This window comes from Engystomops pustulosus, chromosome 5 (assembly GCF_040894005.1).
Source record: "Engystomops pustulosus chromosome 5, aEngPut4.maternal, whole genome shotgun sequence".
Classification (NCBI taxonomy): Eukaryota; Metazoa; Chordata; class Amphibia; order Anura; family Leptodactylidae; genus Engystomops; species Engystomops pustulosus.
In genome coordinates, this window is record NC_092415.1 from 188,470,369 (window position 1) to 188,523,822 (window position 53,454).

Here is a 53,454-nt window from a genome sequence, read left to right on the forward strand (position 1 = left end):
GACTGGAGTGTCCCTTTAAGGTAGCACTGGAGGTATAGTTTTCCTTTCCGATCCATGAAAACTTATTGTATATTACTTATCTAGAACCCCTTTAGAATGTATGGCCAAGACTGTGTACTCCTGAAAAGGTGGCCTTCCTGACCAAAAGGTCCATCATCCTGGATTTTCCCAGGTTCGACTAACCATCAAATGTTTATGGGACTCTACTCTGATGGGAGATCTTGTGGGAGATAAGGATCGCACAAGCTGATCTTTTTGCTCAATTGATGGCTGCTGATGAATAAACGCTGGGGACCTTAAAGGGTCAGGAAACCTTAAATGACAGCTGTGGATATGCAATAAATAGGCCATTTTGTAGTTCTTATATTATGGAGTGCCAGAGTATTTTATGGTGGTGTATGCCATGGGCCACCTCTATCCAACAGGTTCTACAACAAGATGTAAGTATATAATAAATACTGTAAACCCATATCACGGGTTGCAAGCTCACCCGTGTCCCTCGGGGCTCGCAGGCGCGGCACCAGCGCAGATCACCTCTCCCTGTTCCGGATGGGGGAATTTGACTGCGGGATCAGCAAAATGGGGACCAAAAGTGCCCCTTAGCTTCCCTGCTACACCAGAAGTCCTATAGAAATGAATGCAGCACAGAAAAATTTTTCGTTCCCAACTCTAAAAATTTCAGACTTCCGACACAGCTCACAGACCAAGTCGAATCCGGAAGACAACAAAATGAAGGCAGCCAATGGGGACTCGCAATAGTCTTAAATGTAATGTATGAGAAACCCCCTTTAAGACAAATGTTTATCCCCTTCTCCTTCTTATAAACACCTCCATACTCCATTGGGCATTTATATGGTTTTGTTTGGAGTAGTTTTTAGTTCTGTCCCACAGTTTTGCTAGAAGGTTTCCTTCAGATTTATTGTAATTACTTATAAACTTTAGACTTTGAGGCCGATGTATTGTCTTAAACAGCACTTTTTAATGTCGTGCCCCAGAAATTTCAACTTTTTGGACCTTTGAAAGGTGCACCATTTTTGAAAAAGGGTCTGGAACGAATCGGGTCAGGGCAGGGTCAGCAAAATTTACTATAACCTGCAAGGTAGTGGTGTTGATTACAATTGCGGCTGACGAGGGCAGAACCAGAATCACTAAGAGGTCGGAATCTTAGTGCACATATTTCATATGCGGAACCGATGGTTGTCTTTATACATGTTACTATACCGACTGATATTTATTTCTGATGGACAACCTTTATAAGTGGCTAACTATCATGACCCTACAATGTGGTGAAAGCCCCAGATTGCATTTTCCCTGGCCCACAAGGGTAAGTGATGGGGGTACTCTCCTATAACAAAGTAACCCAAGTCCATTCTACATGCACATATTAACCATACCTATAAGATTGTCATACACTATAATGTATTATTTATAGTACTGGGGTCACCTTGTATTGGGAAGAACCCTAAGGCTACTGGCCTACAACATCCTTCTACGCACACATCATTAGGAGTTGGGAGAAAATTGAGTGATTCAACCAAATTTGCCAAATTTTTCTCTGTTGCATATTTGCCTACATTTTCCACACCTTGAAAATTTTGAGGCCTACCCTTTTGAAGTCACAACCCGTATGGAACATCCCTTTTTCGGAAGATCCAGCTGAGAATGCTGCTGGGCTTATAGCTTGGTACAGATATTGAACACAATATACATGCTAGCAAACCCACATGTACTTCCCTAAAGGCTCCTCTGACCCCCAGGGGACCTTAGGAAGTTTAATAGGTTTTTTCAATAATGAAGCAATATCCTCATCTAGAAACTACAGAGAGACTACAGAGTCCTCCTTCGGAGCAGAGAGAGGACTACCCTATGTCTCGGCAGCTGAATTCATTATCTGACTCTTCCATCCTGCATTCCCTGCATGGTCTCAATATATTATCAGCAGCAACACATTTGCTTTCTATCATATCATTTGAAGTTCTCCTTAGCTATTGCCTTCAAAGGTATCCAACATGGAGGCTGCTTCCTTTGAAACCTCTGATTAGAGATCCCAGACACCGTAGGATAAGGATTTGTTGCTTCCTCAGATTCTTTTTCTGTATATGAGAACCATGGATAAGTTTTGGACCTACAGGAAATCTAAGCTCCACATTGTTTTCAATCTGTTTTGTATGGTTTTTTTTTGTTTTTTATTCTGACATTTTTTTCTGGAACAAAATAGCAGAAATGGAGAAATCACTTTTCCACCTTAAAGGCTCAATACACATTAGTTGTAAATCAATCAGCTAATTTTGCTTGGTTTGCCACACCATCTAATATTTATGGGGCCACACGATTCCAAATACAGCAAATAATGGGTGGGAGATAAAGATCGGGAATTTGCCATTTACCATTCTAATCCTTTTGTTCTTTGGAAATAATTTACCACCGAAAGTGCCTGGTCATGGATTTCTTTATGAATTTAACGTTCATGTTTAGCGAGAAGCTGTGATGGCTGAATGAATGGTCGGTTATGTTATGTGTATGGGCGGCTTTTGGTCGCTTTTACAAATTCCTATTTGTGTAAGTTACAGCAGGGCGTCAGCTGTGTGGCTTTGTCTTGGATTTTCTCTCCCTTTAAGATTTACATCTGGTTTGGCCTGGACCCAGAAACAAAACCTAAGGCCCCTTGCATGTGTGGGCCATACCTGGGTGTAAAATACAACCGGGTGCAGGAGGAAGAGGGTGAGTACTCCTCACCCCTCCCCTCTCTATAGTAGGCTAGTCGCTCTGCCACGGTACGATGGGCAATACAGCCATTCAAACGGAGGACTGTATGGCTTATTAAAGTGATTGTGGACATGTGCTGCCCATATTAATGGACATATCCTATTTTTTGCTGCATTAAGTGGCCTAAGGATGTTAATACCTTGCATTTAAAACTGCAGTCATATGTGTGTACCTTTGCATTTAGTTTTGATATGGGTTTTAGGTGCAATTTAAAAATGTATTAGGTGAAAGACATTTAAAGAGGTTTATCAGGAATTATGGAAGTGCCATACAGAATAAATAAAAGGGGATGTCCATAATTCATTTACATTTACATCCCCTTTCATTTCTTCTGTATGAGATATTAACTTGGATGTCAATGGGTTATTTTAAAGACCCTTATTCTTATATATGCGAATTATGGAAGTGACATTTTGAGGTACAAGGTGAACAGGTATTGGCTAAAGCACGTCCCGTGATCCCGCCAGCACTTCCATATGCAGCAGTACACTTCCCGCTTTCCATACTTCAGATTTTCAGTTTCTGCACCCCAAGAAAGTTTTCAAGAAATCCTGTAAAACGCCTTTAACTTCACAGACCAGACACATGTATTTGACGCGTTTCACCTACAAAAAATAAAAACTGCACCAAAAGCTGCAACAAAAGTGAAGTGCATAAAATAAATAGAAAAACATAACGGCTGATGGGTTTTTTTTCTACATTTTTTTCTTAGGTTACGTAATATAATCATTATTTGGTGCACATGTGTCACCACCCCACCAGATGCTGCTACGTGAGCGTCCACATTATAGTCATGTCTCTGGCTATTAGAGTGACAGGAGCACAAAGGTCTGTGATATGCCTTCAGGACGTAGCCGTACATTCAGGGCAGGAGGCAGACAGTCACAGAGATGTTCTGGTGCCAGACAGATGGAGATGGATGTGCTTCAGCCAGACCAGCATGTGCAATTATACTTCACTCTCTAAGGAAGGGACTGTCAATGAAGATAGGGACAGGGGGGGAGAGCATTCCAGACACAAATGTTAACTAGATACCCGATACCTCCATTACAACAAAAAGTATTTAATTTAAAAAATATTCATTATTTTTTTTTTATACATATATTTATTAAAAAATGTTTTCCAATCAAATACTTCTAATTGTACACATCCAAAATTTATATTGTTACTTTTCATTTAATTATTTTTAGACTTTTTTACACAAATACAGTTGTTTTTATGCCAACTTCTACCTACTGTTATTTATTTCTTAATCGAAATTACTATTAAATTATATACATATATACATATATATACTGCTTTTATTTATTTGTGTATAGAAATTCAGTTTCTTCAATTTCATCTGTTTACATATATTTTTGTAAAATGTCATATTTTTTTCTCTTCTTTTCTGAAATATTTCGCAAGCGGAAAAAAAAAAAGTTGAATTTCATTCAAACTCAATTGTATAAAATCACTTGCCTATCATTTATAGACATACAATAATTAAGGGATCTCATACATGCTTCTATATATATTTCTGCAAAAGTAGTTAAAGGGACAGTGACACATCCAGGGTATAATTGAAGGGATCTTTTTTAAATGTTAAACTATTTAGTGCAAAAATGTTTAGACTGTGGGTTTGCATTTACCTCGTGTCCTTTATTACAAGTTTTGTTGAAGACCTTTGTATTAAGACTAATATCCTTGTAAGGTGCAGCGAAATTTTAAATGAAATCTACAATGGAAAGCAGTTGTTTTGGGCTGTTTTTAGCTGTTTTGACTACTTTTTTGACATTACACAGCAAACTTTCCCATGTGACCCAAGGCTATGGGTGCATTCACATTAATTACCAGTTTGGAAATCCTAAAAAGACGACCAATATAAATGTATAGTGGAGAGTAAAAGAGTAAAGGTAAATTTTTAAAAAAAATATTTTGTCCGCCATCATTCTCGCCCTGGCATTTGCCAGCAGTGCCATATAGACTGCCAGGCCCTGAACATTTCCCAGCAATATCCTAGACACAGCAGCCTCTCCGTACAAATACCTGGCCCCCCACCGCTAAACAAGGTTCTAGAGTCTTTTAATAATGTTTTATTGTGCATGGCTCTGCTGGTGTCACTGGTTCCTCTGGCTGAGAGATTCCTCTGCTAAGTGACAGGAAGGGAAGTGAAGGCAAACAATCCCCAAAACTAACATTCACTAAATAAACTTGCAAACAGACTGAACACATTAGTTGTCCAAACTGAGGCCCCGCTCCCCTGCTAATGATGATCCCTTGATAGCACAAGGTTACTAATGACCCCCGAGCACCGAGCAAAGTCCTACTGATCTGCACAGTGGCACATAAATACATCCCAGAGAGGCCTCCTACAACACCTCTGGGGCTATTACTGCACATTATTTATGGAATAGTAATTACCCTTCACTTCCTACTATTTATCATTGATGTCTAATGTGCATCCCCTTAATACTGAACATCAGGTAGATGCAAAATAATGGGCGCTTACACTCACTCGTATTATGTTACTGTAGGTTAAAGCCAATTCTCAACAAATAGAAATATTCTATCAATAGTTGGATGGGGTTCCCATGATAATTTTACCATGTAGTTATCATATCCTTATACCTTTAGTACTGTAATAAATATATGTGTAATATGTCTTTTTAGTGCTGATATATTTATAATTCATTGCATGAACTCAATTTAATCCATCTTCTGTAGTTCCCGCAGGACCGCATGTGACACACAGGGGGCACTGCTTCAACAACTATTACATAGGGACAAAGGTCTTTGGTCGCTCACCTAAGGCAAAATGCATATACGTAATCCTGTTAGTAAAGTGACACTTGACAAGCAGTCATGTGCATCTCTAGTCTTTTTCATAACAGATTGGAATGGGAGAAGTCTGGGCTCCCGGGTAATTCAGAGGCTCCTTTAAATACCATCCACAGCTTTCCTACCCCCAACAGGGTCATCCCATGTGCTACCTAACGGGTAAAGTTGCAGTGACCCCATGAAGTGCAAAGACACCCTAAACGACAAGTCTCAGAGATATAATATCTCCTGACAGCACCCATTGCAATGACCCCTAACCATTGGAAACCGAAACTCCTGGACAGGTCAGCTACAAAATACCCTGATTGTGGCAGCTGCCAAACACCCAGTAGTGCCAGAGACCATAATAGTAATAATAATTATTATTATTCTTTTATTTATATAGCGCACATACGGTAGATTATACAGAGCTTTCCAAATCAGTCCCTGCCTCCATGGGACTCACAATCTAATCAAACTACCAGTATGTTTTTAGAGTGTGGGGGGCACCCGGAGGACCCAGAGAAAACCCACGCAAACACGGAGAGAACATACAAACTCTAGCAGTGCCAGACACTACACTTCTAACTATGCCAACTACTTCTTACAGTGTCAGGGAAAATACTCCTAGCTGTGCCAGCCACCATTCTCCTAGCTGTGCTAGCCCCAAAACTCTTAGACATACCAGCAACCATATTCCTCGCCTCGTTGGCTGCAATGCTCCACGCCATGGCAGCCACCATACTCCTAGATGTGCCAGTCTCCATATTCCTAGTCGAGCTGACCACCATACTTCTAGACGTGTCAGCTGCCTTACTCCTAGTCGTGCCAGCCACCATACTCCTCAATGTGCCAACCACCATACTCTTAGCTGTGCCAGCCACAATACTTCTTTCTGTGTCAGCCACCATAATCCTAGCTGTGCTAGCCCTTATACCCCTAGCCATGGCAGCCACCATACTCCTAGCTGTGCTAGCTCCAATACTCCTAGCCATGGCAGCCACCATACTCCTAGAAGTACCTGCCACCATACTCCTCAATGTGCCAACCACCATACTCTTAGCTGTGCCAGCCACAATACTTCTTTCTGTGTCAGCCACCATACTCCTAGCTGTGCTAGCCCTTATACCCCTAGCCATGGCAGCCACCATACTCCTAGCTGTGCTAGCCCTTATACCCCTAGCCATGGCAGCCACCATACTCCTAGCTGTGCTAGCTCCAATACTCCTAGCCATGGCAGCCACCGTACTCCTAGCCATGGCAGCCACCATACTCCTAGCCATGGCAGCCACCATACTCCTAGCCATGGCAGCCACCATACTCCTAGCCATGGCAGCCACCATACTCCTGTGGCAGCATGCTATACATACTGCCATGGATAGGAGTATTAGCTACCATACTCCTAGCTGCGCTGGCCTCAATGCCCTAGACATACCAGCTACCATACTTGTAGTAGTACCTGCAACTATACTCTAATCTGTGCCAGTCTCCGAACCCCTAGCTGAGTTGGCTGCCATACTTCTAGACATGCCAGCTTCCATTCTCTTAGTTGTGCCAGTCGCCATACTCCTAGCTGTGCCAGCCAACATCGAACAATATGAAACAATCTATAACGTAACTAGACAGGGGGCATAACCAAAAGAGTGCTCTAGTATTTTAGGATGGGATGAAAGCTCCTTAATCCATCAGACTCTTGGTCATGTTATCTGTAACATGGGCATGTTATGTGCATGTCTTGCACCTAATGGGAAGTAGTTTTGCTTTAAAACAGGAAATCTGATCAAAAATGTTCACATCAATCATTATGTGCAAGTGACAGGTCCCAGATACCATCTGAAGCAGAAGTTCTTTCACTTCTATCCTTGTCATGAGGTGACACTAGTATAATTGGCACATGGTCGGTGGTCACAATGTTTCTTATTTTGTGTTTAGTCCATCGAGCTCTGAGGAAAGTCTCAATATAATTCAGTTTTTCTTGATACATGTAGACGGTCTTCAGGACCAGGATAATCTCGGATACAGGGATTATGGATTGCCCAATGTTGGCTGACCAATGTATTATAAAAGTCTCGGCAAATGACTGATGATATGTAAACGTCTTATTACATTTTATTAAATGTTTCTTTTTTATATGAGAATGGCCTGGAGCTAAGTTGGTCGCCTTCCCATGTAGACTTCTGTTTGTACAGTTATTCAAAGGGAAAGGTGCCATCCCTCTGTGGTCGGGTGGCATACATGTCCCATTCATAGACTCCTCTCTGCTTTGCTTTCAGATCCTCTCTGTGATTATTGTAGGAGCAAACAATGAGCTGCGGTGAAAACAAAGGAAAAGTACAAGGTTTGTTTATTTTTGGGAGCCTTAATAGAGATCTACAGGAGCCATCAGCCACCGCCTAGGGAGTCAATTTCAATTGCAGCTCTCAGCGTTGTCTGCATTGTTTCTCTGTCAATAGAGAATGGAGAGAATTCCTAATTACTTCGCATTTCTGTCATTCTGCTGCCCAGATCAGGAATCTGATGTCTGCGGACATTGTATCAGATTGTACAATGAATTTCACTTTGACGGAATTGCAATGCTCCACTATACACTGAATTTGGAAAGTGCACTATTTTTACCAATCAATACCAAGAAGTGGAGGATAGAGTCAGCAGCCACTATGACTGTAATGGCGGTCGTCCTATTAATGATTCTTAATCTGAACATTGCACCTGAGATTTAACTGCCCCATCCTTTCATTCTATTAGGATATGCCACTGACAGAGGAGTCTTGCAGAGACCCTTTGCATTAAAGGCGTTGTCCGGAGTTTAAAAACATGGCTGCTTTCTTCCACAAACAGCTCCTTTCCTGACCATGGGTAGAGCTGGGATTGCAACTAGGCTCCATTCATCTCTATACAGATGAGATTCAATACCGACACTAATAATAGTCTGGAGTATGGTGTGATGCTGTTTTTGGAAGAAAGCAGCCATTTTTTTCAAACCCCAGGAAACCCCTTTAAATATATAAGACAGAGGCCTTCAAATATTGTATTAGATAGTAGAAAAACATAGCTGTTGGCTGAACGAAGATCGGCCAATATCTATTTCCAATGTACAGGGGCCTTACTGGGAATCTACCGTCTCCCAAAAGCAATATATAATTTGGCATCTGCATGTTGTAGAGAAATACACTGTAATTCCCAAATTCCCAACATTCCGTTATCATTTCTCTCCATTATTCCATTTCAGAGATGTTCCAATTTTCTTTCAAATGCTAATGAGGTAGTTGGTGCACCCAGACTGCGGCCTCAGCACTTGGACCACTGCTGTTCCTGCCTGGACCTTCCACTTTTATCTGTTGGGCAAAGATTTGTCTTGTGATAAAGTAATGGGTAACGTTGGAAAAAGAGGGAAGTCAGGAATATTAGTGCTGATGTCACAGCCCGAGTGCACCAACTGTCTTGTCATCAAAAAAAGGCATAATGGAGAGAAATAATAAAGATATGTTGAAAATCACCATGTGTTCCTCTACAACATGCTGCCAATATTACCTTATTGATCCCCTGAAGGGAAATAGTTTTGTACATAGTGTTTTGGCAGTTTTACACACAGAGACATACATGAAGAATTAATAATGTCACATAGAGACACTTGGGTTGCAGCATCCTATTTTTTTTCGTGCCACAGAGACTGTAACCTTTAGGTTGCGTTGTGACCCCATTAGGAGGAGTCATGACAGAAATGAAATCATTAATAAAATAATTCAAAATCAAACAATAAGAATGTAAAACCTCTGTCTGGACACGGCTTATAAAGACAAGGTTAATGTGCCTGACACCAATATTACAGATTTTAGGATTACAGCTCCATGTGCTTAAGGATCTCCATCTAAATGAACTGGAATAAAATAAGCATTTATCTGTAATCCCCCGGCATGAAACATCAGCCTTTTGTGCTTCAATTTCCTCACAAAATAGGATTTACCTCATTGTTACAAGCCTACTACTAGCAGGCTCCTGTTGTGTCGTTTTTTTTGTAGGCCGCCCTCCCCGTCCACTGATTGCAGAGGTTGGTACTTACTCTAAACCTCCGGGATCAGCCTCTAATCACCAGCTATTGAAACCAGATTTACAGACTCTTTACATGGGAGCGTTTAGCCATTTCAAAAGCAGACGTTTGGTATTTTAAGGCAAGGTCAAAACCCCTGTGGTCTCGAGTGTAAATAGTAGACGTTCAGATGGCTTCCAGGATCCTTGGTGAAAACTTACACCATGAAAGATGTTTAGTTTCTTGGGTCAGATTCAAATAAACCTTGTCAGCCATTGCCACACAATTACCTTGTTATTTACCAAAGGCAAAATCCATGCCGGGATGTTATAATGTGACCTGGGATAAACTAAGTCGTTGTATGGGAGTTCATTGCATTTTAGGAACTCTGTGATAATGGGCTAAATATTTCTCCAGAGTCTCAGTAGGAGAAGTTATCATAAGGGTCAGGGCTGTGATACCTTTAAATGCTTATAGCTACAGATCATATTACATGTGGGAACTAGAAGAAGATCACTGATCATAGAAGATTCTTACGTGTGACTGTAAAGAGACAGCCACGTAGAGTGCTTGACTGTTTCTAGATCTCCAGACAATAAATAGAGAAGAAAGGCGAGCGCTGCTTCATTTTACCTCGTCTTCATTGTTGTACGGGAGAGAGGAGATATATCAGGCTCAAGACCGACCTCTGTTCGAGTAGGATCCAGTGGGCTGGCCTCGATTGCTCAGATATTGCGTAGACCGTCCCTTTAATTGAACACTTTAGGCAAAAATGATCAGAGGCAGATTAAGGCAGATTAAGCCATGGGCCCTGGGCTATATGGATATTATAGCCCCTTCAAGTCTGGAATCACTTCCTACATATGGTGCTAGCATCAGCTTCTTCGGGAATGGAGGATGAGACCCTTCTGGCTGCTTTCAATCTGCGGGTTTCAGGACCTTTAGAGAACCTTCAAAGATCGTGAAATGTTTTCCTGTGTACATGTGTATTGAGAGCGGGTGAGTGGTTTAGGTATCAGGGCCCCTTAGAAGGCTTGGGCCATGTGCTACCACCCAAACCACCTATATTATAATCCCAAATATATATGGTATGAGTTTTGACCTCAAGTGTCCCCTGAAAGGTCCTTACTGTAAAGAGTCCTTGAATTTCTATATTTAATGCCCCCTAAGCTGTTCCTTATAATCTTGAGGGATGGATGGAAGTGCTGTCATATAAGAGCATATTGGAAAAGTTTATTAAGTTTTTAAAATGATATTGTCCCATTTCTGCAAAAATACTTGAATACAAGATCCAAGTATGCATGTTCTTGGGAAATGTGGGGGAACTTTTGGTTATACACTATCTTCTATTTAGGTTTAAAGAGATCCTTTGAAATAGATGTATAAAAAAAGAGAAAAAAACCTGATACACCGTCCAGAAGTGGTCTTACGGTCCCATTGGAACTGAAAAGGGGATTTCATGAACAGTAAGCATGTGCTAGCGGAGCCAGTCACTGGCCTCTATGATAATGGCTGAATGAATGGGATGTGACTATTGAGGCCAGTGCCTGCCTCTATAGTCATGTCTGTGATGCCCGTTCTGACGGGAGATCTGCCACTAAAACAATGTTTTTTTAAGATTTGTTTAAAAATATATATATATTTTTAAACAAAATTTGGCCACTAAGGGATTTTTTTCACATTTTGGAAACTTTTATTTTGCTCATTTTTGAGCTGCAAAATGACAAAATCTTAAATCATAACTGAAAAATTACTTTGAGTTAATGTCTGCCATAATCACAGCCATGACCTATATAAGCGCAACCATTAAGTCCAACTAGTCTTGAATGAGATGCCATGGAGTCTGCAGTATAACATGACATATGTATGGTAACGCAGGCAATTCACCCAATTAGCAATAGTAACAAATAGCCTCTAATCGGCTGAACAAGCAGACCCTCCCCCCCTGTAGCCAGGGTCTCTGTATTAAGCCAGAAGATAATGCTCTTCATTTAAAAGCATGACATTGGAGACAGGTCGTCCATGAGCCGGCAGGCCGCAGCAGCCCGGCTGCTCCCTACTCATTTGCCTACAAATAGAGGTTGTAAATAGACCACAGTGTGTTCTGGGGGGGGGGGGGGGGTCATTAGACCATTGACAATTGCCATGAAATGGATCAGGAAAGGAGAGACAACAGCAGCTTGTGTCAAGACGGTAATAAATGCTACAGGAATTGTCCCTAAAACGAGAGGTTAAATGGTTAATTTGGTTAACTATACAATAAAACATGAAGATGTCATATATCACTGCAATGTATATAGAATGTCACAACATTGCCCAATACGAGTGTCACAGAGAGATATAGCTGCCCCAGCACCACCTTGGTACATGGCGAGTCAACGCCGTATAAGGGAACCTATTCATAGTAAGAATTCTGAATAATTTACAAAAAATTATTTAAAAACAGTTTATATTTACATGATACAATTATTGGGCTATACCCTGTATAAATTCCATCTAAACCACCCACCAAATTTTATTCTCCAATGAAATCCTCATTCTGCTCTCAATACACGTGTACACAAGAGCCATTTCAGGATCTTTGAAGGTCCTCCAAAGGTCCTGAAATCACAGAGTGAAAGTAGATAAAAAGGACACATCCTGCATTTACTCAACCACGGAGGTCTAACTTAAGACAACCCAATTCTGATGCTCCAAGGGTTGGTAGGTCTACGGAACTGTAGCTTGACGCTAGGTTGATAGAGATTGATGATGGATACCATAAAGTGGCACCAGATACCCACAGGTTAAAATGTCTGGTCATGGATACGTTAGTTTATAGTTCCCTCCAGGATTGAATGGCGTATGGAATACTTTACTGCCTAGAAAGAGGCCAAAAGGAGAACCATTTGGCCTACGTCTCAAAGTTGAAGCCTATGGACATGTACACCCACATGCCTGAAAAACCCTTTGTGAAGAAGTGTGAGCATAGGTGAAATATACCCAAAGATGAGATGAGAATGGACCAATACAAGGGGCAAACCTTTTATTAGCAATTTTTAATGAGAAATTAAAATTGCAGCCCCAGATTATTTGTAAACCATTAGCGTTAATGGACCCAGCCCACTTTGCCTGTTTACTCAGCTCGCCTGAATCATCTCCTCCATGTTCACAGGATGTTTAGTGCCAGTCTGTTGCCCTGCACGCCGTCACTTCTCCGTAATTCCCCTTGTTGACAGCAGAGGTGGTGACTCATAATGTCTATTTTATAAAGCATTTCCTTATAGTTGACACAATTCTACAAATCAGCCCGAAAGCTTTTCCAAGTCGAGCTGCCACAGAGAGCCCAGATATTTATAGCTCTGTAGTTAACTAGAGATCTTAATTGAAAAAAATTAGGTTTTTTTTAATAGTATTTGTAAAGGATAAACATACTGAAAGATTACAAATACATATCAAAAACTGCAGCCTTTAGTTTCCAAATGCTCCGTATTGAAATTGTATGCCGGAAACAGTCTAGCACAGTGATGGCGAACCTTTTAGAGACCGAGTGCCCCAACTTCAACCAAAACCTACTTGTTTACCATCAAGCGCCAACTTGACAATTTAAACAGCTCTCTTTTGTTCCACAATATTCAATCGTATCAGCCCCCTGAGGACACCAATATAGTTGAAAGCAGGAAGGCAAATTCAGATATCATAGCTCCTCTCCAGAATATCTCTGTACAGAAAGAATCGTGGGCCCAGTATTAGGACCTCCAAAGATAATCCGGCACTGTTCACTCCTTCTTATTCCTCTTGCAGTTCCAATCAGTCAAAGTCACCTTAAAAGAGTGCCGAGAGCTGTTGTCTAGGTCTGCAGGAAGATTTAAGTTCTGTCTGGTGAAATTTGTCCTGGGGGGACAGCCTGGGTGCCCACAGAAAAGTCCCCGAGTGCCACCTCTGGCACCCGGCACGGGTCTAGATTCTGCTAGACCAGTGATGGTGAACCTATGGCACATAGGTTCACCATCACTGGTCTAGCAGAATCTAGGTTTTGACCATAGCCTAGAGTCAGAACATACAGATGCATTTAGGCCTTGGGAGAGGGTGGAGCTAACTCTTTCTGTTCCAATCTCGTTGCTCCTGGGCGAGCCTGTAAGAGAGACCCTCCCCCGAGGAACAAGTCATTGACTTGAGATTCAGACAACTGAATCTGACAACTGACAACTGTTATGACTTGAGATTCAGACAACTGTTATGGGGCAAAACTTAGCCCCATAACACTGGACCCATTTACACTTTTTGCTTGAGGGACCCCTCTCTTTTAAGTATTAGTTAAGGGAAAGTATCATAAAACTGTATGATAATGAGGTAAAATCTAAAATATAATTTCCAAAAGGGAACATACGGATAATAATTGCATCTTAAAGTTTGCAGGTTAGAATATTTACATATCTACAACATCAGATATGACATTGATGCTACTTGGGAAGCCTTTCTTTGATAGCATACCTTGAAACACTGATCGATGTATCAGGGGATAGGAGCACTTCTGGTATTCTTCATTGTCTTTGTAATGTGAGCTCTGGATGGTGGTTATTGGTGTAATCAATACATTTCTATTTTAATGTCCCAGTACAGCTCAATACAAGGCTGTATTAGATGCTTGGATGAAAACCTCCACTCTAATGAAAGATTTCTTTGCTTCGGAAATTACCGAAAGCAGGGGGTTACACAAGAGTTTTAATCCAAGCATCAGAAGTGGGTTAAACGGGGTTTAGAGACTAAACATATTCATAACCTATGCAATATTTGATATGTGGGGAGTCTAACACCCTGAATTCCACAGTTGATAACAGAGAATGGAACAGGAAGTAGACAATAGTGTTGACACAGACAACCATAGATCACAGAGTAGATCCTGTTTAGAAGGCCATCACATATATACATCCTCGGGCAGTGATGGCAAAACTTATAGACACTGAGTGCCCAAAGTACAACCAAAACCCATGTATTTTTCACAAAGTTCCAATGCGACAATTTAAGCAGTAACTTATTACACCCTGCTCTTTTGCAGGTTTGAATTGTATAGACACCTGAGGACACCAATACAGTAGAAAGAAGAAGAAGAAGTTTGTATTATCATTGTAGCTTCCTGGGCTGCCTGGAACTGCAAGAGGCCTTAAGTCCTGTCTGACGAACTCTACCCTGGGGTGATGGCAAGGGTGCCCATAGAGATGGCTCTGAGCGCCACCTCTGGCACCCGTGCAATAGGTTCACCACCACTGTCCTAAGGGGTTGTATCAAATTTGATTGCTAACCCCCCAATTCATAGAATAAGGGACAACAGTATGATTAGTGGAGTCTGACTGCTGGGAACCACAACGATCACAAGAGCAGGGGTTTTATCCTCAATAATTGATCGAGAGGAAAGTTGAGCATGTGTCCTGCCGCTCTATTCCATACTATGAAAAATGCCTTTATTGAGAATGCCAAGCGTAATGCTCAAAAATTTCCGATGCTCCCATAGTATTGACTTCCACCGGTCATGAGAAAGGTGGTCCGGCCACTCTAACAATAAGAAGGAGGGAAACTCTGTTCTTGGGATTGGTTGGAGTCCCGGATGTCAATACCCCCCACCAGATTGTTATCCCCTATTCTGTGGGGAAGACATAAAAATCTAACTTGCTAGAACCCTTTTAACATCCATATCTTTGACAAATGATGTCTATTATGCATTAAAAACATGTATATGGTAAAACGTACCATAGGTTTTCACTGTTTACGGCTTTTAAGATATTGGCCAAAAGCTCACATCTTGGACAATGATTTGTTGAGGGCAGGGAGCCATTTATCTTCCCTCTGAGCAAAGCATTTGGCATATTAAAATTCAGCATGTCCTATTCTTTTTGCCTCAGCCTGGAACGATCCCCGACACATAATAACCAGCCAGCCGAAATTGATGGTTGCAACAAACCCCAATCTTCTGTTTATGGTCCTCCTAATAATAAGGTAGCTTTCAGATTTCTCATTTAAAGGCGCACATCACCACACCTAGCAATTACACACCATGCTCTGATCCTTGTCCATTATGTGTTATCTCCCATCAAGGCCAAGCTCTAAATTGTGAGGGAATTCCTAAATCCTGTGCTCGTGGAGCTCCCCCACCCTTTTTTTTGGAAGTTTTAATTGAAAGAAAACCTAGGTGTGGCCATTAGCAACAGTAGCATTACAAAGACCGGCGTAGATAGGACAATGGATGATCTTGGGTGGAGGAGCGGATCATTTACACACAGCTGTACAGTAGTAACAAGCTTATTGTAAAGATCTTCTGAAGAACAACATTAGGACCGGAGCCTCTTTCTTGTTACATGGGGCTTTGTTTGAATGTAGAGCAAACATGAACCACAGACAATACCAAAAATAAAGTAGCATTACCATCCAGCGCACATGGGGCACATCAGTGGCGTTAATTCAATGGTTACCAGGGGACAGGTCGTCTGACCATTGCGCCCGGTAATTTTTTGACAAATCAGCCTCATGCAAATTCCGAATGGCAATTGAAAGATGTCCTTTAAGATGGAAAAAAAAAAAAAAATAAATAATATATATATATATATATATCTTCTACCCCCAGAATGAAAGACTGTATGCAAATGAACCTGAGGGGCTTGAGGCTCCATTAACACCTATGGAGCCTGGAACCACTCAGGCTCCAACAGGGAAATACACTAAAGGCCACTGGCAGTCTTCAAATGCCATAACACCACATACATGAAAGTCTTTGGTAAGAAAATAACTAATAGGTTATTTTTAAATCCTTAAGATTTCCGAATCCATAAAGTGGACTTGGCCAGGATCAGGTTCAGATGATCCTTGAACAAAAATTTTGTTTAGGTAACTAAACACACCGATAACATCAGTTGGTGCTGGCACAGATCATGGGCGCTAACCCTATAAAATACAGGCAACACCCACAATGAAAGCCCCGGTGGTGGGTGTGAAAAAGCTGGTTCATAGGACCGAAGTGCCTTCTGGCTTAAATTCGGGCTCAGGAACCCAAACACACAATGTCCAGCATGGACCCAAACACTTCAGTTATTACCACTAGTGAGTAGTACCCAAGTCTGCAGTGTACTGTAGTTTTATCACATTTGGAATAAGTTACCCTGCCTACAACACAGAGATGTAGGTCAATTGTTGAGCAACCAAAGACCATTTATAGTCTTAGAGCAGACCAAGACCCGTGACTGAATGACCACCATCGCAGAGAGAGTGCTGACTGGAACGTCCAGCCGAAAACACTCCGGATGTTACAGTCAGCACATGCTGCATCTCAGATGTAGAGGTTGAACGCAAACCCCCCTCCTGACCTTATGGGACAAGAAGCACAGAGACAAAATCAAACATGGCTGAAAAGCTTAAAGAACAAACAAGAACATTAAGCAGAGATCCTACAGTCTGATCTTGGAGCTTGTTTTTTTTCTTTGTGCATTGTAAAAACCTTAAATTTATGGTCTTAAAACAGAATCAAACACATCTATATATAATTTTTTTTTTTTTTTTTTTAATGAGGAGTATGGATCTAGGACTGAGCAATACTAAACTCTGTACAGGCCCAGTTTCCCCAGGGTAAGCCCTGCTCATCATTACACCACACCTTTCCCTAATATGCTAAAATGCAGGTTTCCATTAGTTCCCCTTTCTAGTCAAAAATTCTTCATGATATTTTCACACATACCCAAGTATACAATTGCAACCCCATAATATATAAACATTTTTTGCATTTTTTAGCATTACTGATACAGGAATCTATTTATTTTGTGATGTGGTCTACCATTGTAGCCTCAAGCATAGAATGATGTTCTTGGGAGCAATAGTTGCAACCCTAGATCAACAGAAGAGGTGCACGTAGCTATACATATAGATCTGTCTTTTCTTTTCATTCCCTAGTCTCAAGTTGTGGGATGCTTAGCTTTAAATAAACCCAACAACTCCAAGACACCTCTATTTATAGATTTTGCTCAACAGTTCAGCTCCAAATACCTCCATATGGGCCAGAACATTTATATTCCTATGGGTACATTCAGGCGCATGTATCCTACAGATGAGTGCAGAAGAGAGGAGCGAGCGCATCTCCCCTCTTCTCTTCATAGAAAAGAGGGGGCAATAACGCAACATGGCAAAATATTTCTCTGTGCACAGTCACAGTGCGGTGAGACAATGGTGCTTATTTACCAAGGGTCCCGCAGCCGCATATTTGACAGGTTTCCCAACTTTTCAGGAATCGTGCCAGGGATTGTGTTGCACGCGATCGTATTGTGTCGCAATTGCAGCGGCTTTCACAGGAGATAAATCGGGGGCGGGCCATCCGACGGATTTGGACTACGCACGGGATTTACGATTTAAATTTGTGTTGCATGCAATGCACTTACATGCACCAGGAAGAAGATGGCGAACTCTGGCTGACCTGAGCGGCGATGCGACACATGCAGGAAATCGGGCGCACGATCTTCATGAATTGCAGCAAAATTCATTCTCGTCGGACAGTCCGGATCAAGTAAATGTGCCCCATGTGTGCTCACTGCATCATGCCCGGGCGCCATTGGGGACTGATATTCGCCTGCAAATGGTGCGGCTGGATATCGGTCCCCATTACGCTCCTTTGAATGAGGTCTTACTGATATATACATGAAACACCAACTACAGAGACCCCACTGACCATAGAAATTAAAAATCACAACCGTATGTTTCAGACAAAATATATATATTTTAAAAAATTCTTTACATTAAACATATAGAAACGTGTACATGGCGTACAGTTTATTTCAATGACCAATATTAGCTCCCTAAATGTAAGAAAACATTGGTGACAGTGTACAACTTCTCTACGTCTCGCTTCCTGCATTAGTTTAAAGAAATAATACAAATAGTCCTCAGCTCCACCCTTGTGCAAATAAAGACGTCTTAAGGAACCTTTCACAAGTAACATCGGATGTTCAAGATTCCCGCTTGTTCCTCTTGGACGAGGATAAAAGTTTATGTCTTTGTAAAAGATAAAGTGCTTCTGTCCAGCAGAACCGAGTAAGGCCAAGTCTACTGGATCATCATCATCCTCCTCCATGTGGTCATACAAATTCCAGCTTTCCATGGCCACTATACATCCCCCAATGAACCAAAGATATAATTTTGTCATTGCTGAGGTCCGTATGCCTCATTTTGTCACAAGTCAAGCAACAGTTTTCATGGCCCGTCACCGGTACCATGCACTCCAAGTCTAGTTTGGCCACTTGGCCCTTTTTGGAATGGTGTCCGTGAAAGCTGTAGTGCAGTCTGGAGAGCATCTGTTGTCTCTGGTCCTGCAATCTTTTATTCTCACTACGGAGCATCCGGAGTGCAAGCATTATAAGAAGCACCAGTATCAGTCCACCGGCTATAGGAACAGCAATGACGGCTGCTCTGAACCACAGTTCTTTAGAGGATGTAAGCTCCTGGACCTTCGTGATGAGGTTCCTTGTGCTCTCATGTTGGTACTGGCCCCTACCACCTGGAAAGAGAAGAAATAAATCTATTTTAGGTTTGGTGAAAATACTGAGACATAATACACATCATCGAAACTCATAGTAGACAGAACTAAAACCAATCCATAAATCGAGATGAAGATCATCTTTTTTAAGTATTCTATAAATTGTTAGTTCAGCAATTGCAGTGTCTACCATGTCATATTAAACTTCTCCTGCAGTGGAGCAGAGAAAAAAAAAAAGAACTGAAGATTTCTGATATGATCCCCAAAAATCAGTTGTGATTTATGGGGGAGGTCACAACGTACAGACAACTTATCAGCCATTTTGACAACAATTCTATCAATTAAGAGAATTTATTATTATTTTAATATCTAAACGAAGAGATCCTCCCTGCTTTTCATATGCGGTCTTCTCATCTCAGACATTTGACACCTTAAATTTCCCACCGTTGAGACATGTATCTAATTAACAATTGAGTTCCCCCTGACCCACCATCAAGATACAAATATATTGGCCTCATCTCTATGGAAGTTCTGGTTACCCGTGAAAGAATTTGCATAGGAAAGACAAGCCAGAAACGGGGACCAAGACCCAAGGTCTCAGAGTTTGAACCTCCAGCAAATATTTTTTGGTGGGTTTTATGGTCTTCGATGGAAACAACCTTTTAAGAGGCTAGAACTTGAGAAGAACTAACGCAGCCGTCTACCAAACATCAGATCTATAAGAATTCTTCTCATATGCAGCCTTCTATACAGAGGTTATATAGGTTTACTATATTTCTGTTGACACTGTCCTTTGATTAGAGACATCCAGACACTGTCCTTTGACTTAAAGGAGACATCCAGGCACATAAAGCCAGAAGAATTACAACAATGTCACAAATGGAACATTCTTATAAACCCTGGAAATAAGACAGAACATGGGCACTAAAAGCCAGACAGGAGCCAAGCGCTGAGACAGACATCAAAGCTACCTCACAGAAATACATCTTTAACGCTAACCATGCTTTTCCCACCGGTATCTCTAATTACATTAACAACAAAATCAATACCAGACACACAGGGCTCTGGCAGCCATAGGCCCATACATCAAGGAACACGAGATTTACTCTTAGAAAATAGCTCTCTCTCTCTCCGTACCTGACGTTTCACTCTTGGGGTGGGAGAGGACATCGTGGAGACCTCTGTAATTGCACATGTCCTCGTGACAACACTCCAGCTTGGGCGCGGTGGTGGCGCCGGTCTTCTCGTCAGTGGTGGCTTTGCACATGTCTGTAGTTTTGGCCATAGAGTCCAGGCAGCCATGTGTGAGGGGGGAATTGGGGTTCTGTGGATCGAGGAGCCTGGAGAAGCAGGCGTTAAGTTCCGATTTACACATGTAGCCAGTTGCAACGCAGTGCGGAGCGTCACAGTAGCATCTGATTTCTCCTGCGAGAGGAATAAAAAGAGTTTTGTTATGGGATGCAGAATTCATAGAGAGGTGTCTACTTAAAGGGGTATAGAAAAATAAAACATGACTGCTTTCATGGACAGAGGTGTCTACTTAAAGGGATCGTTCAGGAATAGGGAAAAACTTGACTGCCATCGGGTCTTTCCTAAAAGGGGTACAAGAACACATAGATGCTTTCACATTAAAAGGTGTCCTCCCTTAAAGGGGTTGTCAAGGAATAGTAAAAAAACAGCCTGAAGTCCATCCATGGGTTGTGCGTCCTATTACAGTTCATTAAAAGACAAACAGATGTGCAATACCACATACAACCAATGGACAGATGTGGCGCCGTTTTGGAAAGAAAGCAGGAAAGTTTACTAAACCTTCAAAAAAAAAAAAAAAAATCTATAAATGTATCTAATAAAATATCACTACCTCAATAGATCCCCTAGGATCATGTTTTTTTTTTTTTTTACATTTTTGTTGACTGAGCCCAAAGTAAAGGTATTTGACCCTTTGTTCCATACAAAGTAAATGTGATAGTTTAAAGAATTTTGCCATTTAGGGGGTTGGTAAAGTTGGTTGAGCACCCACATTATAGCAGTTATATGATTAGGGTTAGGTGAGCATCCGTATTATAGCAGTTATATGATCACCCAGCTTTCCCGTGACCAGATATGACTTTAGCACACAGAAGAGCGCCCGCAACCAATTTATATTAGTCACTGGGGGCTTCTTAAAGCTACAACGCTCCCTATAACCAAGGGCCAAAGGATTTACAACCCGTGCGGCACCAGAGGTGTTAAAGGTGATGTGTACAAGCCGTCAAGAGGGCGAGCAGCGGAGTTTCTGACCACGTTACAAAAGCAGGAATCGTGCCGCTCACAATAAGCGCTGTGTTTGCCAAAGTCAATTCCTTTCAGCTCGGGAATGGAAAGCCATAAAAAAAACGGTCAGAACGGCAGCGCTCGGGTCTGTGGGCTCAGACTTGCACGCGATGGGTGGGGAAAACAAATACAGAATAAAAATAAATAATAAAAATCTCCACGTAATGTAATCTAGAAATACAGGACATTTAACTATGTAACACAAGATACATGACAAATCCAACTCTGCTACATTGTATATTTCTCCTCCCGCCCCCCCTCCATAGTGTTTGTTTGTCCATCCCGGATCACAGAGATATGCCCTATCACCATGATCTTAAAAAATCCCAGACTTCTACACACACACACACACACAATACCCCCTGAGCCTGAAAACGTTACAGCGCAGCCCACCTTGGGATCAGGTTTCGCCTCTGTGCGCCAGGCTCCTTTAATAGCTTAGTTAATGGAAGCCAAATGACAGGAGGGCCGGGGTAACAGGAGGCATTGCATTAGCACTGACCAGACCCCCACCCCCCCTCTCTTTAAGGCTTTCAAAGGCCAAAGTGAAACAGAGTCAACTTGTACCTACTCAAGGGGATACTCCAGAGGTAGAGTATCACAGCGCAGGCTAGAGCGTAAGCTCCTGGGCAATGCCACTTCCTGACACAAGCCAGGCGGCTGCTGACAGTGACTAATGGGGGACTTTATTTTTGCAACAAATTTAGTTTTTTTTGCCCTATATAAAAGTTTATGATTGAACAAAGACAAGTCTGTTCTGCTGCGGCCCCTCTTTATACCGAGAAGTTTTAAAAAAAATGTTTTCTCCTTTCTGGAAATCTTTTGAAGTCAAAAGTATGTGAGCCCCTAATTATATCATTATCAGGCACAGGAGTCACTCCGGCTCCTTTGAAGGGGTCAGGACTTGTCTATTTCACCTTAATCACAACCCCCATCTTCCTCATCTACACTTAAAACAGGGAACTAAAAATCATCCAGATACATAGAAGTTGAATTAAGTGGAAATAATTGTCTTCATGGATACAACAAATTCCATGATCACAATTATTTGCTGTTCTAATCAAAGTAATTTTAAGAACTAAACAAAATAATTTGGGATTCTGGAGATTTAAACTATTACACCCACAAAGGTTTTTTAGCAACAATGTGTCCGGTGCATGAATACAGTGTAATATTATATACACAACTCAGTCTCATTCATTAGAGTCAATGGGAAAAGTAATAAAATAATAAAAATTCCATAGCGGCAGAGCGACCCCTAGTGGCAAAAGTTATGGGAAATGCAGTTGCAGCAGTTGTGTTGGTATATAGGTGTAGATAGAGGTCCTATAGACTGGAGGACAGTGTGCTGAGACTTGTAGTGTGCAGCAGCCTGGCGCTGGGGCCGGACACTTACCTTTAGTGAGTAGTATGGCCATAGCACAGAGCTCCAGTTGCAGCCACAGGGAGATCAGGCTAGCCTGGCGATCCATTTACAAGCCCCGTGCTCCCCAGCTCCGCAGCGCGCGTCTTCCACAGGGAAAATTGTGCAAAGAAAGTGTCACCATACAATCCCGGTACAATCCGCTCCCCGGCGATAATAATCCAGCACGAAGGGTTAATAATCCGGCAGCGGCGGCGCCCGCACAGCACTGAGCCCCGCAGCCGCTCGCACTGAGCATAAGAGCGCGGCCCCGGGACAGAGCCCCCCGCGCGCCACTCCCACATACGCCCCCATTGGCTGCGCGGCGTCCGGGCACGCCCAGACGCGATGAGACCACTGTCTGACTGGGTTATCGGGCTGTCAATCACCGGGATTCACCTCAGGGCAAACAACAGTGTCAGGACAGCTCTGCCCCACATCACAAGACACTAGTACTATACACACTATAGTAATATCATCATAGGATATAACAGACACTACTACTACATATATTATAGTTATATCACAGGACACTAGTACTGATGATATAGTAATATCATCACAGGACACTAGTGCTATACACACTGCAGTAATATCACAGGACACTAGTAATACACACACTATAGTAATATCACAGGACACTAGAACTACATACACTATAGTAATATCACTGGACACTACTATACACTATAGTAATATCATCACAGGACACTAGTACTATACGCTTTAGTAATATCATCAGACACTACTACTACATACACTATAGCAATATCATCACATGACACTACTACTACATACACTATAGTAATATCACAGGACACTACTACTACATACACTATAGCAATATCATCACATGACACTACTACTACATACACTATAGTAATATCATCACATGACACTACTACTACATACACTATAGTAATATCATCACATGACACTACTACTACATACACTATAGTAATATCATCATAGGATATAACAGACACTACTACTACATATATTATAGTAATATCATCATAGGATATAACAGACACTACTACTACATATATTATAGTAATATCATCACAGGATAACATTTAAGTAACATAATACTGTAGTAATCCTCATCATCATAGGATAACAGACAGTTATACTACCTATAATACTACAGTAATATCATTATATAAGTAAGATCATACTAATAATATTATAGTAATACCATCATATTACAACATAATATTAGTCCTATTGCCTATATTACTATGGTAATATTATCATACAACTAACACAATACTAATAATACTAATCGACATAGAATAACATACAGTAATACTGCTCATTAAACTATAGTAATATGATCATACATGTAGCAGAATATAATAATACTATAGCAATACTCATCATTATAGGATAACAGAGAGTGTGACTGCTCATAATACTATAGTCATATCATCATAGAAGTAGCATCATTCTAATACTTCTAACGTAATACTCATTATCCTATGGAGAACAGTACACTTATCATACTACAGTATTAATTAGCATCATAGGATAACAGACTGTACTGCTGGTATTATGCTAATACTATAGTAAAACTCATCATTATAGAGAACGCATAATACTTATAAATACTAAATTAATAATATTCATCATTATAGTAATAGACAGCACCACCTCTTATAATAATACCAATAGTACTATGGTAGTAATAATCGTCATAGGGGTGACATACTACTAATAGTACTGTAGCTATGATTATTACAGTATTTACTATACCACTAATAATACCTCAGTATTAATATAATAGGGCTAACAGACAGCAGCAATACTTACATTATTACTAATTATAGTAATAAAAATCTTCATAATAGTCATGGTGACACAACTAATCATTGGAGTGGTGCAACTGATGATAGAATTGACAGCACAACAAATACCACCAAAAATACTATGCCAAAACACTACTATATACTATTATATGCTAATACTAATATCATAATATTGGAAATATTAGCAATGTAGTAGAAGAGAACTAGTAAAAGTATGTCCAATATTTGTATTGTTATTAGAAATTCTACTACTAGTTACACATAACCACTTCAAATTCTACTATAGCACCAACACCCTTGGTATTAGTACAAAGTACTGTCAATACCACTAGTTGTAGTAGCAAGTTATATTTGTGCAGTGTTGACATTGGGCTATCTGCAGTGTGATCACATGGCAGAGCATGCATGTAGCATTGTATACATTAGGCTATCTGTGGAGTGATCACAGGGCAGAGCATGCATGTAGCAGTGTATACATTTGGTTATCTGTGGAGTGATCACAGGGCAGAGCATGCATGTAGCAGTGTATACGTTAGGCTATCTGCTGAGTGATCACATGGCAGAGCATGCATGTAGCAGTGTATGCATTAGGATATCTGCAGAGTGATCACATGGCAGAGCATGCATGTAGCAGTGTATATATGAGGCTATCTGTGTAGTGATCACAGGGCAGAGCATGCATGTAGCAGTGTATACAATAGGCTATCTGTGTAGTGATCACAGGGCAGAGCATGCATGTAGCAGTGTATACATCAGGTTATCTGTGGAGTGATCACAGGGCAGAGCATGCATGTAGCAGTGTATATATGAGGCTATCTGTGGAGTGATCACAGGGCAGAGCATGCATGTAGCAGTGTATACATGAGGCTATCTGTGGAGTGATCACAGGGCAGAGCATGCATGTAGCAGTGTATACATGAGGTTATCTGTGGAGTGATCACAGGGCAGAGCATGCATGTAGCAGTGTATACATTAGGATATCTGCAGAGTGATCACATGGCAGAGCATGCATGTAGCAGTGTATACATCAGGCTATCTGTGGAGTGATCACAGGGCAGAGCATGCAGTAGGACTGGATGGGGCAGGACAGGGAGTCCCAGACAGACGGTTATAGTAAAATTAGCAATCCAAAAACTCCATGGCGCCACTGAGGCGACACAGACACAGACTGACACTCAATTATCCCCCAACAATAGCAGCATGCTGATCAATATCACAGGCAGCTGATCTCTGCTGATATGCTAATCGCTGTCTTCAAAGAAGGGGAGGGGGGGTCCAGACCTGAGTCTTTTACTTTCTACCCTGAAAGGGTTAAATGAGTTGCCAAAACAGAGAGGAAAAAACAACTATTTACTGTGTGATGGTGAATGAAGGCTCCAGGGGCTGCCTCCACCCCTGTCCTCTTCTCACCTGACCATGGAGACTCCTGTGCTCCTGCAGCCTGTCATTTACATGGAGACAGGAAGAGATCCCCTGGAAATAAGAGACAGCAAGAGACAGGCACAAGTGTCAGCTCACAGGCAGCTGCTAATGTGCCTGATCCCTGAGCTGCAGGTAACATGGAGGAAATGCTTTGTAGTCATTGCCCCATATAAAACCACCTCATCTGCTTTACAATTGAAAGATACATTTAATGTGTAATGTTATATTTGCATGTGCACAATCTATTTCACATTATACTGAGACCTCAGACCTAAATGTTTCATCTTTCAATTAGAGACGATGTAATATTTGAGCAAAATCTGAAAGTTTTCATTGTTTCTAATTCTCGGTATAAAAAAAATGTAACTGTTAGGGCGCGGTCCCACGTTGCGTTTGCAAACGCAGACGCAGACCAAACCGCGCCCACCGGGCGGTCCGCGGTCCAATCGCATCGGCGTTTCTCTATGTTTCTATTGAAAACGCCGATGCGATTGGACCGCGGACCGCCCGGTGGGCGCGGTTTGGTCTGCGTTTGCAAACGCAACGTGGGACCGCGCCCTAACTGATACAATACAATAAATCCTATCTCCATTGTGAAGGGTCATGTAGATAACTTTACAAAACCACCAGGAAAAATAATAGTAAATATTTACATTTTCCCACATTGTTTTGTTATTTTTGTCACCTAAAAACTTATGTTACCTGCACATAAATGTGCGATGTTCTGGGACCCCAAACTACAGATCTGGGGTCTGTTTTTGGTGTCCGTGTATCATCAGTGTGTGATCCATATCCGAACCGTATTTCATAAACAATCCACATGTCATCCGGGAGACTGTCAAATGTTCTGACCTCATGAGGGTCACATGATTGTGTTACCTGTGATAGGGATTTTTTTTTTTTTGCAGGGCCCCAACAGCCCTCTTGACTTTTGTAAGGTGAGTCCTAATTAACCATTTCATTATTGTCCTGGTACCAGGAACTTCAACACAAACTAAGACATGTCAATCTCTCTTAGCGTATGAAAAGATCTTCCCCCGTTTAATAATCAAAATGCATAATATATAACAGACAGAAGAGTCATCAAAGGGGTGTGAATAGTATACTCCAAAACTATTGGTCATCAGCACATTCTGGGAAAAAAGTGAATTAATTGTGCTCAGTTTTCAGAGACCTTGTACACAGATATTGTTTATACTAGTTTGCTGAGAAGAAGATGATAAGTGGCTCCAGAATCATATTATTATGCAGCATCGAGGACAGACTGGCTTCTCATTACATGTCAAAGGGTATTAGCTGACAGGCGAGCAAACAGGTTACATAAAATGAAGTTTGAATGATGATATTAACTTGACAATGGTCAGGGAACATGGCCGCTGTATCTAAGATGGCGGACAGTAGTCAAGATGGCGTCCGAAACCAGTGCGACCTCCTTAACACCTGTAAACTGTTCCACGGATATGGACACCACGCAGATGACGCCCATGTGGCATACATATTTTTCACGTTCTAATATACTTGTTTGGGAAGTCACAAGCTGCAAAGATGGGCAGGAATAGGACCTGCTCTGAGTTTTCTACAAGTTCCGGTCCAAGAACGCACTCAGTGACAGCACCCTGCGGGCACATTCACACGATGCGTTGCGTCGCGTTGTGTGTTGCATTTTTTTATGCATTCCACTGGCTTAAGCCTTGATTACATGATAAGGATACATTGCGTTTTAGCAGATGCAGTGGAAACGCAATGTAACCTTAGCATGTAATCTAGGCTGAAGCCAGTGGAATGCGTCTGACCAGTTTAGGACGCATCCGCTTAAAAAGGCAGGATGGAAAGACTCAACAAGCTACGTCTTTCCATCCTGCTCCCTCTGAGTGATGTATGTGCTCAGCGGAGGCAATAGATGGGGAGCGGATGCAGAGTATTGCTCCCTCTAGCTTCCCTGAGTGGATATGCCACTCATCCGGAGGGGATCTAAAGCTTAGTACAACAAAATAAGATGGTGAAAGGCGCCTTTGGACTTCATAAAAAATGCTGAATTTTTGTCTGTTTATTTATTTTAAAAAAAAAACCTCAGGAAAACCTGGTGTAGTGTCCGGATCGGACACGAAATGCGTTGTTCTATTGCATCCGCTGGTTTTTTTAAAAAAAATAAATACCCGAAAGTGCGGCATTTTTTGTCCATTTAATTTTTTCATTGAATTGAGAAACCAACTATTCTCTGACAACTGGATTAAGACAGGGTAGCCGGATCACGGATTTGAAGTTGTAAGCACCATACGGAGTTGTGCTGAGGCTGCGTTTACACGTAGCATTTACACTGCGCCTTGAAACACAATACAACAGATCTGCTTTATTACCTTGCTCTGAACAATTATGGTTACAAATACAATGTTAACTCGGTGTTAACATTATGTTAACATAGCATTTTGTTTTGACACTTATTTTTTTTAGCACATGCTGTGTCCATTGACTCAAATACCTATTTTATTCCTGTGGTTAAACATCTTTAAATTTCCCTTTCTACCCATTTGTGTACCTGCACACTCGACTTGGTGAGTGTGCATGTGTTTGAATGAGGAGACATGTGGTAAACCTCTGCCGATACCTTTGATGGTAAATACAAAAGGATCAGACCTGACATCATCTGTTGGAGGAGAGTCAGGACGTCTCCATCAGCCAGTCCCACCAGTTCTGGCGACTTTATAGATGTACACAGAAGTGTTATCAAACAGAAAACAACGTCTCTGCGATGGCGTCTAGTGGGTAGGTGAAAGGTTGTTTTCAACATTGTACAAGCCCAAGGTTATTTGAAGGACAAACCACAATCTGATTACGAGTAAAATCATTTTTGTTCAGTAAAAACCAAAACAAGCCAAAAAGGGTAAAATAAACTGTAAGGTCAGACATTACACGAGGGGTCACATTGGTAATGAGAGGAGTTTAGGTGTTTTATGCTGTTATTAACGGGATGAATGTTTTACCTTATATTCACAGTGTATGTATAGCACAGTATATAGTACAATAGGGAGGCAGCAGCCAAAAATCCATCACAAATAATACAAAACAAAGCAATAAAGAATAGAAGCTGTTATGTATATGTTCCCACAGGTACGACAGGTGTGTGAACATTTCCTTCACACGTTCTTCTCTTCATAGATTCATTATAAATGTAATATACTGCATCTCCCTACAAAGATACAGATTCACTGCTGCTATAAACCTCTCCCTGCGACTGCCTTCACATGTTTACCAATGCAATTCAAGCGGGACGGAGATTCTCCGGATTATAGATACGTTTAAACCTAAGGCCGCGGTCACACGTAGCGCTAGGCGTCCGTTCATAACGCGACGCTAGCGCACAGGGGGAGGTCCTCGGCCAGAACGCACATGCGTTCCAAAGAAACAGCAGGTTTTTTGCCCATAAGGCTCAGTTCACACTACCGTTCCTTACCTCCGTTAAAAAAAGGATAGAACAGAGCTTTAACGTATCAGTTCTCCCTTTGATATCAATGTAAATTTCATGTCATCCATTAGAGTTGGTGTTGGTGCTGCGCGTCCGACGTGTTGCTTCTGTTTTGTCTCTGAATCCGCAATAGAAATCTGAAGGTTTAACATTAGTTTGAAAACTCAGCCTCATCGGCGAAAAGAAAATTATCTATCGTCAGTATTTTTTTGCGCACCAATAGACATCTATTGCCTTCTGTGCTCCAGATCAGTGAAAATCAACGGACTGTTTTGAAATTTTTTGGGATTAGTGGAAAAACATAACACAATGGGGCAAATTTACTTACCCGGTCCTGTCGAAATCCCCAATCCAGACGGTCCGACGAAGATGAAGTTCGGCACGATTCACGTAGCTTGTGTACCCAATTTCCTGCATCTGTCGCTTCCCTGCTGAAGTCCGCCGGAGTTCACCTTCTTCTTCCCGGTGCTTGTACGAGCGTGTCTTGCGACACAATGCGTGTCTCATGACAGTTGATCCGATCACGTGCGCCAAAAAAACCCTGTTAAATGCGTTGCAAATCGGAAATCATCGGGAAACCCTACGAAAATGCGCTCTACGGACCCTCAGTGAATGAGCCCCAATGTCAACACACCCATTGAAAACAATGGTTTTGTGAGGCATCTGTGGAAATCACTGAACAATGGATGTGAAAAACAGCGCCAATTATATTCAGTTAGGCAGTCATCCGTTCTGCATGCGTTTTTTTAACAGAAAAAATGAAGGAGGATGCGGTACTACTTTTCCAGTTAAAGAAAAAAACACAAGCATAACGAATGTTAGAATTTTTACATTGAAGTCAATGGGAGACGGATAGAAACAGTGTCATTTTTTCTCCGTCAGTTATTACATCAGTTTTTTTTTTTTAGATTGCTATAGAGATAGATGATACATAGATAGATATGAGATAGAAAAACAAATCACTGTGGGTCAGGCTATGCTCCCATCTGTGTTTTTGCTTCCATTTTGCAGTTTCCATTTTAAAATGGACGGATAACAGATCCGTTTTCTTCCCATAGATTTCAAAGGACTTACAATGGTGTGCGTTACTATACGTTTGTTTTCCATCTTCCGGTATTTGAGCAGATAATTCAAATTAGAAAAATTTTTTAAAAAAAACGGATGCTTATAAAATAATAATAACAAAAATAACGGAAACCAAGGTTTTTACATTTTTTTAAAATGGATTCCTTTAAGGTATCTTTACTTTTAATGTGTCCATCCAGGTATCCGTGGAAATTACAATTCCGCAAAACGGAAACTGCAAAACGGAATCAAAACCACAGATGGAAACTGGATCTTCGCTGCAGTAGAATTACCAGCAGTGATTTTATTCTAGCAGCATAGACACTCGCACAGTTGCGTTTTTTATCGCATACCCAGGAATTGCGCCCACTTCCGCTCTTTCGCCACTTCCAAGCCCAGTGGATTCTCGGCACAGAGTTTAACCCTTGCAATGCAAGCAATGGACCGGGTAGAATTATTGTAACATGTAAATGGACCTTTGGCGCATTATTGCGGATTTCTTTCTTTCCTGTTGTGTCGCCATTTTACAAGATAACACAGGACTTATTTACATGTCACCAGAGCCTGCTGCCTGCAAAATTACTTTAAGTAACCGTATAATGGTGGTCTAAGACTAAATACAGGGGAGGGGGCTGCAGATTTCCATTAGAATAGACAATTACTGGGAACAATGCAGTGGCCGCTGTCTGGACGCGTCTCGCTAGCCCCCGGCTGGGGGCGGCTGCAGTTTGTAAACACACAGGGGGATAGTTTATCAGTGATATAAAACCCTACTGTGCCCTGCAGGTTGTGCCTGGTACTGCAGGATATTTAGTGTCAGAAAGGGAAACTGCAATAAAGCTGCGTTCACACTGTGCCGTAAAAATATTTTTTATGGCTACGTGAAGGTGGTTTTCATCCATGTGGCATCTGCATTTTTTTTGTGGTTGACCCAATGGGGTTCATTCATCTTTGTTTATTCTCTTTTATTCAGGTAAATTAGCAACTTTTTTGGGCGCATTGGTAGATTTGTACGTAAATTTGAGACTTTTCTACCTGTCCAGCAAAGTTTGCCACCAAGTTTTCCAGTGTTGCACCTGATTTCTCCTTGGAATCCATATGTTTACTTAAAGGAAATCTGACATCAAAATCCATCATAATAAACCAGGGACATTACTCATAGATCCAGGCACCGTGACTGTGCTAATCTTCTTATATCTGTTATCCATGGCCTCCTTTCTTCTAAAATCAACTCAAAAAATTATGCTAATGAGACTAAAGGGCTCCTGTGGTAGTTAGCAGAGCCCCTCCACCAGTGTAGCTTCACTGGCAATTACACTGTGCAGAAGCGCTTTCCCCTCCCAATGTATGCTAAAACTTCCTCTGCTGCTATGAAATTACATCAGGCAGAAGAAGGGAGAAGTGATGAGGGAGCAGGGGATGACTGTGTAACAGCCTGTGAATCTGCGGTATGGAGGGGCTCTGGTTACAACCCCCAGAGCCCTTCTCAATAATTTGCAAAAATGTTGATTTTAGAAAGAAGGAGTCCATGGATAACAAACATAAGAAGATTATCACAGTCACGGTGCCTGGACCTATGAGTAATGTCCCTGGTTTATCATGATTTTTTTTTAAAAAATTCAAGAGCTTACATACTATGAGGATGAGGAAGTGACACAAGAGCTTACAGTCTATGAGGATGAGGAAGTGACACAAGAGCTTACAGTCTATGAGGATGAGGAAGTGACACAAGAGCTTACAGTCTATGAGGATGAGGAAGTGACACAAGAGCTTACAGTCTATGAGGATGAGGGGTGACACAAGAGCTTACAGTCTATGAGGATGAGGAGGTGACACAAGAGCTTACAGTCTATGAGGATGAGGGGGTGACACATGAGCTTACAGTCTATGAGGATGAGGGGGTGACACAAGAGCTTACAGTCTATGGGATGAAGGGGTGACACAAGAGCTTACAGTCTATGAGGAGGAGGGGGTGACACAAGAGCTTACAGTCTATGAGGATGAGGGGATGACACAAGAGCTTACAGTCTATGAGGATGAGGGGGTGACACAAGAGCTTATAGTCTATGAGGATGAGGGGGTGACACTAGAGCTTACAGTCTATGAGGATGAGGGGGTGACACAAGAGCTCACAGTCTAGCAGGATGAGGTGGTGACACAAGAGCTTACAGTCTATGAGGGGGGGCACAAGAGCTTACAATCTATGAGGATGAGGGGGCGACACAAGAGCTTACAGTATATGAGGATGAGGGGATGACACAAGAGCTTACAGTCTATGAGGATGAAGGGGTGACACAAGAGCTTACAGTATATGAGGATGAGGGGGTGACACAAGAGCTTACAGTCTATGAGGATGAGGGGGTGATACAAGAGCTTACAGTCTATGATGATGAAGGGGGTGACACAAGAGTTTACAGTCTATGAGGATGAGGGGGTGACACAAGAGCTTACAGTCTATGAGGATGAGGGGGTGACACAAGAGCTTACAGTCTATGAGGATGAAGGGGGTGACACTAGAGCTTACAGTCTATGAGGATGATGGGGGTGACACAAGAGCTTACAGTCTATGAGGATGATGGGGGTGACACAAGAGCTTACAGTCTATGAGGATGATGGGGGTGACACAAGAGTTTACAGTCTGTGAGGATGAGGGAGTGACACAAGAGCTTACAGTCTATGAGGATGAGGGGGTAAAACAAGAGCTTACAGTCTATGAGGATGAGGGGGTGACACAAGAGCTTACAGTCTATGAGGATGAGAGGGTGACACAAGAGCTTACAGTCTATGAGGATGAGGGGGTGACACAAGAGCTTACAGTCTATAAGGATGAGGGGGTGACACAAGAGCTTACAGTCTATGAGGATGAGGGGATGACACAAGAGCTTACAGTCTATGAGGATGAGGGGGTGACACAAGAGCTTACAATCTATGAGGATGAGGGGATGACACAAGAGCTTACAGTCTATGAGGATGAGGGGATGACACAAGAGCTTACAGTCTATGAGGATGAGTGGTGACACAAGAGCTTACAGTCTATGAGGATGAGTGGTGACACAAGAGCTTACAGTCTATGAGGATGAGTGGTGACACAAGATCTTACAGTCTATGAGGATGAGGGGATGGCACAAGAACTTACAGTCTATGAGGATGAGGGGGTGACACAAGAGCTTACAGTCTATGAGTATGAGGAGGGGACACAAGAGCTTACAGTCTATGAGGATAAGGGGGTGACCCAAGAGCTTACAGTCTATGAGGATGAGGAGGTGACACAAGAGCATACAGTCTATGAGGATGAGGGAGTGACACAAGAGCTTACAGTCTATGAGGATGAGGGGGTGACACAAGAGCTTACAGTCTATGAGGATGACGGGGGGGACACAAGAGCTTACAGTCTATGAGGATGAGGGGGTGACACAAGAGCTTACAGTCTATGAGGATGAAGGGGGTGACACAAGATCGTACAGTCTATGAGGATGAAGGGGGTATTAACTAAAATCAGGAATCTCCTGAGTTAACTACTTCTCTCCTATCTCGCAGCTTTGATGATAGTGTGTATTCAAGTATGTCCAGAATCATCACCAAAAAGGAATAAACTCTTGGTAGACATGGAATCACTTATCTCTGGAAAAACTAATGATCAGGACATGTTGGATTCCAGTCGATCTTGAAAAAATTATATGTATATGCAACTAAAAACAACTTGAGTGACATAACATAACCATTAGGCCCCTTCCACACTTGCGTTGCAGATCACGTCAAAGTTTGCTCAGGGTGCGATCAGGGTTCGGTCAGTGAAAAACGCGCATTTTGCATTAGAGTGCAATCAGTTTTCAGTCAGAGTTTGTTCAGTGTCTCAGTTTTTCACGCGCGTTTTCAATGCAATTTCAATGCGTTTTTGGACTCAGGACTGAGCTCTATCTTTTCTATGGCAATTGATGCGTGAAAAACCCATTGCACTTGCGTGTGTCTCAGAGTGCAATGCGTTTTTGATGCATCTCCATAGACTTGTATGGTGCGTTTTTCACGCGTGTGACTTGCAAAAGTAGAGCATGTCGAGATTTAAACGCACGTTAAAAAAAACGCGCGTGTGTGCGTGCGTGAAAAAAAATGCAAGTCTGAAAAGACCCATTGATTACAATAGGTCAGAGTGCAATGCAAGTTCTGCGCGTCAAAAGCATGCGCAGAAAACGCGCGTGAAAAACGCAAGTGTGAAAGGGGCCTTAGACCTGGACAATCCTGCAAGTCTATGACAGTTCATCCCTCATACTCCGCCCCTGATCGGACAAAAGAAGTTTGTTTCACCTTTGTAGACGCTACACTGGTCAGCAGGGGTGAACCTAAACTCCCTACTGCTTGAGGCGAGCTATGGCGCCCCCTTTGTTAAATCCAGTAATAATAAATCAGGGTTTTTTTTTAGAAAGTGGGTTCTCCGTGCAGGGTCTCACGCCCAGCCGACATCAGACAGCTACAAGTAGATTTTAAAAGTAGATTTTAGCAGGAAGGAGGCCATGGATATCACATATAAGAAGATACCACAGTCACGGTGCCCGGATCTATGAGTAATGTCCCTGGTTTATCATGATGGATCCTGATGGTAAATTTCCTTTAAAGCCCTTTCACATGTCCTGATCTTCTTATCTGTTGCTACACAAACACTGGGTAGGGGCGCTGACCTACAGGGCTTCACTCCCTATCTCATTTTTAGAAACTCAAGGACATTTATCCATTTGTGTCTAGTATAGCTGACTCCCAAGTCTTTACTTCTTTGGCTTTTAAGCAAATTTATAAGGTTTCATTCATGAAATAATGTATTTCTATTATAGCGATGTTCTCTGTGGTGGTTGGCTAATTTTTGCTAATGCTCTTTAAGGAACTCATTGACCTGTTCCAAAATTTGCTGACACATTGGGGTGATATTAAAGGAAATCTACCTTCAAAATCTATCATGATAAACCAAAGACTTTTACTCATAGATCCAAGCACTGTGACTCCAAAATTAACTTTTAAAATGATGAAAACAAGCCTGAAGGGCTCTGGATTACTAGAGCCCCTCCATGCTCAGGCTTCACAGACTGTTACACTGTGTAGGAGTACTTCCTCCTTCCCACTGTGTGAGATTATGGCAGGCTGGGAGACAAGCTCCTGCACAGAGTAACAGCCAATGCAAGTGAGCCTGAAGTGCTCTGGGGGTTGTTAACTGAGCCCATCCGTGCTAAGGCTTCACAGATTGTTACACTGTGCAGGAGCATTTCCTCCTTCCCACTGTGTGAGATTACAGCAGGGGTGGAGACAGGCTCCTGCACAGTGTAGCAGCCTGTAAAACTGCAGCATGGAAAGGCTCTAATAACGCCTCCCTAGAGCCCTTCTGGCTCTTTAGCATAATTATAAAAGTTTATTTTAGAAGGAAGGAGGCAATGGATAACAAAATAAGAAGATTCCGGCAGTCATGGTGCCTGGATCTATGAGTAACTGGTTAATCCATGCTTCATTTTTATGGTAGACTTCCTTTAAAGGTTAAATATAAGATTTCAGCAAAAGAAACCGTTATCTCTTGTATCTGAATGAATGACTGTCATATCCCAACATTTTCAGCACTTAGAGAGTGAGTGGTTGATTGATAAAACTGATAGAGCTAATGTGATAGAGACTTTCCTAGAGTTAGATAGGATAATGCTGATGAAGCTAATATTGGCCATATAATCCAAGTGACTGAGCAGTACAGACATGTTCCTTCACCCCAGACCCTGGAATAAAATCTATCTGCATCCTCCAGACACACACACACACACACTAGAATGCAATGATGAAGCAGGGAGCTGTCAGCTCCCTAAAACACCATCTGCTGTGTGTGGTATAGGTGGGCAGGAGTCATGTGACATTTATGTGGCAGTCAGTAATATACTTTGTGGGGGAGGATAGGTGGGTAGGAGTCATGTGACATTTTGGGGCGGCCAGTAATATACTTTGTGGGCACACTACGTGGGGGGGGGGGGGGGAATAGGTGGGTAGGAGTAATGTGATATATTGTGGCGGTCAGTAATATACTTTGTGGGCACACTAGGGGGAGAGGATAGGTGGTTCAGGGGCAGGGCTCGTGTGCTGAACATTTTCCACATCTTGTGTCCCTCTTTCGGAATTATAAAAGTTGGGAGATGCGTTGATGGTTTGTAAATAAAGTTCTACATTGTCCATCGGTATACGAGTCCTGCCATACCCGAGTTATGAAACCACTTCAACACCACATCCCACTATTCTATGCCACGAGGTGGTGTCAGGAACTCGGGGGCACCATGAGGGGCTCTTCTTAGTCTTAGCATTGGGGTTTTCGTCTCTGTGCACACTAACCTTAGCGATTCATATAATACACAGCTCATAACCCAGTCCGATGGTGAGGTCATATCTATGTATCTTCATGTACATGCAATCCTTCTTCTATTGTTCTCCTCTGAGGTTGTCATGCAGGATCAGGGCTCCTGGGATTTGGTTTGACATGTTATTTTGACAAATCCTCACCTTCTCCTTCCTGTTCTCTCACATTTCTCCTCTTGTTTCTCACTTGTTGTACAGTCACTGGGACTTGGGTTCCTGCGGTTTCTTTTGTATCGTGTACAGAATATATTGTAGCCTGACACTTTTTATAGAGTAACACTACTACCACATTCACTCTACACCGGGACCTTCTCTCTCCTGAGCTTCTCATTACCCACTGCCGAGTAACTTAATAGGAACAGTGAACTAAACAGGTATTGCTGTCACCTAGGAAAACCTTCCAATAGGCCCGTGATAGCGTTCTGAAGCATCGAAACAACCGTTCTTAAAGGGAAAGTGTAGCCAATATTTGTTATGACTCATTAAAACATGAAAGCTAATCTAATCTGTTTGGATTTTCTGATTGTAGATCTTCTATTTTCGGTAGATGGTTACAGCATTCTCAATGGCCTTGAGTGAACATATTGGAGAGTTTTCTAGGCACGTGCAAGGCAGGGAGGGGGAGGAGATAAGCTGTGACTTCATCTATTGTCAGCAGTGATGTAATGATGGGTCAGTGATATCTATATAGAGGTCATTGTACAGGGAGGAGGAGGAGATAAGCTGTGACATCATCTATTGTCAGTAGTGATGTAATGATGGGTCAGTGTTATCTATATAGAGATCATTGTACAGGGAGAGGGAGGAGATAAGCTGTGACTTCATCTATTGTCAGTAGTGATGTAATGATGGGTCAGTGTTATCTATATAGAGTTCATTGTACAGGGAGGAGGAGGAGATAAGCTGTGACATCATCTATTGTCAGTAGTGATAATGGGTCAGTGTTATCTATATAGAGATCATTGTACAGGGAGGGGGAGGAGATAAGCTGTGACATCATCTATTGTCAGTAGTGATGTAATGATGGGTCAGTGTTATCTATATAGAGATCATTGTACAGGGAGGGGGAGGAGATAAGCTGTGACATCATCTATTGTCAGTAGTGATGTAATGATGGGTCAGTGTTATCTATATAGAGGTCATTGTACAAGGAGGGGGAGGAGATAAGCTGTGACATCATCTATTGTCAGTAGTGATGTAATGATGGGTCAGTGTTATCTATATAGAGGTCATTGTACAGGGAGGGGGAGGAGGAGATAAGCTGTGACATCATCTGTTGTCAGTAGTGATGTAATGATGGGTCAGTGTTATCTATATAGAGGTAATTGTACAGGGAGGGGGAGGAGGAGATAAGCTGTGACATCATCTATTGTCAGTAGTGATGTAATGATGGGTCAGTGTTATCTATATAGAGGTCATGGTACAGGGAGGAGGAGATAAGCTGTGACATCATCTATTGTCAGCAGTGATGTAATGATGGGTCAGTGTTATCTATATAGAGATTATTGTACAGGGAGGGGGAGGAGATAAGCTGTGATATCATCTATTGTCAGTAGTGATGTAATGAGGGGGCAGTGTTATCTATATAGAGGTCATTGTACAGGGAGGGGGAGGAGATAAGCTGTGACATCATTATTGTCAGTAGTGATGTAATGATGGGTCAGTGTTATCTATATAGAGGTTATTGTACAGGGAGGGGGAGGGGATAAGCTGTGACATCATTATTGTCAGTAGTGATGTAATGATGGCTCAGTGTTATCTATATAGAAGTCATTGAACAGGGAGGGGGAGGAGATAAGCTGTGACATCATCTATTGTCAGTAGTGATGTAATGATTGTCTTTTTGAATTATTTGTCTATAATCCTATGATGTAAAATTTTGCTAAATTTTTAATAACATATATAATTAATGTCGGAAGGTCTGAACTGATGTTGCTTCAATTGTCCTATAAATTGGTACATGACCCCCCCCCCCCCTTCCCTTGTCCTCTGAAAAAAGTAATTTTTTTAATAGAAAGCTCCTACCTTGTTCTGTAATTTTGGAATTTACAGTTTTCACTAAAACAATGTTAACAGACAATCACAGAAAAAAAAAAGTCATTAAAAGTCCATTGAAATCAATAGAGATTTCCATTTGATTCTATGCCTGAAAATCTTCAGATTCATAATCGACCAAATTCTCCAATCTGTTTTCAGTCTATTATTTTTAAAAAATTGCAGGATACAATACTTTTTTTTTTAATTACGGTAAATATAGAATTAAAAAAAAGATCATAAATATGTTTCATATAAAAACTTGGTTACAAATAGGTCATTTTCTGGAGGAACCTTCCCTTTGAATGTATAATGACTTGTGGGTCACTGTCAGAAGGATATTTTCCATAATTTTCGGATCAAAGGCCAATGTCTGAGTCAGAGATGCATGTTTTAGTTTTGCAGCTATTTGTGGAGCGGGATGAAACATGTCATTAGAACCGCTCTGATCTAGGTGGCGTCCGAATAGTTAATGACACTTGTTACTGAGACAAGCATGGAGAAGTAGGGAACGTGCGCGGGACATTTCCTGGATCCCTGTATAATGTCATGCGGACATGCCCAGAGGTCCCCCAGCATGTTGTCTTAATAAAGTCTTAGATTGTTTCTTTCATTTTCTCAATTCGGTTCTGATGTAAATTGTTATTTTTAAATTATGATAACCAAATCCTGCTGCTCCATAACAGCACAAGCTCCGCTAATTAAAGTGCACCAGCAAAGCCTAGAGGGATCCCAACAAAGAGAAATGTTATTACTGGTTATCTACAAACAAGCTCCAACTTATAATTAGGTCAAAATGCCTTTGAAAGTACAGAGGGATTTGTCCAAATGAAGACCTCGTTAAACTGCGGCTACAAGAAAAACAAAACTATAGGTGCAATTAAAAAATGTACACACATATACACATAAAAACCCATATACACACATATACACATAAAAACCCATATATACACATAAAAACCCATATACACATATATATACACATAAAAACCCATATACACATATATATACACATAAAAACCCATATACACACACCATGTTGTATACTAGACAATACAGGCCATGTTCTGTCCCATGTATGATGAACAAGATAGTGTGGGTCTGGAGGTCTACCAAATACAATCATTTCGGGGACCCAGCCTTTATAAAATAGACTTTAGTAGCCTCAAAGTTGGGTTGTCTTCTACTTGACCTGTGACGCTCATTCATGAGATGAAATTTGATAAAATAAAGTCTGGGCCCACTGGGGGATCCTCTGATTCCCTGGTGGGACAGGCAGATACAGGTGCTAAGTATTGGTTGCACATTAATCTTAATAGTGATCAGTTTCAAAATATAGAAGCACAAGTAATAGATGAAACCCGTAACCAAGGCAAGGGGACCTGTAAGTGCAGTGAGACTATGGAACATGTGGCCACAAGTCTTTAATGGCTTTTCATAAAGCATAAATATCTTTGATTGCATTCTGATTCAGAGATGACCTCTATATAGATAACACTGACCCATCATTACATCACTACTGACAATAGATGATGTCACAGCTTATCTCCTCCCCCTCCCTGTACAATGACCTCTATATAGATAACACTGACCCATCATTACATCACTACTGACAATAGATGATGTCACAGCTTATCTCCTCCCCTCCCTGTACAATGACCACTATATAGATAACACTGACCCATCATTACATCACTACTGACAATAGATGATGTCACAGCTTATCTCCTCCCCCTCCCTGTACAATGACCTCTATATAGATAACACTGACCCATCATTACATCACTACTGACAATAGATGATGTCACAGCTTATCTCCTCCTCCTCCCTGTACAATGACCTCTATATAGATAACACTGACCCATCATTGCATCACTACTGACAATAGATGATGTCACAGCTTATCTCCTCCCCCTCCCTGTACAATGACCTCTATATAGATAACACTGACCCATCATTACATCACTACTGACAATAGATGATGTCACAGCTTATCTCCTCCTCCCTGTACAATGACCTCTATATAGATAACACTGACTCATCATTACATCACGACTGACAATAGATGATGTCACAGCTTATCTCCTCCTCCTCCCTGTACAATGACCTCTATATAGATAACACTGACCCATCATTACATCACTACTGGCAATAGATGATGTCACAGCTTATCTCCTCCCCCTCCCTGTACAATGACCTCTATATAGATAGCACTGACCCAACATTACATCACTACTGACAATAGATGATGTCACAGCATATCTCCTCCCCCTGTACAATGACCTCTATATAGATAACACTGACCCATCATTACATCACTACTGACAATAGATGATGTCACAGCTTATCTCCTCCTCCTCCCTGTACAATGACCTCTATATAGATAACGCTGACCCATCATTACATCACTGCTGACAATAGATGATGTCACAGCTTATCTCCTCTCCCTCCCTGTACAATGACCTCTATATAGATAACACTGACCCATCATTACATCACTACTGACAATAGATGATGTCACAGCTTATCTCCTCACCCCTCCCTGTACAATGACCTCTATATAGATAACACTGACCCATCATTACATCACTACTGACAATAGATGATGTCACAGCTTATCTCCTCCTCCCTGTACAATGACTTCTATATAGATAACACTGGCCCATCATTACATCACTAATGACAATAGATGATGTCACTGCGTATCGCCTCCCCCTCCCTGTACAATGACCTCTATATAGATAACACTGACCCATCATTACATCACTACTGACAATAGATGATGTCACAGCTTATCTCCTCCTCCTCCCTGTACAATGACCTCTATATAGATAACACTGACCCATCATTGCATCACTACTGACAATAGATGATGTCACAGCTTATCTCCTCCCCCTCCCTGTACAATGACCTCTATATAGATAACACTGACCCATCATTACATCACTACTGACAATAGATGATGTCACAGCTTATCTCCTCCTCCCTGTACAATGACCTCTATATAGATAACACTGACTCATCATTACATCACGACTGACAATAGATGATGTCACAGCTTATCTCCTCCTCCTCCCTGTACAATGACCTCTATATAGATAACACTGACCCATCATTACATCACTACTGGCAATAGATGATGTCACAGCTTATCTCCTCCCCCTCCCTGTACAATGACCTCTATATAGATAGCACTGACCCAACATTACATCACTACTGACAATAGATGATGTCACAGCATATCTCCTCCCCCTGTACAATGACCTCTATATAGATAACACTGACCCATCATTACATCACTACTGACAATAGATGATGTCACAGCTTATCTCCTCCTCCTCCCTGTACAATGACCTCTATATAGATAACGCTGACCCATCATTACATCACTGCTGACAATAGATGATGTCACAGCTTATCTCCTCTCCCTCCCTGTACAATGACCTCTATATAGATAACACTGACCCATCATTACATCACTACTGACAATAGATGATGTCACAGCTTATCTCCTCACCCCTCCCTGTACAATGACCTCTATATAGATAACACTGACCCATCATTACATCACTACTGACAATAGATGATGTCACAGCTTATCTCCTCCTCCCTGTACAATGACTTCTATATAGATAACACTGGCCCATCATTACATCACTAATGACAATAGATGATGTCACTGCGTATCGCCTCCCCCTCCCTGTACAATGACCTCTATATAGATAACACTGACCCATCATTACATCACTACTGACAATAGATGATGTCACAGCTTATCTCCTCCTCCCTGTACAATGACCTCTATATAGATAACACTGACCCATCATTGCATCACTACTGACAATAGATGATGTCAGATCTTATCTCCTCCCCCTCCCTGTACAATGATCTCTATATAGATAACACTGACCCATCATTACATCACTACTGACAATAGATGATGTCACAGCTTATCTCCTCCCCCTCCCTGTACAATGACCTCTATATAGATAGCACTGACCCAACATTACATCACTACTGACAATAGATGATGTCACAGCATATCTCCTCCCCCTGTACAATGACCTCTATATAGATAACACTGACCCATCATTACATCACTACTGACAATAGATGATGTCACAGCTTATCTCCTCCTCCTCCCTGTACAATGACCTCTATATAGATAACGCTGACCCATCATTACATCACTACTGACAATAGATGATGTCACAGCTTATCTCCTCCTCCTCCCTGTACAATGACCTCTATATAGATAACACTGACCCATCATTACATCACTAGTGACAATAGATGATGTCACAGCTTATCTCCTCCCCTCCCTATACAATGACCTCTATATAGATAACACTGACCCATCATTACATCACTACTGACATTAGATGATATCACAGCTTATCTCCTCCCCTCCCTGTACAATGACCTCTATATAGATAACACTGACCCATCATTACATCACTACTGACAATAGATGATGTCACAGCTTATCTCCTCCTCCTCCTCCCTGTACAATGACCTCTATATAGATAACACTGACCCATCATTACATCAGTGCTGACAATAGATGATGTCGCAGCTTATCTCCTCCCCCTCCCTGTACAATGACCTCTATATAGATGACACTGACCCATCATTACATCACTACTGACAATAGATGATATCACAGCTTATCTCCTCCCCCTCCTGTACAATGACGTCTATATAGATAACACTCACCCATCATTACATCACTACTGACAATAGATGATGTCACAGCTTATCTCCTCCTCCTCCTCCCTGTACAATGACCTCTATATAGATAACACTGACCCATCATTACATCACTACTGACAATAGATGATGTCACAGCTTATCTCCTCCCCCTCCCTGTATAATGACCTCTATATAGATAACACTGACCCATCATTACATCACTACTGACAATAGATTTTGTCACAGCTTATCTCCTCCCCCTCCCTGTACAATGACCTGTATATAGATAACACTGACCCATCATGACATCACTATTGACAATAGATGATGTCACAGCTTATCTCCTCCTCCTCCTCCCTGTACAATGACCTCTATATAGATAACACTGACCCATCATTACATAACTACTGACAATAGATTATGTCACAGCTTATCTCCTTCCCCTCCCTGTACAATGATGACCTGTATATAGATAACACTGACCCATCATTACATCACTATTGACAATAGATGATGTCACGGCTTATCTCCTCCCCCTCCCTGTACAATGACCTCTATATAGTTAACACTGACCCATCATTACATCACTACTGACAATAGATGATGTCACAGCTTATCTCCTCCCCCTCCCTGTACAATGACCTCTATATAGATAACACTGACCCATCATTACATCACTACTGACACTAGATGATGTCACAGCTTATCTCCTCCCCCTCCCTGTACAATGACCTCTATATAGATAACACTGACCCATCATTACATCACTGCTGACAATAGATGATGTCACAGCTTATCCCCTCCCCCTCTCTGTACAATGACCTTTTTATAGATGACATTGACCCATCATTACATCACTATTGACAATAGATGATGTCACAGCTTATCTCCTCCCCTCCCTGTACAATGACCTCTATATAGATGACATTGACCCATCATTACATCACTACTGACAATTATTAAGCTCTCTATGGTCAGATGGGTTGTCCTGACATCCGCTTGTGAGTAGTGATGAGTGGACCCATCAGTTTTTCAGATTTTTGGTCCGGCGGGTAGAAGGACCCGAATCCAAATACCTGTGATAAGTATTAACCCTTTAAATGGGTCTTGATATCATGGGAAGCAACGATCCTTGGTAAAATAGTTGCGCGCATGCAACCCTGGCAATTGCTTGGCGCAGGTATTATCGGTGGGGGAGTGAACCAATTGAGGTCCAGGTTCTTGTTCTGTGTACCTGAATGGGTATGAACTCGAACAGTATGGTTCAGGTCCGTTCATGACTATATGTAAGGTCTTTTCATGGAAACATCGAGGGCAAGATGGAAAATTTAAACTCTATCAAAATCAATGGATCTGCACCTATTAAAGAGTGGATGAGTGATGGATGTAGTAAAAGATCCTCTATGGAGGCATAGGATGGCTGTCTTTCAGAGTAACAAGCATTAGAAAGGTAACATTTATTCTACAAATTTATTCTACGTATTTGCCTTGTCTTTTCTGCGTAACTAAAATAATCATGTCAACGTGACAACACATACATGTGTATAGGAGGATTGGAAGAGAATGGTCAAATAAGTGCTCTGCCTATAGCTATCTTATGTGTCCAACCAGATCTGTCATATGGAATACCAATACATTATTGGCTGAACACAAATGGGGGATTTGTCATATATTTATGATAAAGGCCATGCCCCTTCCCCTGTCCCCATGTCTGGCCTGGCAATATTACGCCAGGTCGGACTTGGTGTAGATTTGTGCCAAAACCTTTTCATGCCCCTTACACACCCACATGGTGTACAGGTGGCCTAAACACATAGGGCCTCATTTACTAAGGGTCGCACTGCTCACTTTTGTCTGTTTGCCATTTTCAGGGATTACACGGCTTGCACAGCTATTTAACAAGTGTCTGTGCTGGGATTTTGGAGCACGCAATCCGTTTTTGGCGCAGCTGCACTGGCTTTCATGCGGCACAAATTGGGGGCACGCTGTCAGATGGTCCGACTGATTTGGACTGAGCGCGGGATTTAACTTTCAAATTGTGTCGCAAGACAATGCACTTACATGCACCAGGAAGAAGAAGGTGAACTCTGTCGGACCTGACACATACCGGATATCGGGCGCACGGTCTTAGAGAATCGCGGCACAGTGCATTATCGTCGGACAATCGGGGAAGTCTGGGGAAAGGGTAAGTAAATTTACCCCATAATTTCACTGCGATTATTTCAGTTCTTCGAGGCCAGAAAACTATCGGTACCAGGCACATCCTGGTGCTGTTCTGGAAAAAGAACAAACATGTAGTTTTTTTCTTTTACTAGTTTTGTACAGCTCTATAATGTGTAAACTAGTAGCGTGTGATTCCTCCCCCTTTCATAGCCTACAATAATTTGTATTAAAGTTGACAAAGCGAGGCTTGGCCTTTAAACGTCCCTAATAGCGTCACTTGTTGTGACAGTGGGTGACAATACGCTGTTTGTTCCGCCCTTCCCTCCAGCCTTTATTCCCCATAATTATAGTGATTCATAGAGAAATATCAGGCAATCTTCTGCAGCACTTTGATTTTTTTATTGTTTTTTACCCTCCATTATAATAAATGTAACGCTCTCTGTATAATTTTCTGTCTAGCTGCGAAATTAATTTTAGGGCAGCTCAATGTGGGCAAAGGTTCAGACCCTCAACTGCAACAAAAATTGCATGTTCCACTTATGGAGTTAGAAGAAAAGGAGTAGAATAGGAGGATAAAAATCACATGTTCTCTGGCTGGAGACAGTCGCTGGATTCCCAGGCAGCGCCCCAGGCTGTCTGTCATGGACGGCACAGACACTAACAATTTAAAGAGGGAGGATAGTTACAAAGTTTCCTTGACATGAAAGGGCTGTAAATTTAGTTTGTGTCTCCATGTAGAGGTAGATAATAAGTACTTTTAACACATCATCTAGTAAACCTTTAATAAGATCCATTTATAGAGATGATATAATAAAAGCCTAAGAAATAAAGCACAGGGAACACAATGGGTTATATTCTGGATGTTTCAGGTCAGTGCAGCACACTGGTTATACAGCTGCTCGTACCTTGTGTGGTATCTCATCAGATCTAACCAGGTATGGCAAGCCATGGAGACGTGACATTCTCAAAGGTTAATGTAAAGGCATACTAAATGTAGAAATGAGGTAATCTTGTATTACCTAGCTTTTTTTTTTTTTGCACCTTGCATCTCACTTAGGCCTCATGCACACAACTGTATGGGGGCCAGTTATACGGCCACACAATGTGCATCCACATCATGTCCCCCATAGAGGTCTGTGTGCTGGGCTTCAGCATAGCTCAGAACTGTCCCGGATGTATGTGAAGGATGAAGGACAACAGGCCATAATATGAGGAGGATGGAGGACAGGAGGCCACAATATGAGGAGTATAAAGGGCAGGAGGCCACAAAATGAGGAGGATAAAGGGCAGGAGGCCACAATATGAGGAGGATGGAGGACAGGAGGCCACAATATGAGGAGGATGGAGGACAGGAGGCCACAATAGGAGGAGGATGGAGGACAGGAGGCCACAATAGGAGGAGGATGGAGGATAGGAGGCCACAATAGGAGGAGGATGGAGGACAGGAGGCCACAATAGGAGGAGGATGGAGGACAGGAGGCCACAATAGGAGGAGGATGGAGGAGAGAGGCCACAATATGAGGAGGATGGAGGACAGGAGGCCACAATATGAGGAGAATAAAGGGCAGGAGGCTACAATATGAGGATGGAGGACAGAGGGCCACAATATGAGGAGGATGGAGGACAGGAAGCCACAATATGAGGAGGATGGAGGACAGGAGGCCACAATATGCGGAGGATGGAGGACAGGAGGCCACAATATGAGGAGGATGGAGGACAGGAGGCCACAATATGCGGAGGATGGAGGACAGGAGGCCACAATATGAGGAGGATGGAGGACAGGAGGCCACAATATGAGGAGGATGGAGGACAATAGGCCACAATATGAGGAGGATGGAGGAAAGGAGGTCACAATATGAGTAGGATAATGGGCAGGAGGCCACAATATGAGTAGGATAATGGGCAGGAGGTCACAATATGAGGAGGATGGAGGACAGGAAGCCGCAATATGAGGAGGATGGAGGACAGGAGGCCACAATATGAGGAGGATGGAGGACAGAGGCCACAATATGAGGAGGGTGGAGGACAGAAGGCCACAATATGAGGAGGATAAAGGGCAGGAGGCCACAATATCAGGAGGATGGAGGACAGGAGGTCACAATATGAGGAGGGTGGAGTACAGGAAGCCACAATATGAGGAGGATGGAGGACAGGAGGCCACAATATGAGGAGGATGGAGGACAAGAGGCCACAATAGGAGGAGGATGGAGGACAGGAGGCCACAATATGAGGAGGATGGAGGACAGGAGGCCACTGTATGAGGATGGAGGACAGGAGGCCACAATATGAGGAGGATGGAGGACAGGAGGCCACCATATGAGGAGGATGGAGGACAGGAGGCCACAATATGAGTTAGGGCCTAAGTTGCTGATCAGTGGGGGTCTCAGTTTTTTTACCAGATTTTTTACCAGTCAATGGGGGATGAAGTCATTGATGTTAATTGTTCATTGATTGACAAATAAGTTTCTTTTCAGGTCAACCCTATACCAAGGAGGGCTGAGACCCCCTATCATAAAACTTTATTGTCCCCTTCCCAACCACTATAACAACATATACTTTGGTTTAATTAGCTTTCTTGCAGAACCTAAATGATAGGAAATGTTGTATGGCCATGAGCCCTCTGGCACGGCCCTAATACATGACTGGTCAGTGCCCCCTTGAACTATGCATCTTCTTTGTACTTATTTTTTGGAGGAATATCTCACCTGGAGTCTTCCTTTTGTGACATTTTTATAGGAAAATAAATCAGGAGACAAGGAGAGCCTAATGAATGTTATACACAGGGTGAAATTGCTCTAATGGAGCTGCTCCACATTTTTATTTTAACCTTTGACCTGGAGTTCCAAATGCTGCTTGGGATTTGAGTGTGACTGATTTACTAGGACCAGTGGAGATGTGGCCCCCTTTTCAAGGTCAGGAGTGTGTACACAACCCTATGGCAATATTGTAATACTTGGGCTGTCGTAAAAACAGGAAACTTTTTTTGGGATTTCCACTTTTATTGAGTTCACATTTTCATGCTTAAAAGAGTATTCCAATGAAGATTCTTATATACTCAGGATAACAAAATAACACATTCTCTAATTCAGTGTTATTAACAAAAAAATACAGCTTTTCACAGATATAATTCCAACCTGTCTCTATCAGTCCTGGTGTATACAATTTTGGTTGCCCTGGGATCCGACTGTGAATTTCTGGCTTGGGGTTGGGCAGGGAAGATTGTTCTAATGAATAGCTTCTCCTGTCTGCTCACTGCAGTCTCTCTCTCTCTGGTTCCTGTCCCTCTCCCCTGCATTCCAAGACCAGCTCACGCATACACACTTCCTGCCGGCAAGCAGCAGTGTGAGGAAACTATATGTTTCAGACAAGATAAGATCTTTATAGCAGGGAAATGAGTTTTAGCATATCTGTGTGTTTTATAGCTCAGATGTAGCAGACATAAGAGTGTCAATATATCCATCTCATGGATCTCATCATCTGGGATCCGTCTCATCTCTCTTTTTCTATGTGTCAGATACTAATAGAATGTTCAGAAGCTAAATGAAAGTGTAGATTTTAGTAGTGTAGAGACCTAGCTGCTGTGACTCACTGCTCCCCCTCTCCTCTGCATATACTTTCATGTAATATGACAAGTCTATGAGCTTCTGCTTTGTTTCTAGTAAGATGGAATTCACCGGAGTGAAAAGCAGATTATGAGAATGATAAGGGCCAGTTAAAAAGCCCTTTGCTCAGAAAAAATATATATCAGTGTTTCATAGATTTACAACAATTGCAATTTCTAAATTCTGTGCAGTCATGGGAACAAGGATTATCAATAAAGTTTAATTACAGACACCTTACAGCTGATCATTGCAGCCTGAGACTATAGTAACATCCAGAGACTTCACCAGAGGTCACACTGGGCAGAGAGGGTGTCTGTAAGTCAGTTGTCCTTAAGTCGGGGATCGCCTATACTTTACTACTGATTTATGCACTTGGAATTTTTCCCAGCTTTCCAGTACGTTGTATGGTATATTAAATTGTGCCACTAAAAAGTACAATTTGTCCCACGGATAACAAGCCAATATACATCTCTGTAAACGGAAAAAATGTAAAAAGTTATCGCTTTTGGAATGAGGGGAGTAAAAACAAATGCAAAAACGAGTCCTGTAAAGGTCAATTGAAAAACTGTTGTTGTTGTTTGTTCACTAATACACTATTTTTAAGTATCATCTGCTTCTTTGTAGCAGGTAACTGCACCCCTGATGCTGCCCCCATCTTGCTGCAGGTGGTGCCGCCTGAGGCGAGAGGCTCAACTAGTGCTGCATATTACAGGGGTTTCTAGGTGACTTATAAGGCCCTGCTTTTTTCAAGGCCAATAGGTGGACAATGATGGCAGCCTTGGGGTTCATTGTTTGGTTCTTCTCACCAAAGATCTAATGTAGCAGTCAGTGCCATTAAAAGAATTCATCAATTTAGTGGTCACTACTAATTTTGGCATCTAAGGGGTTATACTTCCAGAATGTTATTATTGCCATCCTGTCAGGTATGGTGATTATTGCACTGGTGTTGTACGTTGCAGTAGTGGATTATAATATCAGTGGTTTGGACAGTAGCCTGGGGGCCAAAGTATTATATGGGACCCATACCACACAACAAAATGTGATACTGGGAAGGACCTTCTTCTGTGAAATCTTCATACATCTGTACCAGCTCTCAATGCACATGCAGTGGCGTAACTAGGAGAGGCTGGGCCCCATAGCAGATTTCTGCGCTCGGGCCGGTTGGGTTCGTTTCCCGGGCGGGAGGGGAAGAGGGGCTGTTCACCGGGCGGGAGGATGGGGGGCGTGGCCAGGTGGTTGTCAACTGTGCCGTGTGTAATCGGCCAGCTGTGCCGCTATGCAGGGGGTAGGCGGGCCGCGGTCACGTGTGCCGGCGGACAGGTAAGGGAGGTGGGAGGCGGCTGGTGGGACGCGGGCGGGTCAGGGAGGTGGCAAATGGGAGTTTCAGGTCAGTGATCCATGAGAGGTGGGTGGGCCAGGAGACAGGTGGGCGGAAGCCGGGACCGAGAGGAGGGGCCCGGGGACACATCTGCCAGGCACCCAGCAGTGTATTCACGGACCACTTGGCAAAGCACTGCACACAGGGTCCGTGCATCCCCGGGCCCCTGAACCTCAAGGGCCCCGTAGCAGCTGCTATGGCTGCTACGGCGGTAGTTACGCCACTGTGCACATGTACACATGAGCCATTTCAGGACCTTTGAAGGTCATCCAAAGAGGTCCTGAAACTGCAGATTGAAAGAAGCTGATTCTAGTGTCTCTAGACTTGTAGGGGATTTAATATTCATACAGGCCTGGCCCCAAGGCAGTCTTAGGGCGAATTCAGACAAACGTATGCCGTGCGGCCGTAGCTGAGTGGGCATACGTCCGGTGCGCTGAAGAGAAGGAGGGGTGACTCCTCCCCTCTCTATAGAGATGCACGGTGCATGGGCGTGCACACAGGGAAGATATAGGACATGTTCTATCTTCTCCCCATGTACGGAGCAGTACGGTGTCACACGTGTGCGGCACCATATCTCTCTGGGCAGCCATTGCCGTCTATGAGGTACATACACTTTCTCATGTTCGTGTGAATTAGGTCTTAACCCTACCCAATGAGGGTCATTTACTAAGGTTAACCGAATTTTTCCATTTTGCGCCAATTTACCCTGAATTGCCCCGGGTTTTGGCTCACACGATCAGAATGTGGCGCATCGGCGCCGGCGTGCACGCGACAGAAATGGGGGGTGTGGCCGTACGAAAACCCTACGGATTTGGAAAAACCGCCGCATTTAAAGAAAAAAAAGTGTTGCTCGACACGCACTTACCTGCATCGGGCCCGGCTTAGTGAACTTCAGTGCACTCCGATGGAATTCAGCGCAGCATCGGGGGAACTACCTTAGTGAATTGCCGGAAGACCCAAATCCTCCACACAGAACGCGCCGCTGGATCGCGAATGGACCAGGTAAGTAAATCTGCCACAATATGTTAGGATGGTCTAGTTAATTATATTCCTCCACATATCTGTACGTGATGATATGCGATAGAGTCATAGTGGTGGAAGCCTCAGGCCACGCGGCCCCTATGCTCCCCCTATAATCCAGACCTGTCTAATGGCTCTCCAGGACAAGTCCAGGTCTAAATCTCCCTTCTCTTTCCTAAGAACATTTATTAGGATATTCACATTCCATCTCATATTTCTTTTCCTTTAGCTTCCATTAGCCTCATCCATCCGACTCAAAGACAGAGGCTTAATACAATAATCCCCCGAAATAGGCTTCTTGCTGTAGAACTTGACAATGTCTACAGTTAAAGTCTTAAAAGTAAGAAGCTGCCGCCCCTTTAAATGTTATCCATCTGCTCCCACATCTCCAGAAAGCTTTACCTAATGCCAGCTCTTAGGCCGCCACTAAGTCCTCGCCGCTCTTCTTAGATGTAATTATAACCACTAAAAAGACTCCCGTTCTCCCCCGCGCGTCCTGTGACACGACCACTTTGATGATGGAGCTAATTATGAATTAGCTTTTTTTTTTTTCCCTTTTTTCTTTCTTTTAATCCTTGTTTCCATCTTGAGCAGGAGAAGCCCAGGAAGCCTTCATTAGCTCCGCGTTTACGATGATGTTTTATAGTCTCCTACAGCGCTTTGCTCCATACAAATTATTTTTTATTATATGGCATCATGAGTCAGACCGGCTCAGGATTGGAAAATGTCATCTCGGAAACGTGAAGGCAATAAGTTGAGTACATGCAACAGCTGGTAGCGGCCCCCAAGCAACATGTATGTGCAGGACAACCGGGTGTAGAGCCACTGCTGTGTAGCCATCTATACAATACTGTGCATAAGTTTTAGGCAGGTGTCAAAAAATTCTGGATGCATCGAAAAGTTTTTTATTACTGAACAAAACTCTTTGCAATAAGTAACTCACTTTGTAGAGCTTTGTAATGACAGGGGTTTTAGCCATAGCAGCAGCTATGAGGCCCACAGGGGCCCAGGCATCTGGGGTACTGACTGTGCATTGGTAGTGTATATGCTATATGTCTGTATGGGCAGTGTGGTGGCTTAAAGGTTAGCATTACAGCCTTGCAGTGCTGGGGACCTGGGTTCAAGTCCCAGGGTCAACATCTGCAAAGAGTTTGTATGTTCTTTCCATGTTTCCGTGGGTTTCCTCTGTTTTCCTCCCACACTCCAAAAAATACTGGTAGGTGGAGTAGATTGTTAGCCCCCTTGGGGACAGGGGATCAGTTTGGTAAAACTTTGTGCAGTGCTGCTTGCGCTATATAAATAAAGTAATTATTCTATGGTATTGTATGTATGAATGTATATGCTCTATATGTGTGCGCATAAGTGATATGTATAGACTAGTTTTCACAATACTGAAATGAATTCATGATTGGCAATTTGGTGCAAATTTTTCGTTTAGCCGCATGTTTTTGCGTAAAATGACTCCAGTCACAACCTGGCATAGAAAAAGGAGAAATCAAACTTATCAAGACCAATTGCTCCTTAAAAGGACACGAGACAAACCCAAAAAAACAAATAAAACAACATACATAGACTCACTTGATGAATTCGGATGGTACAAAAATTGAATTGAACATAGACAACCAAGTCAAAGACAAATTGTAA

The 53,454-nt window shown here is 42.3% G+C and overlaps 1 protein-coding gene across 1 annotated transcript; it reads right to left on the reverse strand.

The window, feature by feature from the left end:
* Positions 1 to 18,554: 18,554 nt before the first annotated feature.
* Positions 18,555 to 23,047, reverse strand: BAMBI (BMP and activin membrane bound inhibitor). The gene is made up of 3 exons (XM_072154079.1): positions 22,789 to 23,047; positions 20,217 to 20,504; positions 18,555 to 19,100 (listed from the first exon to the last, which is right to left on the reverse strand). The coding sequence occupies exons 1-3, from the start codon at positions 22,862 to 22,864 to the stop codon at positions 18,682 to 18,684; spliced, it is 783 nt and encodes a 260-aa protein (XP_072010180.1). The 5' UTR covers positions 22,865 to 23,047; the 3' UTR covers positions 18,555 to 18,681.
* Positions 23,048 to 53,454: the final 30,407 nt, after the last annotated feature.

Coding starts and splice junctions, on each gene's coding strand:
- BAMBI (XM_072154079.1), bottom strand. CDS start 22,864: ATGGATCGCCAGGCTAGCCTGATCTCCCTGTGGCTGCAACTGGAGCTC. Junction 20,505..22,788: donor GGCCATACTACTCACTAAAG/GTAAGTGTCCGG, acceptor TTCCTCTCGCAG/GAGAAATCAGATGCTACTGT. Junction 19,101..20,216: donor CCCCAAGAGTGAAACGTCAG/GTACGGAGAGAG, acceptor TTCTCTTTCCAG/GTGGTAGGGGCCAGTACCAA.